The sequence below is a fragment of the Mus caroli genome, unplaced genomic scaffold, assembly GCF_978045245.1.
Source record: "Mus caroli unplaced genomic scaffold, Mus_caroli_1 scaffold_10, whole genome shotgun sequence".
Classification (NCBI taxonomy): domain Eukaryota; kingdom Metazoa; phylum Chordata; class Mammalia; order Rodentia; family Muridae; genus Mus; species Mus caroli.
In genome coordinates, this window is record NW_028227265.1 from 111,162,614 (window position 1) to 111,234,702 (window position 72,089).

At 41.9% G+C, this 72,089-nt stretch overlaps 1 protein-coding gene and 1 pseudogene across 1 annotated transcript in view; one reads left to right on the top strand and one right to left on the bottom strand.

The window, feature by feature from the left end:
• Positions 1-16,725: 16,725 nt before the first annotated feature.
• Positions 16,726-47,330, top strand: LOC110300125 (chromobox protein homolog 3 pseudogene; annotated as a pseudogene).
• Positions 47,331-60,106: 12,776 nt separating this feature from the next.
• Positions 60,107-72,089, bottom strand: part of Csmd1 (CUB and Sushi multiple domains 1) — a 1,626,901-nt gene continuing 1,614,918 nt past the window's right edge. The window contains exons 69-70 of the mRNA XM_085844142.1: positions 68,060-68,192; positions 60,107-63,408 (exon numbers count right to left, since the gene is read on the bottom strand). Of these exons, the coding sequence (XP_085700268.1) occupies positions 63,249-63,408; positions 68,060-68,192 (293 nt within the window). The 3' untranslated portion in view covers positions 60,107-63,248. The remainder of the gene's footprint in view (positions 63,409-68,059; positions 68,193-72,089) is intronic.

The window sequence follows — 72,089 nt, forward strand, 5'->3', positions numbered from 1 at the left end:
ATATAAACTAATAAAACAATAACTAGGAAGAGAAAAGATGCTATGAGTTTAAAAGGAAGAGGCTGGTTGGCCAGGGCTACACCAATGCTAGAGCATTGTTCATTTGGGAACTTAATGGCAGGTGTATGATCCTGGGCAGCAGCAAGACCAGAGGGTGCTCTAGTTTGATTCATTTCAGGCTGATGTGGAGGACATAGAGCAGATCCTTGTTGCTGGCAGTACCAGGATACAGCTGGAAAGCATGAGGCAGCATGCTAGCACTCTCATTAACCTATCATGTGCCAGGAGCCTGTATAAGAAAAGCCAACAGAGTGCTCAGGAGCTGTCATAACAAGCAGGACTCAGAGAGCTGCATTTCTTCTACATGCATTCCTTTTCTACACTGAGGGTTCTGCAGTGATGGAGGCAGGCCATCTAGATCTACAGTGTAGAGATGAGGCTAGCCTTCATAAATGTATAAGCTTGCGTGAAAGAAGAAAGGAATTAAGAACCACCCATAAAGTCATATGAATTTATTTTACTCATTGAAAGACAGGGACACCTGCCAGCTACCCACGACACCCGCCACAGGATCTTGAGACTTCTGGTGAGTGGAACACAGCTTCTGCTCCAGTCCAATCGCGCGGGACCTGAGACTGCTTTAGTTAGGGAAGCAGAAAGCCGACCTGAGTGGGGCCACAGGCCTTTTCCTGTCTGACCAGCACCAGGGTGGCTGGGGCACTGGGTCGGCTGACACCCGCCAGCTACCCACGACACCTGCCACAGGATCTTGAGACTTCTGGTGAGTGGAACACAGCTTCTGCTCCAGTCCAATCGCGCGGGACCTGAGACTGCTTTGGTTAGGGAGGCAGAAAACCGGCCTGAGTAGGGCCACAAGCCTCTTCTGGTCTGACCAGCACCGAGGTAGCTAGGGCACAGGGTCGGCTGACACTCGCCAGCTACCCACAACACCTGCCACAGGATCTTAAGACTTCTGGTGAGTGGAACACAGCGTCTGCTCCAATCTTTAAACAGTGACAACAATAACAACTAACCCCAGAGATTACCAGATGGCGAAAGGTAAAAGTAAGAATCTTACTAACAGAAACCAAGACCATTCACCATCATCAGAACCCAGCACTTCCACTTCGCCCAGTCCAGGGCACCCCAACACACTGGAGAAGCTAGACCCGGATCTAAAAGCATATCTCATGATGATGGTAGAGGACATCAAGAAGGACTTTAATAACACACTTAAAGAAATACAGGAGAACACTGCTAAACAGGTAGAAGACATTAAAGAGGAAGCACAAAAATCCCTTAAAGAATTGCAGGAAAACCAGACCAAACAGGTGATGGAATTGAATAAAACCATCCAAGACTTAAAAAGGGAAGTAGAGACAATGAAGAAAACCCAAATTGAGGCAACACTGGAGATAGAAACCCTAGGAAAGAAATCTGGAACCATAGATGCAAGCATCAGCAACAGAATACAAGAGATGGAAGAGAGAATCTCAGGTGCAGAAGACTCCATAGAGAACATCAGCACGACAATCAAAGAAAATACAAAATCCAAAAAGATCCTAACTCAAAACATCCAGGAAATCCAGGACAAAATGAGAAGACCAAACCTACGGATAATAGGAGTAAATGAGAATGAAGATTTTCAACTCAAAGGACCAGCAAATATCTTCAACAAAATTATAGAAGAAAACTTCCCAAACCTAAAGAAAGAGATGCCCATGAACATACAAGAAGCTTACAGAATTCCAAATAGACTGGACCAGAAAAGAAATTCCTTCCGACACATAATAATCAGAACAACAAATGCACTAAATAAAGATAGAATACTAAAAGCAGTAAGGGAAAAAGGTCAAGTAACATATAAAGGCAAGCCTATCAGAATTACACCGGATTTTTCACCAGAGACTATGAAAGCCAGAAGGGCCTGGACAGATGTTATACAGAAACTAAGAGAACACAATTTCCAGCCCAGGCTACTATACCCAGCCAAACTCTCAATTACCATAGATGGAGAAACCAAAGTATTCCATGACAAAACCAAATTCACACATTATCTCTCCACGAATCCAGCCCTTCAAAGGATAATAACAGAAAAAAACCAATACAAGGACGGAAACCACGTCCTAGGAAACGCAAGAAGGTAATCCCTCAACAAACCTAAAAGAAGACAGCCACAAGAACAGAACACCAACTCTAACAACAAAAATAAAAGGAAGCAACAATTACTTCTCCCTAATATCTCTTAATATCAATGGACTCAACTCCCCAATAAAAAGACATAGACTAACAGACTGGCTACAGAACAGGACCCAACATTTTGCTGCTTACAGGAAACTCATCTCAGAGAAAAAGATAGACACTACCTCAGAATGAAAGGCTGGAAAACAATTTTCCAACCAAATGGTAGGAAGAAACAAGCTGGAGTAGCCATTATAATATCTGATAAGATTGACTTCCAACCAAAAGTCATCAAAAACGACAAGGAAGGGCACTTCTTTCTCATCAAAGGTAAAATCCTCCAAGAGGAACTATCAATTCTGTATATCTATGCTCCAAATACAAGGGCAGCAACATTCATTAAAGATACTTTAGTAAAGCTCAAACCACACATTGCACCTCACACAATACTAGTGGGAGACTTCAACACACCACTTTCACCAATGGACAGATCATGGAAGCAGAAACTAAACAGGGACACAGTGAAACTAACAGAGGTTATGAAACAAATGGATCTGACAGATATCTACAGAACATTTTATCCTAAAACAAAAGGATATACCTTCTTCTCAGCACCTCACGGTACCTTCTCCAAAATTGACCACATAATTGGTCACAAAACAAGCCTCAACATATACAAAAATATTGAAATTCTCCCATGCATCCTATCAGATCACCATGGACTAAGGCTGATCTTCAATAACAAAATAAATAATAGAAAGCCAACACACACATGGAAACTAAACAACACTCTTCTCAATGATACCTTGGTCAAGGAAGGAATAAAGAAAGAAATTAAGGACTTCCTGGAGTTTAATGAAAATGAAGCCACAACATACCCAAACTTATGGGACACATTGAAAGCATTTCTAAGAGGAAAACTCATAGCTCTGAGTGCCTCCAAAAGGAAACTAGAGAGAGCACACATTAGCAGCTTGACAACACACCTAAAAGCACTAGAACAAAAGGAAGCAAATTCACCCAAGAGGAGTAGACGGCAAGAAATAATCAAACTCAGGGGTGAAATCAACCAAGTGGAAACAAGAAGAACAATTCAAAGAATCAACCAATCAAGGAGCTGGTTCTTTGAGAAAATCAACAAGATAGATAAACCCTTAGCCAGACTCACTAGAGGGCATAGGGAAAGTATTCTAATTAACAAAATCAGAAATGAAAAGGGAGACATAACAGACCCTGAAGAAATCCAAAACACCATCAGATCCTTCTACAAAAGGCTGTACTCAACAAAACTGGAGAACCTGGATGAAATGGACAAGTTTCTAGACAGATACCAGGTACCAAAGTTAAATCAAGATCAGGTTAATGACCTAAACAGTCCCATATCCCCTAAAGAAATAGAAGCAGTCATTAATAGTCTCCCAACCAAAAAAAGCCCAGGACCAGATGGGTTTAGTGCAGAGTTCTATCAAACCTTCAAAGAAGATCTAATCCCAGTTCTTCACAAACTATTCCACAAAATAGAATCAGAAGGTACTCTACCCAACTCATTCTATGAAGCCACAATTACTCTGATACCTAAACCACATAAAGACCCAACAAAGATAGAAAACTTCAGACCAATTTCCCTTATGAATATTGATGCAAAAATCCTCAATAAAGTTCTCGCTAACCGAATTCAAGAACACATCAAAACAATCATCCATTCTGACCAAGTAAGTTTCATCCCAGGGATGCAAGGATGGTTCAATATATGAAAATCCATCAATGTAATCCATTATATAAACCAACTCAAAGACAAAAACCACATGATCATCTCGTTAGATGCTGAAAAAGCATTTGACAAAATCCAACACCCATTCATGATAAAAGCCTTGGAAAGATCAGGAATTCAAGGCCCATACCTAACCATGATAAAAGCAATATACAGCAAACCAGTAGCCAACATCAAAGTAAATGGTGAGAAGCTGGAAGAAATCCCACTAAAATCAGGGACTAGACAAGGCTGCCCACTCTCTCCCTACCTATTCAATATTGTAGTTGAAGTCCTAGCCAGAGCAATTAGACAACAAAAGGAGATCAAGGGGATACAAATCGGAAAAGAAGAAGTCAAAATATCGCTTTTTGCAGATGATATGATAGTATACATAAGTGACCCTAAAAATTCCACCAGAGAACTCCTAAGCCTGATAAATAGCTTCGGTGAAGTAGCTGGATATAAAATTAACTCAAGCAAGTCAATGGCATTTCTGTACACAAAGAATAAACAGGCAGAGAAGGAAATTAGGGAAACAACCCCCTTCTCAATAGTCACAAACAATATAAAATACCGTGGCGTGACTCTAACTAAGGAAGTGAAAGATCTGTATGACAAGAACTTCAAGTCCCTGAAGAAAGAAATTAAAGAAGATCTCAGAAGATGGAAAGACCTCCCATGCTCATGGATTGGCAGGATCAACATTGTAAAAATGGCTATCTTACCAAAAGCAATCTACAGATTCAATGCAATCCCCATCAAAATTCCAACTCAATTCTTCAACGAAGTAGAAAGGGCAATCTGCAAATTCATCTGGAACAATAAAAAACCTAGGATAGCAAAAACTCTTCTCAAGGATAAAAGAACCTCTGGTGGAATCACCATGCCTGACCTAAAGCTGTACTACAGAGCAATTGTGATAAAAACTGCATGGTACTGGTATAACGACAGACAAGTAGACCAATGGAACAGAATTGAAGACCCTGAGATCAACCCACATACCTATGGTCACTTGATCTTTGACAAGGGAGCAAAAACCATCCAGTGGAAAAAAGACAGCATTTTCAACAAATGGTGCTGGCACAACTGGCTGTTATCATGTTGAAGAATTCTAATTGATCCATTCTTATCTCCTTGTACAAAGCTCAAGTCTAAGTGGATCAAAGACCTCCACATAAAACCAGAGACACTAAACTTATAGAGGATAAAGTAGGGAAAAGCCTCGAAGATATGGGTACAGGGGAAATATTCCTGAATAGAACAGCAAAGGCTTGTGCTGTAAGATCGAGAATCGATAAATGGGACCTCATAAAGCTGCAAAGCTTCTGCAAGGCAAAAGACACCGTCAATAAGACAAAAAGACCACCAACAGATTGGGAAAGGATCTTTACCTATCCTAAATCAGATAGGGGACTAATATCCAATATATATAAAGAACTCAAGAAGGTGGACTCCAGAAAGTCAAATAACCCCGTTAAAAAATGGGGCTCAGAACTGAACAACGAATTCTCACCTGAGGAATACCGAATGGCAGAGAAGCACCTGAAAAAATGTTCAACATCCTTAATCATCAGGGAAATGCAAATCAAAACAACCCTGAGATTCCACCTCACACCAGTCAGAATGGCTAACATCAAAAATTCATGTGACAGCTGATGCTGGTGAGGATGTGGAGAAAGAGGAACACTCCTTCATTGTTGGTGGGATTGCAAGCTGGTACAACCACTCTGGAAATCAGTTTGGTGGTTCCTCAGAAAATTGGACATAATACTACCAGAGGATCCAGCAATACCTCTCCTGGGCATATATCCAGAAGATGTTCCAACCAGTAAGAAGGACACATGCTCCACTATGTTCATAGCAGCCTTATTTATAATAGCCAGAAGCTGGAAAGAAACCAGATGCCCCTCAACAGAGGAATGGATACAGAAAATGTGGTACATTTACACAATGGAGTACTACTCAGCTATTAAAAAGAATGAATTTATGAATTTCCTAGGCAAATGGATGGATCTGGAGGGCATCATCCTGAGTGAGGTAACATATTCACAAAGGAACTCACACAATATGTACTCACTGATAAGTGGATATTAGCCCAGAAACTTAGGATACCCAAGATATAAGATACAATTTGTTAAACGCATGAAACTCAAGAAGAACGTAGACCAAAGTGTGGACACTGTGCCCCTTCTTGGAATTGGGAACAAAACACCCATGGAAAGAGTTACAGAGATAAAGTTTGGAGGTGTGAAGAAAGGATGGACCATCTAAAGACTGCCATATCCAGGGATCCATCCCATAATCAGCTTCCAAACGCTGACACCATTGCATACACTAGCAAGATTTTGCTGAAAGGACCCAGATATAGCTGTCTCTTGTGAGACAATGCCGGGGCCTAGCAAACACAGAAGTGGATACTCACAGTCAGCTATTGGATGGATCACAGGGCCCCCAATGGAGGAGCTAGAGAAAGTACCCAAGGAGCTAAAGGGAACTGCAACCCCATAGGTGGAACATTATTATGAACTAACCAGTACCCCAGAGCTCTTGACTCTAGCTGCATTTGTATCAAAAGATGGCCTAGTCGGCCATCAGTGGAAAGAGAGGCCCATTGGACTTGCCAACTTTATATGCCCCAGTACAGGGGAATGCCAGGGCCAAGGGTTGGGGGTGGGTGGGTGGGGGACTGGGGGGGGGAGTGTATTGGGGACTTTTTGGATAGCATTGGAAATGTAATTGAGGAAAAAACCTAATTAAAAAAAAAAAGGAAAAAAAAAGTCAGACAGACTATTCTAATTTACAGGATGGCAGTGGGAATCAAATTAGGGAGTAATGCGCTTAGTCTTGTAAAGAGTAAGCAGAGGTGGCTCTGTGAGAGTGAGATGTCTGCTTCAAATCCAGAGAATTTGGGTGGAGCTTTCAGATAGCTAACATATTTTGGTTCTGCACATTTACTATTTTAGTTTTTCAGTAAATAACATATTAGGGCTGGTGAGATGGCTCAGTGGTTAAGAGCACTGACTGCTCTTCCGAAGGTCACGAGTTCAAATCCCAGCAACCACATGGTGGCTCACAGCCATCCTTAATGAAAAACAAATAATAAAAAACCTATGGGCTGGAGCAAATGGCTGGAGGGAATCGGACTGGAGTGAACAGGGCCCAAAGTGAACAGGGGGCCAGAGCAAGAGGGAGAAGGGAAATGGAAAAAAATATCAATAGTTGAATACTTCAATGGAACCTATTAAGAATGGCATATACGCACAAGAACCATTTGAATAGAACATAAAATTGAGATTAAATGTTAGCAAAACAACCAACCAACCAACCAACCAATAGGAGCAAGAATAGATAGAACCTAATCGGTCTCAGGATTGTGTGTGTGTGTGTGTGTGTTTGTGTGTGTGTGTGTGTGTAATGTAAAGGTGAGACCTTGTCTGAGTGAAGTAGGAGCATTAAACCTACTCCATGTGATGAACACAGACAGTGGCAATCATTTCTCCACCAGAAACCCTTGCATTGGGAAGACAGAGGATGTCTCAGTGTGGCAGATGAATATGTTGTCCCCTGGGGAAGTCAAACCCATCAAGATAGACAAATGAGACAAATTTGATAAAAATATAAAAATGGTTGAAAGATAGATGAGAGGTGAATGGATGGGTGATATATGGAGAGAGAGAGAGATGATACCTTGATGGGTAGATGATAAATGGATAGATAGATGATGGGTAAATGACAGTGATAAATAGATGGATGATATATGTGTGATAGAAGATGGATGGAGAGATAATTGGATAATAGGTAATTAGTTGGATGGATAGATAAGTAATTAAGGAGATGGATAAGTGGATGTGTGGATAGCTACATAATACTTGAAGATCCTGATAACAGCTTAGCTACAGGAATCAGTAATTAAACGTACTTGGTCAGTTTTCCATTTGGAATACCTGAGATTACCAATATCTATAGAGAAAAAGCATTGGGGGCTCACTGTATCATAGATTTCAGCTCAGTGTTGGTTCCCACATTGCATTTGGGTCTGTAGTATAGCAGCATGCCATGGAGAAGGAGCATTGCAGCCAGGTTTGTTCATCTCGTGGTATTCAGAAAACTAAAAGAGAGACTGGGGAGATCTGCAGTCTCACAAACAGCCTCACGAGCATGCAATCAATGACGGAGCTTTCTTTTGGCCCCCATCTCCTCATTTTCCATAACATCCATGTAGTACTCTGAGCTGTTGACAGAGTTGTCAAGTCATAGCTCTGTTGGAGATGCAGCAAAACAACAGCATCCACTAAAATCTATGAAACTCAAGAAAAGAACAAGTATTCTTTAAATGTCCCAATCTAATATACAAAAAGAGAGACAAAGTTCTGCACATGCCCTGTGAAGGGACTAGTGAAGATGGAATTTCCCCAGTGATAGAAACAGAGAGTAGGATATAGAGAAAATATAAAGAATAAAACCATCAAAACATGATTGGGTGGTCCTTCCTTCTGTCTCAGCTCTGAACTTTGCCTCTGTAACTCCTTCCATGGGTATTTTGTTCCCCATTCTAAGAAGGAGCAAAGTATCCACACTTTGATCTTCCTTATTCTTGAGTTTCATGTGTTTTGCAAATTGTATCTTGGATCTTCTAAGTTTCTGGGCTAATATCCACTTATCAGTGAGTGTGTATCATGTGTGTTCTTTTGTGGTTGGGTTACCTCACTCAGGATGATATCCTCCAGATATATCCATTTGCCTAAGAATTTCATGAATTCATTGTTTTTAATTGCTGAGTAGTACTCCATTGTGTAAATGTACCACATTTTCTGTATTCATTCCTCTGTTGAGGGGCATCTGGGTTCGTTCCAGCTTCTGGCTATTATAAATAAGGCTGCTACGAACATAGTGGAGCATGTGTCCTTATTACAAGTTGGAACATCTTCTGGGTATATGCCCACGAGAGCAATTGCTGGATCTTCCAATTTTCTGAGGAACCGCCAGACTGATTTCCAGAGTGGTTGTATCAGCTTGCAATCCCACCAACAACGGAGAAGTGTCCCTCTTTCTCCACATCCTCACCGGCATCTGCTGTCACCTAAATTTTTGATCTTAGCCATTCTGACTGGTGTGAGGTGGAATCTCAGGGTTGTTTTGATTTGCATTTCCCTGATGATTAAGGATGTTGAACTTTTTTTCCCAGGTGCTTCTTAGCCATTTGGTATTCCTCAGTTGAGAATTCTTTGTTTAGCTCTGTACCCCATTTTTAATGGGGTTATTTGATTTTCTGGAGTCTAGCTTCTTGAGTTCTTTGTATATATTGGATATTAGTCTCCTATCTGATTTAGGATTGGTAAAGATCCTTTCCCAATCTGTTGGTGGCCTTTTTCTCTTATTGATAGTGTCTTTTGTCTTACAGAAGCTTTGCAATTTTATGAGGTCCGGTTTGTAGATTCTCCATCTTACAGCACAAGCCATTGCTGTTCTGTTCAGGAATTTTTTCCCTGTTCCCATATCTTCCAGGCTTTTCCCTACTTTCTCCTCTATTATTTTCAGTGTCTCTGGTTTTATGTGGAGTTCCTTGATCCACTTAGACTTTAGCTTAGTACAGGCGATAAGAATGGATCAATTCCAGAGCTGTGTCTCTAGTTGCATATGTAGCAGAGGATGGCCTAGTTGGCCATCAATGGGAGGAGAGGCCCTTGGTATTGCGAAGATCATATGCCTCAGTACAGGGGAATGCCAGGGCCAGGAAGCAGGAGTGGGTAGGTTGGGGAGCAGGGCATGGGGAGGGTATAGGGGCCTTTGGGGATAGCATTTGAATGTAAATGAAGAAAATATCTAATAAAAAAAGCATGATTGGCTTCTTGCTAGATGGCAAATGTCTGAGAAACTTAACTGTTAAAATAGTGTTGATTCTACTTCCCAGCATGTAGTAAAAGAGATGGATAAACAGATAAAAGAAGAAAATTAACACTTTCAGCAGACTAGTGCAAGGTCCAATATCGGAAGAGCAGAGCAGTTTGAGAAGTGATTCCCGATTTAAGGGCCCTAAGGCATCCATATCACTGCATGAAAGGGGTTATAGTCTGGGTCAATCACCCCAAACTTCAGAAAGTGGAAGAAAACTGATGCCTCAACAGCTCAGATGTGAGATTGTTGTGTGACCTACCAGACACTATGATGCAGACAGAGCACCATGAATGGCATTGAAGAATGGAAAATTCCTGGTAACCTGCTAAGGTCATAAACACTTGAGTCATAGGCATCTGGTCCCCAGGCCTCAGCCACTCCCGGGACATACCTTACCTTTCCTGGAACAATCATAATGTTCCAACGACCTCTGTAGAATGTCTCAATGCCCCAGAAGCATTGCCTAAGGTAGCGCATGATCGATGATCTAATTGTTGAAAATATTTATGATTTCCCCTCCCTTCCCCTGGTTTGTGGTTTTTTCCTTTAAAAGCTCTGTAAAACTTCAGGCCGGGGTCGAAACTCCTCTACTCCCGCCTGGAGCATGAGTCTCGACCCCAGCATGCTGGCCTGAGCTCTCGTCCTGTCTCGTTCTGTCTCACTTTCAATAAACTTCCTCGTGTGATCACAAGAACCGGTCTCAGTGTCCTACTGGGTGCGCGGCGGTCCCGAGACTTGAGTGAGGGTCTCCCTACGGGGGTCTTTCAGTTGGGGGCTCGTCCGGGATTTGCGCGACCACCCAGGGGTCCTAGACCCACTTAGAGGTAAGATTCTCTGTTTTTGTCACAGTACTGTGTCTGTATTCTGTGCGATCGCGGTTTCGGTTTTTGCGGACGCTCAGTGAGACTACGCTCTGGGAGAGAGAGTGGTGTGGATAGAGGGTAGACGTACCCAGGTGTCCACCGTCCGTTCGCCCTGGGAGACGTCCCAGGAGGACAGGGGGAGGACCAGGGACGCTTGGTGGACCCCCGTGGGAAAAGTCAGGAGATAGTCCTTCTCCTTGACGATCTGTGTCAGCGTTCTGATTCTAGGCCGACTGACTCTTTTCAGTGCCTTTGGTCGACACAAGGTCGACGTCGGCTTTGGTTTCTCTTTCCTCTTGTGTTTGTGTCTGCTTTTATTGTGTGTGTTGTCGAGCTCGAAATGGGACAGACAGTGACGACCCCTTTGACTTTGACTCTTGATCACTGGACTGAAGTAAGGACTAGGGCCCACAATCTGTCAGTAGAAGTTAAGAAGGGACCTTGGCAGACTTTTTGTTCCTCCGAATGGCCGACCTTCGGAGTAGGTTGGCCACCGGAGGGAGCCTTTAACTTACCTCTTATTTTTGCTGTCAGGCGCATTGTTTTCCAGGAAGTAGGAGGACATCCTGACCAGGTCCCCTATGTCATCGTCTGGCAGGACCTGGTCCACAATCCACCACCTTGGGTTAAGCCTTGGGCCGTGGGGCCCTCCGGAATGACGGTGGCAGTCGCAGAAACTAAACCCAAGCAGGCCCGACCCTCGGCTGGTCCTCCGACACCCCCGAAGATCTACCCTGAGATCGAGGACCTTCCGTGGGCAGAATCGCAGCCGCCCCCTTACCCTCTGCCACGGCCGTCTGCACCCCCTGCCCAGGCCCCGCCACAGGCCCCTATTGAGAGAGACGGAGCGGTAGGGCCTGCGGCTGGGACACGGAGCCGGAGAGGTCATAGTCCGGAGGGGGGACATGGACCTGATTCCACTGTCACTTTACCCCTCCGTGCCTATGTTGGTGGCCCCCCACCAGGCCCCGACGAACTTGCCCCATTGCAGTACTGGCCTTTTTCATCAGCTGATCTGTACAACTGGAAAACTAATCACCCTTCCTTTTCAGAGAATCCCTCGGGCTTGACTGGGCTTCTCGAGTCCCTCATGTTTTCCCACCAGCCCACTTGGGATGATTGCCAGCAACTTTTGCAGGTTCTCTTCACCACGGAGGAGAGAGAAAGGATCCTGCTGGAAGCCAGGAAGAATGTCCCAGGACAAGATGGGACCCCCACTAATCTCCCCAATCTTATAAATGAAGCCTTCCCCTTGACCCGTCCTAACTGGGATTACAACACTGCGGAAGGTAGGGAGCGTCTCACGGTCTACCGCCGGACTCTAGTGGCGGGGCTCAAAGGGGCCGCACGGCGACCCACCAATTTGGCCAAGGTAAGAGAAGTTCTTCAGGGTCCAGTGGAGCCACCCTCTGTTTTCTTAGAACGACTAATGGAGGCTTACAGGAGGTATACACCGTTTGATCCCTCCTCAGAGGGACAAAAAGCAGCCGTGGCTATGGCTTTCATTGGTCAGTCAGCCTCTGATATCAAGAAAAAGTTACAGAGACTAGAGGGGCTCCAAGATTATACTTTACAGGATTTAGTAAAGGAAGCTGAGAAAGTGTATCACAAGAGAGAGACAGAGGAAGAGAAACAAGAGAGGGAGAAGAAAGAGATAGAAGAGAGAGAGAATCGGCGTGATCGCCGCCAGGAGAGAAACTTAACTAGGATTTTGGCCGCAGTAGTAGGTGAAAGAAAGTCAGAGAAAGGACAGTCAGGGTACCTGGGCAACAGGGCAAGAAGACCTCCAGGAGAACGGAGACTTCCACTTGAAAAAGACCAGTGTGCTTACTGTAAAGAGAAAGGACATTGGGCCAGAGATTGCCCCAAAAAGAAGTCAAGAGGACCTAAGGTGTTGACCTTGGGAGAAGACTAGGGGAGTCGGGGCTCGGATCCCCTCCCCGAGCCTAGGGTAACACTCTCTGTGGAGGGGACTCCTGTTAATTTTTTAATAGACACGGGAGCAGAACATTCAGTCTTGACTAAACCGTTAGGACAATTAGGAAATAGAAAGACTATGGTAATAGGAGCTACTGGCAGTAAATTTTACCCCTGGACCACTAAGAGAGTTTTGGAAATAGGGAAAAATCAAGTAACTCACTCTTTTCTTGTGATTCCTGAGTGCCCTGTGCCCCTTTTGGGACGGGACTTGTTAACCAAACTAAAGGCTCAGGTTCAGTTCACCTCAAGGGGGCCAGAAGTCACCTGGGGAGAGACCCCTATAGCGTGTTTGGTTCTAAATTTAGAAGAAGAGTATCGCCTCCATGAGCAGGGTCCCAAGCAATTGCCAGACCCCGAATGGCTATCTGCTTTTTCTGGAGTCTGGGCTGAGCAAGCAGGAATGGGATTAGCTAAGCAAGTACCACCGGTCGTGGTAGAGTTAAAAGCCGATGCCTCCCCCGTCTCGGTCAGACAATACCCTATGAGTAGGGAAGCCAAAGAAGGCATCCGGCCACATATTCAGAGACTGATAGAGCAAGGAATTCTAGTGCCTTGCCAATCCCCTTGGAACACTCCTCTCCTGCCAGTACGAAAGCCTGGGACTAATGATTACCGACCAGTACAAGATTTGAGAGAAGTTAACAAGAGGGTGCAGGACATTCACCCTACCGTTCCAAATCCTTACAACCTACTAAGTTCCCTCCCGCCAGAGCGGACTTGGTACACTGTTCTAGACTTAAAGGATGCCTTTTTCTGCCTTCGATTACACCCTAACAGTCAGCCATTGTTCGCTTTTGAGTGGAGGGACCCAGAAGGAGGACACACGGGCCAGCTAACCTGGACAAGGTTGCCCCAGGGATTCAAAAACTCCCCTACTCTTTTTGATGAAGCACTCCACCGTGACCTTGCGCCTTTTAGGGCGCAGAACCCTCAGATTTCTCTCTTACAGTATGTAGATGACTTACTGGTTGCAGCCTCAACTCAGGAACTGTGCCTTGATGGAACCAAGAAGCTCCTGAATGAATTGGGTGAGTTGGGGTACCGGGTATCGGCTAAGAAAGCCCAGCTATGTCGCACCGAGGTGACCTACCTAGGATACACCCTCCGAGAAGGAAAGCGATGGCTCACCGAGGCCCGGAAAAAGACTGTGATGCTGATCCCAACCCCCACCACCCAGCGCCAAGTACGTGAGTTTCTGGGGACGGCAGGCTTTTGCAGACTCTGGATACCAGGGTTCGCAACACTGGCAGCCCCTCTATATCCACTTACTAAAGAGAAAGTCCCATTCACCTGGACTGAGGAACACCAAAAAGCCTTTGACAGCATAAAGGCAGCCTTGCTTGCAGCCCCCGCTCTGGCTTTGCCAGATCTGACTAAGCCTTTTACCCTATATGTTGATGAGCGGGCTGGAGTAGCCCGCGGGGTTTTGACTCAGACTCTGGGGCCCTGGAAGCGGCCAGTGGCCTACCTATCTAAAAAGCTCGACCCAGTTGCCAGCGGCTGGCCCTCCTGCCTGAAAGCCATCGCGGCAGTAGCCCTGCTTGTCAAAGACGCTGACAAGCTTACTCTGGGTCAGCATGTGACTGTAATCGCACCCCATACTCTGGAGAGTATTGTACGACAGCCCCCTGACCGGTGGATGACTAATGCCCGGATGACCCACTACCAGAGCTTGTTGCTAAATGATCGAGTGACTTTTGCTCCACCTGCCATCCTCAATCCTGCCACCCTCCTCCCCTTGGTGGATGACTCTGTTCCTGTACATCGGTGTGCCGATGTGTTGGCTGAAGAAGCTGGAACAAGAAAAGATCTGACTGACCAACCATGGCCGGGTGTGCCAAATTGGTACACAGATGGCAGCAGCTTCGTGGTGGAGGGAAAAAGGAGAGCAGGAGCGGCAGTGGTAGACGGAAAGAAGGTAATTTGGGCAAGTAGCCTTCCGGAAGGGACTTCAGCTCAGAAGGCTGAGCTTCTGGCGTTGACCCAGGCACTGCAGATGGCTGAAGGTAAGGCAATCAATATTTACACTGACAGCCGCTATGCATTTGCCACAGCCCACATTCATGGGGCCATCTACAAGCAAAGGGGACTGCTCACCTCAGCTGGTAAAGATATTAAAAACAAAGAGGAAATCCTAGCCTTGCTAGAGGCTATCCACCTGCCAAAAAAGGTGGCTATTATCCATTGTCCAGGCCACCAAAAAGGGCAGGACCCTGTGGCCCAAGGAAATCAGATGGCTGATATAGCAGCAAAGCAGGCAGCCCAGGGGGTGATGGCTTTGGCAGGAAAGAGTGGGCCCTCATCAGGACCCTCACCAGTGACTCACCCTAATTGTATATTCTGCCAAAAGGAAGCAGTCTTGGTGGGGGGAGGCGAGCCCCAGCCCGGACCTCATCAAGCAGCTCGCCAGGACCAAAAAGAAGAATATGATATCAGGGAGCTCATCTGGACTGCGGACCGGCTTCCTTATTTTTCTCAAGAGCATATCGAGCTGTCTGCCAAACAAGGGAGAGAGTTTGTCCAGAAACTGCATCAATTCACCCATCTAGGGGTTGACAAACTCTTGAAACTTATTAAAAATTCCAGGTATCAGATCCAAGGATTAAATGCGGTGGTACAACAGGTAGTGGAGTCCTGTCGGGCTTGTACGCTCACTAACGCTGCCCGACCTTATAAAGAACAAGGAAAAAGGCAACGAGGAAACCGTCCTGGAGCTTACTGGGAAGTTGATTTTACTGAGATCAGGCCAGGAAAATATGGTAATAAATATTTGCTAGTATTTATAGACACTTTCTCAGGATGGGTTGAAGCGTTCCCTACAAAATCTGAGACGGCGCAGGTGGTTGCCAAGAAGATTCTGGAAGAGATTCTGCCTCGGTTTGGGATTCCCAAGGTAATTGGCTCGGACAACGGGCCCGCATTTGTTGCCCAGGTAAGTCAGGGATTGGCCTCACAGTTGGGGACTGATTGGAAGTTACATTGTGCTTATAGACCCCAGAGCTCAGGACAGGTAGAAAGAATGAATAGGACTCTAAAAGAGACCCTAACTAAATTAGCCATTGAGACCGGTGGTAAAGACTGGGTGACCCTCCTTCCCTTTGCGCTCCTTAGAGTCCGAAACACACCTGGACGTTTCGGCCTCACCCCTTATGAAATCCTGCATGGGGGACCGCCCCCCTTGACCGAGTCTGGCGGGATATTGGATCCCTGTGCTGACTCTTCCTCACCCTCTGCTCTGTTTACTCATTTAAAGGCCTTAGAAGTTGTCAGGACACAGATCTGGGACCAGATCAAAGAAGCATATGCACCAGGGACTACAGCAGTACCCCACGGGTTCCAGGTTGGAGATTTGGTCCTTGTCAGACGACATCGAGCCGGTACTCTTGAGCCTCGGTGGAAAGGACCATACCTGGTGCTGTTAACAACCCCCACGGCAGTAAAAGTAGACGGAATCGCCGCCTGGATTCACGCCTCCCACGTCAAGAAGGCTCCTAGCCAGGATGAAGACAGCTGGACGGTGGCAGCTACTGACAATCCTCTTAAGCTTCGCTTGCGTCGCAAGAATCACCCTAGGCCTGAAGGACCACAACCCACACCAGCCTCTGACCTTAACTTGGCAGGTTCTCGGTCCTGATTCGGATCAGGTCTTGTATACCGCTTCCAAACCGGCACCACCAGGGACGTGGTGGCCAGACCTAACCTTTTGCCTCAAACAGATTATTCCAGCTGCTAGAAGCACTCCCCCTAATTTAGTAAGAAGTTATGGGTTCTATTGCTGCCCAGAGCACGGTAAGCGGTCCGAGTGTGGAGGGCTAGCCTCCTCTTATTGTGGCCAATGGAGTTGTGTTACTTCCAATGACGGTGATTGGAAATGGGCTAGTAGTCATGCCCCTGATAAGGCTGAGTTCTCTTTCCAGAACACAGGGCCTGGACCACATGCCATAATGGAACTGTATGGAAGAACTGACTGTCGCTCTGATGATCTAGATAGAATACTGATCAAATTTACAGACACAGGGAAAAATCAGGACTCCAAGGCATGGGATAAGGGGCATGCGATGGGGAGTAGTTTTTTATGACTATAACGGGGAGCCTGGATCGTCAGTCATAGTTCGTTTGAGCATCAGTAGCCCCCCAGCCCAACCAGTAGGACCTAACTCTGTTCTAGCTGAAAAGCCCTCAGCACCGCTTCCTAAACCTACTCCACCAGACAATTTGGCCAAGACTCACACTCCTTCCTTAGATCGGGTTACTCCCAGGCCCCCAGACACTGAGAATCGCTTGTTTAGCCTAGTACAGGGGGCATTCCTGGTCCTCAATCGCACTAATCCCAACATTACTCGGTCTTGCTGGTTGTGCTATGCCTCAAGCCCCCCTTATTATGAAGGAATTGCTCAGATCAGGACTTATAACAAAACTTCAGACCACTCTCTATGCCCTTGGGGGGAGAACAGAAAGTTGACTCTGGCAGCAGTCTCAGGAAGTGGACTTTGTTTAGGTCAGGTACCTCGTAACAGACGGCACCTCTGTAACCAGACCCAGGACGTCCAGTCTAGTGAAGGTGGTCAATATCTAGTGCCCCCCAGGGACACAGTATGGGCTTGCAACACAGGTCTCACTCCTTGTGTGTCTACTTCTGTTTTTGATGGTTCCAAAGATTTCTGCATTCTGGTTCAACTTGTTCCTAGACTCCTGTATCATGATGACTGCTCCTTTGTAGATGAGTTTGATCACCGAGTCCGCTGGAAGAGGGAACCTATCACCTTAACCTTGGCCGTACTTTTTGGACTAGGAATAGCCGCTGGAGTAGGTACAGGTACCGCTGCCTTAATTCAGACCCCCCAGTATTATGAAGAATTACGTGCAGCTATGGATATTGATCTTGGAGCTATAGAACAGTCTATAACCAAATTAGAAGAATCTTTAACTTCCCTGTCCGAAGTAGTTTTACAGAACAGGAGGGGACTGGACTTGTTATTCCTTAAAGAAGGAGGACTCTGTGCTGCCCTAAAAGAAGAATGTTGCTTTTATGTTGATCATTCAGGAGTAATCAGGGATTCTATGGCCAAGCTCAGAGAACGCTTAGATATGCGTAGAAGAGAAAGAGAAGACAGACAAGGATGGTTTGAAAGTTGGTTTAATAGGTCTCCATGGTTCGCTACCCTTCTCTCTACTATAGCTGGGCCCTTAATAATTCTTATGCTCTTACTTACTTTTGGACCGTGTATTCTCAATAGACTAGTGACCTTTGTAAAGGAAAGAGTAAGTGCTGTTCAGGTAATGGTCCTGCGGCAGCAATACCAGTTTTGGCAAGAAGATAGCATCTAGCTCTAAGATTAGAGCTTTTCACAAAAAGGAGTGGGGAATGAAGAATGGAAAATTCCTGGTAACCTGCTAAGGTCATAAACACTTGAGTCATAGGCATCTGGTCCCCAGGCCTCAGCCACTCCCGGGACATACCTTACCTTTCCTGGAACAATCATAATGTTCCAACGACCTCTGTAGAATGTCTCAATGCCCCAGAAGCATTGCCTAAGGTAGCGCATGATCGATGATCTAATTGTTGAAAATATTTATGATTTCCCCTCCCTTCCCCTGGTTTGTGGTTTTTTCCTTTAAAAGCTCTGTAAAACTTCAGGCCGGGGTCGAAACTCCTCTACTCCCGCCTGGAGCATGAGTCTCGACCCCAGCATGCTGGCCTGAGCTCTCGTCCTGTCTCGTTCTGTCTCACTTTCAATAAACTTCCTCGTGTGATCACAAGAACCGGTCTCAGTGTCCTACTGGGTGCGCGGCGGTCCCGAGACTTGAGTGAGGGTCTCCCTACGGGGGTCTTTCAGTATCACAGCTGGAAGAGGATGGAATGAGCTAGAATCCATCACAATACTACAGATAACATGCACAGTAGACAAGCTATATCTCAGAAATGTCACCCTAAATGGATTGGAAGGTCCACAATCATGATAAGGAATACTATGTGAGTTAAGGGATTCTGGACATCCCAGAAGGAGAAGAGATGGCCTTAGGAGTAGAGGTCAGGAGAGGATGTGGGAATCAGGTCCAGGGAGATCCAAGTCTGTACCAGGACCACAACCCCCAAGACAGAGTTTCCGTACAAACATACAGGGATAAAATGTCAACCTGGAAGAGATTTTATTGTGTTGTATGGAATAGGGCTGAAGTCAGACCCTTGAGATCAATAGCCTGTTCAAGAAATGCTTAGTGGTTGGCATGATGTTCAATTGTTGTGTTGGCCTTGGCAGTAATACTGCAGCCAGGTGTCAGTGCTGAGCACAGAATAAGCATGCCATGGAGAACAGGGGAAAAGAAACATGGATCTTACTGGAGAGGAAGAGCTGGCCAGATGAGCTGCTGTTTCCCATAATTACAGTGCAATAAATATCACAAAGAAGAAATGAATGAGCACCACTGATGTTATCAGACAGGGCACCTGAAGATGTGAAATACTGAAGGCAGGCTGTACAGAGTAAATGCATATTTAATTAATAATTTAATGACATTGGCTAACAAACATAGTGCTAGGTCAGTCCAGCTTTTAATCCATTCAATGATTCTAGGATGTGAGTTTTAGGAGAAAACTGTACATACTTAATTTGATGTAAAACATAATGAAATCACACAATAATTACAGTTTGTTTCTATTGAATGGTGAGCCACTTGAATACCTTAAAGTTAGCAATTAGAATTTTGTTCACAATTTAATCCCATAGCTAATTATGGCACAATGAAACAAAAGAGGTCAGCCAGTGAACAATAGAGAGTCACTACTTGAGTCCTGAACCCCATCATGAGGCCAGGGCTTCCACAAAATGTCATCCAACCACGCAGCTGCTGTCATAAATCACATTCACATTTCTAGTCTCAAAATTTTTATTTAATCAGCTAATTAACCAATAGCTTTGCAAGAATGAACAGAGAAGGGCTTTGTTTACGTACCGAGGTTCTTGGGCAACAGCTACCACTAGGAAGGGGCTTAAATAGTTTACAGCACATCACAAATGCTCCACATCCATCAGCTTATAATAGTCATTGTTCAAAATCTGAAGGTGCTACTGCCTTGCAATAAATAGGTTTGCACAAGTAAATTTTACTTTTCAAGGAATTACACAGAATAAGGAGTGGAATCTCATAATGTTTATTCATCATGTTGTATCAGTCAGTGCTCTCTGGAGGAGCAGAATTGATAGGATGAAAAAGTATCAATTTGTCTATCTATCTATCTATCTATCTATCTATCTATCTATCTATCTATCTATCTATCTATCTATCTATCATTTTCTATCATCTATTTATCTATACATCATCTATCTATCTATCTATCTATCTATCTATCTATCTATCTATCTATCTATCTATCTATCTATCATCTATCTATCACTGATCATCTGTCATCTGTATACCACCAGTCAACCAATCTATCATCTATCATCTATGTATGTATCTACCTACTTACCTACCTACTTACATATCATCTCTCTACCTACTTATCATCTATCTATCTATCTATCTATCTCAGATCTATCTATCTCAGAGCTATCTATCTCAGATCTGTCTGTCTGTCTATCTATCTACCTACCTGAGAAAGCAGTTTTGTGCTTGCACTTACAGAGATACCTTCTGTTCTCTTTTCCGTTCCATCGTTTTCTTTCCCCTTGCTGATTTTTCTGAGATGGTACTATGTTGTCTGTGTGATGGATCCCATATGAGGCTTCTTCTCACATTTAAACTCATCAAATATAACATTGATTTCCTTAAAATGCCATCAAACTAAGTAAGATTTAACCAACTTTCATATGCTACTGTGAGTAGCTAATGTGAAATTTGAGTGACACAAAAAGTTGGAAGCTGAAGTTGGGCTTTTGTCTATCCTGTGACATGCTTTCTGCTCTTCACAGTTTGCCAGGTTTCTGTTGAAAGACAAGATAATCTCCCAATCAGAAATGCTCAGTATTATAATTAGTGTCATCCTTTTATTTTTTGCTTTTCTAATTTTGCTTTGTAGAAATACATAAAATAATAAAGCATTTTAATAATGATTTTGACTTTGATAACCTGAAGCACAAAATACCACGGCTTCCACTGAAGACTCCATTTGCTGATGTGTGACTGCTTATGCTGCTAGAGTCTTCTATGTTCCATGCATACAGTAAAGTATGTTTCATCTTTGTTTCTCTTCTCTCTCTGTCTCTCTATCTCTGTCTCTCTATCTCTGTCTCTCTATCTCTGCTCTGTTTCTCTCTGTGTGTCTCTCTCTGTCTCTCTCTGTGTATGTATGTACAAGCATGTTTACATGCTATATCATATGTGAGGGTGTCAGAAGACAAGTACCCTGTTAAAGTTTACCTCTCCCCCACAACAGTAGCCACCAACCACAGCAGCACAGGGGACACTGGTTTTATCTCCCTTCACGGTCTTCTGTCTAAAGAGTCTGTGAAATTGAATACTCCCTTCACATCATGAGACACATAAGTGACTATCTCTAATCATAGGGATCCCTAACTAAAGTTCCCTAGCAACAGAACCACTGTAACTCCAAACATGTCATCTTCCTTCTCAGCAAAGCTCAGCCTGAGGTGAAGGGAGAAACAAGAAGCAGGCCTTATGGGGTCCTCATTTTCCCAACCCATCATGCCTTAGCATGATCAGACTGTCTGCTTTTGAACCACAGGAAGGGTTTTACAACCCCAAACATGCACAGAGGCCCCTGCATTTGTCTGCATTCAATCTTTGTCCTCTACTCTCTCAGGACCTGTTAGAGTCTGGCTTTTCTCTCCTTTTTCTATGAGGTGATATCAGACTTCACAATTAGGAGAAAAGTGCTTGATCACTTAGCCGTGAACTCAGCCTGATTCTGTACTTGCTGGAGTTTCTAGCACAGGCCAAGCCAGGAGGAAGTGTAGCTTCACATCATAGCAGGAGTCCTTCCATATCCTGGGACCTGTGGGAGACACAGGTGATGTATTGTATGACTCAGTGAATGTATAGTGTTGACATTAGCATGAACATTTTAAAGTCCCAATGCCTTAGACTCCCAGAAATGACAATGTCTTCCTTTGGATTGTGTGCATTTGTTAATAGTGTGTGCAGATATTGTCTAAAATAACTTTCTCCTCTCAGATGTTTACAGCCCGAGCTTGCTCCCATACAAAGATGTATAAAATCAATGTGCTGTAAAGCCCATCCTATTCCAGGTTTGGTCTATGTATTTCTGTCATCTCATAATTCCATAATGGCCCAGTTAGGTTAATCCTGAAGCCATGCAGACCTTGGCAGACTTAACTTTTTTTTTTTCTTTCTTTCTTTCTTTTTTTTTTTTTTTTTTTTTTTTTTTTTAGAATAACTGTCTGCCAACTGGTAATAAGGACACATACTCCACTAAGTTCATAGCAGCCCTATTTATAATAGCCAGAAGCTGGAAAGAACCCAGATGTCCCTCAACAGAGGAATGGATACAGAAAATGTGGTACATTTATGCAATGGAGTACTACTCACCTTAAAAACAATGACTTTATGAAATTCTTGGGCAAATGGATGTATCTGGTGGATATCATCCTGAGTGAGGTAACCCAATCACAAAAGAAGTCACTTGATATGCACTCACTGATAAGTGGATATTAGCCCAGAAACCTAGAATACCCAAGATACAACTTCTAAAACACAAGAAAATCAAGAAGGAAAACCAACGCGTGGATACTTCATTCCTCCCTAGAATATGGGATAAAATATCCATGGAAGGACTTGCAGAGATAAAGTTTGGAGCTTAGAAAAAAGGATGGACCATCCAGAGACTGCCCCACCCGAGGGTCCATCCCATAATCAGCCACCAAACGCAGACACTATTGCACATGCCACCAAGATTTTGCTGAAGGGACCCTAATATAGCTGTCTCCTGTGAGGCTTTGCCAGTGTCTGGCAAATACAGAAGTGGATGCTCACAGTCATCTATTGGATGGAACACAGGGCCCCCAATAGAGGAGCTAGAGAAAGTATCCAAGGAGCTGAAGGAATCTGGCACCCTATAGGTGGAACAACAATATGAACTAACCAGTATCCCCAGAGCTCGTGTCTCTAGCTGTATATGTAGCAGAAGATGTCCTACTCAGCCATCATTGGGAAGAGAGGCTCCTTGGTAGTGCAAACTTTATATGCCCCTGTACAGGGGAACACCAGGGAGTGAGTGGGTAGGGGAACAGGGTGGGGGTGGATGGGGAGGGTATAGGGGACTTTTGGGATAGCATTTGAAATGTAAATGAGGAAAATATCTAATAAATATGTGGGAAAAATACTTGAAAGTAGATTTTTAAAAGTATAAATATATTGTTAGTCATGTGTAAGATATAACTAGTTATTAAATGAAACATGATTTTTTTTTCTCCTTGCAGAAAAAAAAAAAAAGAATAACTATCTGCTATAAAAAATGCCTAACCTTTTTCTGGGCTGGAGACATTAGCTTCCAAATGCTATCTACTCTATAATAATCCTTGAAATGACTTTTCCAGAGCAAATGCTAACCAACACCATCCTTCTGACTATGGAGAAGAATATGGGAAGTCCCAGAGACCCATCACTGAACATCAAGGTGCCACTTTCTCCTGTGAATTGCAATGCCAAATCTGTCAGTGCCCAGTGCTTACAAGCAATTGTTTTTCCATCCAGGTTTTCCCATGCCTTTAACGGAGGCTAAATTTACTCACAGGTAATTTCTCATTCCTAGGACCAGAAGTCCCTGAGATAATTTTTAAATAAAACTTATTATGCCCACACTATACAGAAGAGCGGAGACTTAAATGTAATTAAGTTATAAGAGCCCCTCAGTGGGGTGGTGAATTCCTGGTAGAAATGGTCCTGTCTTCATGTTGTTGCTATGGACACGTCCTTATGTAATTACTATGCAAAGCTATCAGCATCGTAAGAGGAAAGAGACACAGAGTGCTAATTTTCAGGAGTAGAGTCACAGCTAGTAAAGCTGGAGACAAATTCCAAAGTCATCCGCAATTTCTTTGCTTCATTAAGAGGGAGCATTGTCCCAGTAGAGGATGAAGGACCCCTCAAGTACACACAGCAAAGATAAAGTATGGGATAGCCGAGATTGCAACATGGATATTTTCATCCATGTACCGTTTTAGCTATCCCATACCATGATGCCTTTATCCATGTGAGCTCCAGAACAGCCCCCTCCTAGGAAGTTCCTGTTCACATGCCAAGAGAGTGGTCTCAGGTGGTCCTTCTCAGCTCTCTATGAACCATGCTGACTCATCTGGAACTCTCAGAACTTCCTGTCACATCTGTTTATGATCATTTGACAATGCTAGTCCATCAGAAGTCCATCTACAGTACCTGGGACTCTTGAGCTTCCAATGTAACAGTCTCACAATAAATGAGAAGATGGGGTTTGAGGAAACAGTCCAAATGGCGAGGCAATGGAAAACTACCGGAGGGTTATTCATTCATATATTTTATATATGTATTCATCCATGCATGTATACATATCTATGTATATATGTGTATATGTATGTATGTATGTATGTATGTATTGAAATGTACTGAGGCTCTGACCCAGGGATTTGTGCAGGCAGAATGCAAGTTCTATCTTCTATGCTACAATTCCAAACCTGCCTTTCAGGCATTATAATTGAATGCATGGTGTGGGCTCTAATTTGTATACCCACTGCATTTTGAATAGCTGAAGCAATGCGGAGCTATGGGAAAGATGAGCACAATTCAGGGATGGATGATGACATGCTCACACAGGTGAACCTGGTGGATGGAATGGAGCTGGGAGAACAGTGCCAGCAGGACAAGCAGGGGCCAGATGGCCATTGTGGGAAGGGAGGTGTTCCTGTGTAGGCAATGCTGGGTGTTAGGATTCTGCTGGCTTACACTGCATGCAGGGCAGGAGGCCTGCTGGTGTGCAGCCTGGGGGGATCTTTGCTCTCTTTCAGCCTGTATCCCATGATCCTCTCTGGAGATCATGTGGAAGGGCTGTGTCCTTTTAAAACTCCTGTATAGAAAATCACCAGAAACTGGTCTCCTGTGCAGGTGAGAGGGGCCAATAAGCCTTAGAAAGCTGCCTCCTCTTCCTTTATCTATCCTTCCCTAGGGTGCAGAGAGCAAACCTCACAGGTACTCTGCCTTTATCCTGTGCTTCCAGCGTCTCGAACCAGTAAGAACAATTTTTATTGTGATAATTGCTTTGGCTATGGTATTTTTAAATTACGGATAATTGCTTAGTCTGTGATATAGTTTTTCCTCAGTGTTCAGAATAGACTGAGAGACTTGGACCCCTCAGAGTATGAGCTACAAATTTGCATAGGATTTACCCCTATTTAGTATTTTTCTCTTATTTCCTGGTTGATCTTTTTGGGTGTTTTTACTCTTGGAGAAAAGGATTATTTTACTAGATGTGAGTTCCAAAACAGCGCAACGATCATATGTGGTAAAGATTTGTTATCCCACTTTAACAAGGTGCTGAGCCTTGGTCTATTTATCAAAATGGGCTTATTAAACAGGCCAGATAATGCAATCCTTTGGTCATACTTTATAGGATCGTCCGGTTTGCGTCTTGTTGATGTGGTTTGAGTCTATATTACAATGAAGTGTCATACTGAGAAGTGCTCTCCTGTTTCCTAACAACCCCTGTGTGTGTGGTAACCACTGTCATCAGTAGAGGTTTTTGATCTTCCCAGCAATGCATTGTGTTTAAGTTGCTTTATCTGAGGCACACAAGGAACTACATTTTGCTATACACACTTCCAGCGAGGGTGGAATTTAGGGGCCTGATAAGCATACACTCCAGTACTCTGAGATAGAAACGAACAGTAGTCAGTAATTATTTCCCAGGGTTCATTTATTTTTCCCTGTCAGAGCCATGGGTTCAGGCTGCACAGGGGTCAGAGGTGTGACTTGTCATAGCCCCAGTGCAGATAGCAATGGTGGGGAAGTAGCTGTTTCCACCTGGGTTCCACACAAACACTTCATGTCATAGTTTCAAAAACACTAAAAACCTTGTATAATGATGCTAAAGCCAGCATTATAATTCTAAGGGACAGGCCTCGTTGGAGCAGGAGACTCACAGTGAGACCAACAAGAAGATCCCTCTACCTGTTCTGCTCATATTCATTTGTTCCAGCCTCCCTCTGCTGCTGTGCCCCCAGTTGGTTGAAGTTGCCTGGAGAAAACTCTCTAGATGCCTATGCAGAGAAAGGAGAGTGTGTCCCATCATCATTTAAATAAAGAGCTTGGAGCTCACTCTTTTTTTAAAAATACTTTTTATTAGGTATTTTCCTCATTTCCATTTCCATTGCTATCCCAAAAGTCCCCCATACCCTCCCACACACTCCCCTACCCACCCACTCCCACTTTTTGGCCCTGGCGTCCCCCTGTACTGGGGCATATAAAGTTTGTGTATCCAATGGGCCTCTCTTTCCAGTGATGGCTGACTAGGCCATCTTTTGATACATATGCAGCTAGAGTCAAGAGCTCCGGGGTACTGGTTAGTTTATATTGTTGTTCCACCCATAGGGTTGCAGATCCCTTTAGCTCCTTGGGTACTTTCTCTAGCTTCTCCATTGGGAGCCCTGTGATCCATCCAATAGCTGACTGTGAGCATCCACTTCTGTGTTTGCTATGCCCTGGCATAGTCTCACAAGAGACAGCTATATCTGGGTCCTTTCAGCAAAATCTTGCTAGTATATGCAATGGTGTCAGCTTTTGGAAGCTGATTATGGGATGGAACCCTGGATATGGCAGGCTCTAGATGGTCCATCCTTTTGACACAGCTCCAAACTTTGTCTCTGTAACTCCTTCCATGGGCGTTTTGTTCCCAATTCTAAGAAGGGGCAAAGTGTCCACACTTTGGTCTTCGTTCTTCTTGAGTTTCATGTGTTTAGCAAATTGTATCTTATATCTTGGGTATCCTAAGTTTCTGGGCTAATATCCACTTATCAGTGTCACTCTTGTTTTTTATTCACCAACCTACTCTTGAGCCAATGACTGTGCAAGAAGACGAGCCAGGTGTCATGACAATGAAGGCCTGAGTCCCATGCTGTGGGCTTGACCTAGGTGATCTAAGGGGCACAGGACAGTGAAATGGCATCAGTAGAGGAAAGAGAAGGAAAAACTGGAAGCTCAAATCAGAGGTCCTCCAGTACAAAGAGCAACTAATTAATGTACCTATTTATTGTGTCACTGGTAGCAGAAGGGACCACACAAGGATTGCTTTCTTTCTGTGTCTTAGTTTTGCTTTTATCACTGTGATAAAATACTCTGACAAAAATAAGTTAGGAGCATAGGGCTTATTTTCACCTGTGGACTGTAGTACATCATCACAAAGAAGTAAAGGCATCAGGAGCTCAAAGCAGCTCCTCAGAGCCATAGTCAAGAGCAGAGAGATGTAATGCATGCAAGCTTATGCTTAATGCATTTACTGTACTCGGTTAGTAGCCTGGAATGCCCTGCCTAGGGAACAGTACCACCTATAGTCACAGTGGATATTCCTACTTCCATTAACAAAAACAAGACAAATCCTACAGACACACCGTTAGGCCATTGTGATCTAGACACTCCCTTATTGAAATTCTTTTTCTAGGTGATTCTAGATTAGGTTACACTGGCCATGAATACCAGCCTTCACTAACTGTCAGAGGGTTTCTGAGCTGCATGGGAACATACCCATGATGCCTGTTGTTGTGGAAAGGTTTTGCAGTTGTCCAGCACCATGACTTGAATATTTTTACACTATGAAAAGTTAAGAAAGGAAGAAAACTAGCAGATTGATTGACCCACTGAACTAATTGCTTGAAGACCGCTCTCTCTGCAGTAACTGCAAATCTATACTAGAGCATCAGGGGGAACATAGCCTTTTCATTGCTTCAGATTCCTCTCTGGTGATGTTTGGGTTTGTTATTAGGTTACTTCCCTTACCCAGGAAGGTCATAGGTTACCTTACGCTCCTGGCTACAAGTTTCTAGGAGTCCCATAAAGAGTGGAAATTCAGCAGACTCATACCACGAGCTCCATGACAACTGCTCTTGGAGCCTGGGAGGCTGAATGTCAATCAAACACAGACAGCAGAGGAGACAGAGGTGGGAATGCTGGACACTTGCTCAATGATGTTACTTCTCCATGGAGCACAAAAGCAAAAGAGAGGGTGGGGCAGATGGTACACAGTCTGAACCCTTCCTTGCAGCCTGTGTGTCCCCCAGTAATTGAGGTGGAGGTTGACAAGCAAGTAGGGCAGGCATAGGGAAGCAACAAAAACAGCCTGAGTTCTCCTTAGAGGACTGAGCATGTGGACACATAGAGAATGTGAGTACGCTTAAACTTTCTTTTAACACTAGTGTTGACAACATGATATAAAAGACAATAAAACTTACACTAATAGCTTAGAAATCTGGTTTAACTCTCATTGCAAGGACCTCATTTATGAGGTGTAAAAACACTGTTTCAACCTAAGCTGGGCAGGAAGGGAAAAGCCACACATTCAAGCTCTTAAATAGCACTTTAATCCTGCTTCCCTGCAGGGCCTTGCAGAGCTGCTAGTATATGGCTGGATAGTAGAGTGCCTGGCACAGCAGGAGATGGGTGACATCAACCCCATGAAGCCAGAAGACTTCTGTGAAGCCCTCTAAGGCAGCCAGTGGTGGGTTGGGGAGGGGATGCCAGGATGCTGAGATCCAGCTTTTGGGGAGTCACACCTCAAAGCTCATCTTTCCCTTTCAGTTTTAAATTCTCTCACAGGTCATAATGTTTAAAATAAAATGTTTAAAATAATAATGTATCCATGCCTTCACTAATTTACATCCCAAGGCCATCTGTGGGTTGTCTGAGACGGTAGCTGACATTCAAATTATCTTTTCCTTTCAGTGTGTTACCAGAGGAGACCCAGAGACCTGGGGTTTGCACAAAGGAGACATTTATGTCAATTCTAAATGACAGATTTGCTTTTTGTATGATATGACTGACAGGCAAATGGAATCGAGTCTTGAATAAGAAATTTGAGCCCAGTGAGTCAATCCATGCAAAGGTGAAGAACTGTGACTATTCTTGGTATCTTCCGGGGACCCAGGTAGAACTCCATAGTTTTCAACATTGGCTACTTTTGCTTTGCATCTTTGCCTTATGGAATTCCTCGATCACAAATTGGAGCATTTTCGGGGTTTGGCTGATTAGTAGGTACATGGATATCAGCAATGACATGAAAAGAAGTAAGCATCTCACACCAACCATCACACCGGCTGTTTTTAAGGAGGCGTCTTGAGTGGCTACACAGTACTGGGCCCCACTCTGCCTGCCCATGATCCACTGAAGGGTTAACCTGGGAGAGCATGAGGGTGTGCATGTGTGTGTGCTCGACTGCATTTTGTGATTCAATGAACCACTCATATATTCAAAATCCATCCCTAGTCTGTGACATGAATCCCGGTCTGCCCAGCTTGCCATTTACACTGTGAATTTCATGCCTTTACATGTAAATGTTTGAAATTTCTGCTTAGTCTAAGTTTCCAATCTTCTGTGGATTCTGGTTATTGAACAGTTGAAAGAAATGTGCTTCTTGGGTCAGAGGGATGTCTTGGTGGTTAAGAGAACTTGGGGTTGTTACAGAGAAGTCAAATTTGGCTCCTAGCACCCATGTGGCTGCCTCACAGATACTCCCTTTAACTCCAGCTGTAGGAGATATGGTACCCTTTTCTGGCCTCTACAAGCAAACACACACACTTGTGCACAACACACACATGAACGCACACATATGTACACATGTGCACACAGAGATAGACACACATAGAGACACATAGACACACATAGACCTGTACACATGTATGTGTACACAGTTAGACAGATACACACACATATACACACACACACTTGTGGGCACACACACACACGCATACACATAGAGACAGACATACATAGAGACACATAGACACACACAGACCTCTACATATGTATGCCCACACAGTCAGACAGATACACACACATACACACACACACACACACACACACACACACACACACACACACACACAGATAAATTCAAAATGTGCCTTTTCATTCACATCAACATCAAGGGTGACTTTTCCCCTTTCCCTTTCCTTTCTCATTTTTTTCCAGCACTCCCACGGGGCTGCATTTACATGCATTGTATTCTTAACGTATTCAGAGTCTAGCTGTATGAGCAGATCTAGCATCATTCTTCCCTGATTTCTCCACTTGCTTTAGTGAAATGTATTCAGTGTACCTTATTCCGGTGACTCCTGTCCCATTTAGCATCTTACATTTCTCCACACATAATCCATTTCTGTTTTCTTCCTTTGCCAGGTGTATTCAAACAGTACACCGCTGTGCTCTTATTAATAAGGTTCACAGTCTGCTACATATCTGACGGGTCTAGCCTTCACTCAGAGTTCTTCATTTTAGTATTTTTATCAAAAAAGTTCCCAAGTCTCTTGTTTATGGTTTCCATATTTCTAGTTCCAGGAAAAAATTGTTTGCGCATTTGCACATTAATTAGGTCCATGACAAATTCCCTAATGAGCAGTTTTGAAATGTTCCCGGTGGTGAATTTTCCTCTTCGGTACTGTATCCGTCTTCCTAATGTATCTCTTTCCTCTCGGGCATTTCCAAAAACTTGTTAAAGATGTGACTGCAGAGATTTTATCAAGTTTATTGCTACATCATTCCTAGGGAGTTTATATCTCTGATTGGTACTGTAAATGAAATATTTTGCTGTCCTTAACTCCTAATTTCTCATTATCCCTAATCATGTAGCCTGTGGCTCTCTACCCTTACCAGAAACCCACTCCCACATAAAACAGCCCTTTAACTTCATTGTTGAGCTGTCTAGGTGCACTGATTCTTACTTCCCTCTCTTTGAATTTCCCCATCTCACCTTTCCTGTTTGTCTAATTACACTGGCAGTGTTCTAGCAGCACAGGTCACAGATCAGGGCTCTACTGCATTGCTCATGTGTCCCAAGTGACAGGCACTCCGTGTAGGCATGATACAGACTTAAGCTGACATGTTACATCTTGTCATATCTGCCATGGGAAAGCTCTCTGGGCACTTCAGAAGATAGGAGTGACTGTGTCATATCCGAGGGGCAGATGGAGAAGTCTTTTCACAGCCAAGGTTACCTGGCTGAAGAGGGCCTCCTAAAAATGCCCCCCTCCCAGTTAAGCCTTTTTCAGTGGTAGTGGAGCCTCCTTCTCCATCTCAAGTAGCAGGTGAGCAGATCCCAGCTCATGGGGGTAGCTGTGTTTGCTGAACCCTTCCTTCCACCTGCCTTTGTGTTCAAAGACAAGCTTATAGCTAGTACAGCTGTAGCCTCCTGGATAGCCAAAGGAGGGGCAAGTCTATAGATTGGGTAATGGACAGTCTCCTTCCCACTGGCAGCTGAAGCCAAGCTTTGCCCTGACTGTGTCCAGACATAGGGCTTGATGTGGGGGAGATGCTGTGTGGCCTCTGAGAAGGTATTCAGATGCTTGGTTAAACTTCATAAAAGACAAGATGCCTATTTGGTTGCCTGGTTAGGTAGCTAGAACTTCTCACTAGACGCACAGTGGCTCATACAGACCACTAAACTTAACCAATGACTGTTCAGTCCTTCCTGTTAGAAGTGGGAGGTATTATGTATAATTTACAGTAGATCTTGCTGTTAAAGAAAACTGGAATCCCTGAAAGATGCTGACAGAAAAACTGGTGACTACTTTCCAGTATGACAGCCAATTGTTCCTAGGCCACAAAATCTAAAAGTAGGGACAGGATATGGGCTAGATGACATGCATGTTGCTGCTATAGTCTTGGTGAAATATTGCACCCAACAGTTGAGCTAGCTGTCAACACCTGCTCATATGTCACCCTAATGTATTGGGAGGTTTCCTGATGGGTAGATGAAGGCATGCCGCTTGTCCTTCAGTGTGAAGATTGACAGCAACTGGTGACAGACTGGTCATAGTGCTTCTAGAAGAAAGGTGCATTGTTGAGAGTCTCTGCCTTAACCTGGAATGTGGCAACACATTCCATCCTGTGGAATTTGTAATTCGTCCTGAAAAAAAAAAATCCAACTTTATAATCTTCCAGGCTGAGGTTTAATGGAGACCCCCGATGAGACAAAGTCTTCCAACTTGGCTGCTACACTGCTGATTAAATTTTCTCCCTGGAAGTGCAGACCTGCTTGATATTTATAATGTATTTGGGAGATGCCAACTCCATTGGCCCAGGTTTGGCAGGTCCATTTGTCAGTGTCGTGCACCCCACACTCTATCGATCCCAGCAAGGTTCCCTTCTCTCCAGGACTGTAATCAATCAAGCTCAGAGTGCCAACATACAGAGGGAACTCCATTATGGAAGCTGCCTTGCTTCTCCATGTCCAGCTTAGACTGGGGCAGTGATGGGGTGACTCTTCACCCCGCCTTTTCAGTAGTTCAGAGCAGAGACCTGACACCTGTTTCTGTCCAGGTTTCCTAGATTTAGTACCTCCCAGAATCATATCTGTAATGCCTGAATACTGCATCTGGAAACTACTGTTGTGTCTGGGGTGTGTCCAAATGTATCTAACATCAGAGTGTCATTTGGGAAGGTCCTGGGCTTGTGTGTTCATATTGGGCTGATCCTATTTTCCCAAGAAGAACCACAAAGTCAGAAAGATCAGCCCAGGCTAGAGATGAAGACCTTTACTGAGGAGACAGGGAGAAAATTCTCTATTGTCCTAGATCTCAGAAATGAGAACATCTAAGGTCACTGCTTGCCAAGGTCTTCCACAGCTGTGGCAGCTGCCCAGACTGCTGGGAAATTAGCTGGTTCTTGTTATGTTAGTGCTTTTGGAATGTGGCTTGTTCACTGGTAAGCAGACTGTTGATTGTGGCCACTGTTGTCCCAAAGGCAATCTGTTAAGCCTCAAGTATGAAGAGACTCTGCAAAGGCTCTCAGCTTTCACTGCAGCAGGAAGATGTTTCAACAAGACTCCACCTGCCTCAGCATGAATTACTGGAAGAGAACTACTGGTTTTTCTCACTTTGGATCCATGCTCCATCATGAACTGGTTATTCTTCGGAATTTTCCAGCCCTTTCATTAATTAATTTTTGTTCTTATAATTTGGAAAATAATTTTGTCTCACCCATTTTTTTGCCATTTGATATATAAATAGGGACATAATCTTCTGCAATTTAACATTAGATATAAATAGGTATCTCTAGATATAAATAGAGATACCTATATGAAAACTCATCTAAAATACCTCAGGGATTGTTATGTTTTTCTCTGGAAAAGCTCATCTCCTGGACATTGAATTAGTCCATTATATGTAGACCTCATATTATTTCACAGATGCAAATTCTGAGAGTCACAAAGGAAAAGACCAACAATGAAAAGGCAATGGGTTGACTTCAATTCAGCCCTTTATCTTACCTAGCATCTTGTTCTGATGCTGAGAAAAAAATTACTAACAAACATTAGTATTTCCCAAATCAACCCAAAGTTCTCTTTCTGAGCTCTAATATCCTAAGTAGGATTGAGGATAATATGCTAGACAAAAGCAATTGGAATCCTGATTTACCCATAGTATATTCTCTATGACATTGGAACTCATGAGGGAAAATTCTGTCCCCAAATTACCTACTGTGAATTTGTTTTTTATTTGTCAACCCATTTCTCTCAGATCAATAACATCATTTGTCTAAAGTGGTTTCTAAATAACACAGAATACTAAGGAGAAAATGGCAGACAGACAAGCTCGGCAAATACTCCTCCCTCCCAGGCCCAGGCCAGTGACATCTCTATCAAGTTCTTGGCTTTCTGCTCTGATGATGACTTTTAACACATGTCAGAGAGCTGCAGGCTCATTCTGTTCTGGAAACTTAGAATCCAACTATAATGTGAATGTTCCTTAAATAATTGCCCAATCTTGCCAAATTAAAGGATAGATTTTATCTAATCTTGTTTAACTCTGATTAGAAGTTTTCTTCGGGGCTTAGAAAAATCAATCAAATTAAGTAGTCTACAAACAGAAGTGGATGAGCTTGCCTCCCAAGAGAGCAGAATGAAGAGGTCATAAGTTTTCTTTCTCTCCTCAAAAAAAGAATAAACATTGACATAATGATAAAACCCAAACAATTCAGTGCTCTGGAGATGGGCTCAGAGCAAACAACAAATTGAGAAGTGTTTGTCCAAGATGAGCTGCTGGGCTGAAGGTCAAAATAGATAGGAGAGCATGGGCTTGTGTCCAGGGCCAGACTCCCTCCCACTTTCACCCTACACCAGGCATTTAGCATGGATTACTGTCTTGAAAAAGCTAATGGCTTGGACTCTGAATGCCATGACACAGAACAAGAGGGTAGGAAGCCCAATGGCTCTGAACTGAAATGAACACTCATTAGACTATTTCTCCTATGCATAGACTGAAGTTATGGAAAGGCAACTAATACAAATATCAAAGAAGGCAGGTACACACTTTCTGATTTCAAATCTACTTCAAAGCCCAAGTCATCAGAATAATGTGGCAATGGAACAAGATAGGTTTCACTTCAGTAGAAGAGAAACCCCAGAAAGGAACTCCTATACATGTTACATATCTTCCTTGGGGAAAAAAAAAAAGACAAGACAAGACTATGAAGTTAGAATAGGAGAGCCCTGTACACATGGTGGTGAGATAAGCCACATCCACGCACAAAAGTGAAGCACAGGCCTTATCTTGTCTTACAAGTGTCACATAATACATAAAGTGTGTAAAAAGTGAAAGTAGAACACTTACAAGTAAATGTAGGGGGAAAATTTCAGAATATTGATCTTGACAATGAGCTAGTGTGACAGAAAAACACAGAAAGATGATTCCTCACTCATTTGAGTGACTTTGGGAATCAAAAAGACATCAAGAGATTAAGAAGATAAAACACAGAAGGGAGAGAAATTATGTAACATATGAGAGATGATGTGTAAAGGACACCTATAATTCCATAACTGAAGAAAAAATAACCTATTAAAACTATGTACAAGAGCAGGATAGGTAGATTAAAAATTAAGAATACTTGCTGCTCTTCTAGAGGTACTGAGTTCAGTTTTCAGCATCCACATCAGGTGACTCAAAATCACCTATAACTCTGGCCTCTGCTGCACATACATATGTTCAGGTGCACACACATAATATAACAATTAAAAGCCAAATAATTATCAGAACTTTAAATTTTATACTTAAATCTTTAAAAAATTAAAAGTAAAGTTGGCTGCATCATTTGCATAAATATTTCTCAAAGAACACACACAAATGATGAACACAATACATGGGAAGATCTTCATAATCATGAACCATTGAGATTGAGGTGTATCAAGACTACAGTGATCACCTTTCATACCAGCTAGGATGACCATGTCCAATATGATAGAAAACATATAGTTTTAGCAATGAGGCAGAGAAACTGGGACCGACCCATATGGATCTCACATATAATAATGAGAAATAAAGTAAAATGTAAACTTATCATGTAACTCAACAGTTCTTGTCTTGCGTGCGTCCGACTCGACCAGCAAGAACTACGCTGCAACAGGATCCTTCTGCACGCGTTTATTGGGAGAGCTTGATTGCAGAGGCGAAAAGCCCCTCAGCCCAGCCCTGGTGCTGCTTTATATAGGCCTAGGAGAGGCGTGTCTCACACCCGGATTGTGTTGTGTTTGGTTGATGCTTACAACCTCATTTGCATTCCTACATCTGATTGGTTACTTTCTCTCTTATCTGATTGGTTACTTTCTCTCTCTTCTGATTGGTCAATTTCTCTCTCTTCTGATTGGTCAATTTTGGTCAATTCTCAAAACCTCATCTTGGCAAAAAACTTTTCTGCCTATGTATGTGTGGTGGCCAGCAGAAGCCTGTGCCACTCTGCAACGGCACATGTGGCTTCCCACATCTCCCCCTTTCTGTTTTAATAAAATGAGACTGGACTAGGCCTGTGCAATTATGTCCATCTGCTGTGGCTCCTGTTTTAGGTCGTTCCTCCAATGTCACAGTCTTTTCCCGTCGTAGGGTAACCCTATCACCACCGGCCCCGTGCCTTAGGTTGGCCTGTGCATGAGGAAAGTTGCCCGTCTCTGGATACCCCAGTGCTGTGTGACAGTAACTGCTAAATGACCTAGGGCGAACTCTGCAAAAGAGGCCAGCCAAAAAATGAATTAGTGGGGAAATCATGATCACCTTGTCGTATGCATCAATGTGCAAGGGCTGATCAATGATTGTTGAGTCTCTCTCATGTGCAAGAGCAGAGAACTCAGATGCTGACTAATTCTTGAGCATAGATAACCAAACTTTGGGGTAGGCGCCGTTTTCAATAGTCAATAGTGCCTGAGTTATAATCACCTTGTCACGTTTTTGTTGTGTTCTAAATTTGCATACCAACCAGAGCATGAGCGCCAGTCCACAGCATATGGCAGCACGAAACAAAATCACTCCCACCCATTCCTTAAAGTAAGAGAAAGCAGAGGAAAGCCAAGAGGTAAAGTCTCCAAAGGTCACAGGTTCCACTCTGGTTCCATTAAGGTTCAGGATCTGTATCTGCAGCCTCTTCTGCAGCCTGTCCAGCTCCTGCGACCAGTTTCCCTTCAGATAATTCGATAGGTCTGTACTTTTAATAAAAGAATTATTAATATACCTATTGGGAGTAATGCATACATGCGGAGTGGATGCCTCACAACTCATTTGAATGACATCCATCATCTGTTCCATGTTATGCTGTAAAATATCCACTCTCTGATTCACTAACATTAATCCTGAGGCGATATGAGAATCCACCCTTTGCAGAGTGAGCAATGCCTCAGACTTTTTTTCTGCTATCTGACTTATGGTATCAGCACTATTAACTTGATTGGCCATAGCAATTCCTGCGGTAACCGCTGATGCTGCAGACACTACAATGGCAGTGACAATGGCAGCTGTGATTCCAAAATCTCTCTTCTGCCTAATTAGACTCATTATTGGGAACTTCTCTGGATCTGCCTCAACAGGTACAGGGACCAAGATTGGTAGCTGTACCACTAAGGCTAAGGATTTGGTTCCATTCCAGCATTGCGTCAAAAAACAAGTGATATTTGTACAATCTAACCATTCTGTATCATTTTGAAATTCAGCCAATATAAAGAAAAATGGAGGACTAACACAAACTTCTACTGGAGAGGTAGTCATATTTCTGATAACTCTATTAGTTGTCACATTATCTAAATGAGCAGAGGTATTGGAAAGTGTGGCAGAAACATTCAGTATCTCATGAAAGGTGCCAGTCAGCAGTGCAAAGGCTGACAGACTGGTACTAGCACCTGCCTCATTACTTAAAATCCATTGGTAATATGGCCAAATATTTTCTTTTCCTGTAGCATCTTCCTTATCATTCATTACAGAAAAATCTAAAGGAGGTGACAAAGCAAAACCCTTTGCTATTTCTTTTCGAGGAAAAATTTTTGATTGACAAGGTGAAAAAACTATAGGAATGTGAGGTCCGGATGACACCAGGGCACGCTGCGTTTAGCAGTAGCATTGCCAACAGGCCATCGTGATCTTTTGGGAATAGTCACCTTTCCCTTTATCATAATAGTGGTGATGTTTATAGGTGAAGTTATATTATTTCCAACATCATCTGAGCCTAATTGCGCTCCTTGGACGACTTGCGTTAAAGCATTAAGTAACACTCCAGAGCTCACTTTATTTTGGATAATGGGATCTGCCCAATTAGAGATAATCTTTTTCTTTAAAAATATACAGGGTGTAAAAGGTCTATCCACATCATGCACAAAGCATAGTGTATAATTTAAATGAAAACTCGTACTATTATACACCCGTGGCTCTTGAGGAGTTTGTCGTGCACAAGGCGCATCCAGAAAACATTCTGTTGCATAAAACAAAGGCAAGGTGGAAGAATTGGAATGTACCGGTAAAGGTACTGGCCATGATCTTACTATGGCCCACAAAGGTATACTTATCCCGGTCTCAATCATCAAGAGCAGGAATAGCAGGATCATCTTGGGATTCATCTTGCTCTTTCACGGTCCTTGTCAGTCGCGTCGGGACCCAAAGTGGATTTTCTTCACCCTGTGGAAAAACACAAATAGCTCCCTGGGATCTGATTAAGATAGGATCCGGGCCATACCATTTATTATCAAGGACATTTTTCCATTTGACCATTTCATTGGGCGATTGAGGCCATTGTCTGTGCCTTTCGGCTGGTGATCTTCCAGCATCATCCAATTTTAAAAAATTAAGAGTAAATATTGTAAGGAATAGAGCCATCTTTGGCGTCATAGCCTCTATTCCCCCTTTCTGTTTTTGCAAATATTGTTTCAAAGTACGATGAGCTCTCTCAATGATGCCTTGGCCCTGTGGATTATAGGGCAGTCCAGTAATATGTTTCACTTGCATTTGTTTGCAAAATTGGCTAAATTTAGAAGAAGTATATGCAGGACCATTATCTGTCTTTAGCACTAGGGGCTTACCCCATGCAGCCCAAGCCTCTAAGCAGTGAGATATGACATGAACTGCTTTTTCCCCTGACAAGGGAGAGGCATGTAGGACACCAGAACTGGTATCGATGGACACATATACATATTGTAATTTCCCAAAAGCTGGGATATGAGTGACATCCTTTTGCCAAACATCTAGGGGTCGCACTCCGGGAGGATTAACGCCCACGGAAGGTGCATTAATGAATTCTACACACCTACCACACTGTAGGACAATATCTCGAGCTTCTGTTCGTGTGAGCTTAAACTTTTGTCGTAATGTAGAAGCAGGGACATGATAAAGTTGATGAAAAATTTTTGCACTTTCTATAGAATTTTGTGATAGGAAAACCGTATCTCTGGTGGCTGAATCAGCAATTGCATTACCCTTAACCATAGGTCCAGGTAATGATGTATGTGCTCTAATATGTTGAATATAAAAGGGATGCTCACGCATCAAAATACAATTTTGTATTTTCATCAAAGTTTCAGTTACTGGACTAGACTGCTTAAAATTTCCAACAGTCTCTAACATTAGTACAGCATTAACCACATAAACAGAATCAGAGATAATATTTATGGGCATAAGAAATCTTTTAAAGACTTCTAAAACCCCCAAACATTCTACCAATTGAGGGGCTCCTGGTGTAAATTGCAACCTCACATCCTTTTCATTAATCACATAACTTCCAATTCCTGTTTTGGATCCATCCGTATAAATATCAATGGCTCCCTTTATAGGAGTGTTAGCCGTTACCTTTGGAAATATCACTGGATGTAATAACAGAAAATGTAATAAAGGATGTTTAGGATAATGATTATCAATTAAACCAGAATAACTGCATCTAAGAATAGCCCATTCATCTATAGTTGCACACAATGTTTGCATTTGTGCAGCAGTATAGGGGACAATTATGCTATCCGGCATTTTTCCAAAGTGAGTAATTGAACTTTTTATGCCTTTATGGGCCATATTTGCCACCATGGTGGGATAATGCTCTATAGTCTTATTAGGGGATATATGTGGATGTATCCATACTAGAGGACCATCTTGCCATAATACAGCAGTTGGCAAATTTATGGTTCGTAATATGCATAGGCAAAAAGGTTTTTGCTCATTTATACGATTTAGCTGTGCTGTTTGGATTGCTTCTTCTACCTTCCTAAGAACATCAGAAGCCTCAGGTGTTAATTGTCTCAATGAGGTAATATGTGATTCACCTTCTAAAATTTGAAATAGAGGTTTTAATTCCGAAGTAGGGATCCTTAAATAAGGTCGAATCCAATTTATATCTCCTAAAAATTTTTGAAAATCATTTAATGTCTTTAGATGATCTTTTCTTATACTAATCTCTTGTGGGGTAACACACTGTAAAGTAATAGTGGCTCCTAAAAATTGACTAACATTAGACTGCTGCACCTTTTCTGGTGCAATAATCAAGCCATTATTTTTTAAAGTTTCATTAAGAAAGCCATAAGCTCGCTGTATACTTTCTTCTTCGGGTCCACAAATCACAATGTCGTCCATATAATGACAAATTTTTTTTTTTTTTTTTTTTTTTTTTTTTTTTTTTTTTGGTTTTTTTCGAGACAGGGTTTCTCTGTGTAGCCCTGGCTGTCCTGGAACTCACTCTGTAGACCAGGCTGGCCTCGAACTCAGAAATCCGCCTGCCTCTGCCTCCCGAGTGCTGGGATTAAAGGCGTGCGCCACACAACAAATTTTTAAGGAGGGGAAACCATCTCTAACTGGTTGTAAAGCTTTTCCTACATATATTTGACATATGGTAGGGCTATTTGCCATTCCTTGGGGTAACACTCGCCATTGATACCTTTTATCAGGCTCCATGTGATTAACAGAAGGTAGGGTAAATGCAAATCTAGGTTTATCTTTCTCGTTTAACGGAATGGAAAAGAAACAATCCTTAATATCTACTACTATAATTTTCCAATCCTTAGGTAGAGCTGAAAGTAGGGGGAGTCCTCTTTGTACAGGACCCATAACTTGCATTTGTGCATTAATGGCTCTGAGGTCATGTAACAATCTCCATTTACCTGACTTTTTCTTTACAACAAAAATAGGGGTGTTCCAGGGTGATTGTGTGGGTTCTACATGTCCCAAGTCTAATTGTTCTTGTACTAATTCTTTAGCTGCTTTTAATTTCTCAGAGGATAAAGACCACTGAGGCACCCACACCGTGTCCTCTGTATGCCACGGAATGGGCAAAGGCTCCTCAGTGGCCCCTAGAAAAAACCCAGCCCTGTCTTATCTGCTTTTACTGTGGCTTTAACTGGTGAAATTCTACCTTGTAAACTTTTTCCTAGACCTAGTCCAGGTATATATCCCATTCCTTTCATCATTTCCTTGCTTTTCTGAGAATAATCATTTGTCAGTATAAAGTTCATGGCTGACATCACATCTCTTCCCCATAAGTTTACAGGTAAAGGGAGTACATAAGGTTGAAAAAGCCCTGTCCTTCCTTCTTTATCTTTCCATTGTAAGGATTTTGCACTTATAGTTGGGGTAGCCTCATATCCTAATCCTTGTAAGCTATGTGATGATTGATTAACAGGCCAAGGAGCAGGCCACCAATTACTAGATATAATGCTTTTATCTGCTCCTGTATCCATTATACCTTGAAAGGTTTTTCCTTCTATTTGTAAAGATGTGTACTTTCTTTTCAAACCTATTCTTTCTACCCTTTGTACACTGCTTTTGCATATGACCTGTTTTCTTGGGTTCGTTCATGTTGTTTAGAATGACTCCAACCTTGAGTTTCCAATTTTAAGCTAACTTTCTGTTACAAGCAAAAGGCTGCCTGCCTCTTTAAAAGCTCCATTTGCAATCGGCCCTCAACAGGGCTTTTTCAGCTGTACTTGACTCCCAGCCACTATGCAGCTAACTTGTCAATTTTTGCTGTGCAGACTGAGACTGCTTTTTATTATTTTTCAACATGAAACACAGAACAACAATCATTCAATCATCCAAACATGAATTGACAAACATATAGACAATTTGGTGCACCAAAAACAGACAATAGACAGCTCAAAGGGACACAGATATCCTAACCAGAGCTAAGAATCTCTCCATAGGAGTCAGAGAGGAAGCAGGACGTCTCCCGTTTTCCTTCTGTCCCTAGGAGGGCTCTGAAATAGCTTATTTTCATTTTTTCTCTTTCTTCTGGGAATTCTGCACAGTGGCTGCTTCTAATAGTTACTCCTCTTTCCCTGAGAGCTATCGTTAAGCCTTTGATGAAGGCTGCCTCTTTAGTCAAAGTCCTCGAGAGGAGGGTAAATTGACTTAATTTTTTGTTCTTCATTTTTTATATTATCCTTTATATCTTTATATTATCCTTTGTATCTTTATATTTTATATTATCCTTTGTATCTTTATATTTTATATTATCCTTTGTATCTTTATTTTTAGCTTCCTTTCTTTTTCTCTCTCTTTTTTTTTTTTCTTAAGTTACTTATTTTTCTACACGCGTCTTCTTTTTCCTTTCTCTCTGTTTCTGATATGCCTTCCTGGTACTCCTACACCTACTGCGTAAGAAAGCATACCTCTCAGAGACTTACCTTAATTTCTTTATACTTACCGGTACCACCGTTCCTCAGCTGAAGAGTTCTGAATCCACGCAGTTGAATCCTTCTCAGCAGCCTGTTTTGCAGGAACACTTTATTAACACCGCTCCTCAGCTGAAGAGTTCTGAATCCACGCTGGATCCTTCTCGGCAGCCTGTTTTACGGGAACCTTTATTAACCGCTCCTTCCCCGCGATGCAGTTCTGAATCCTCCCTGTAGCAGGGGGTCTTCGCTCGTGCCTGAAGATGTTTCGTCCTGGGTTCTCGGCACCACTTCTTGCGCGCCCGACTCGACCAGCAAAAACGATGCTGCAACAGGATCCTTCTGCACGCGTTTATTGGGAGAGCTTGATTGCAGAGGCGAAAAGACCCTCAGCCCAGCCCTGGTGCTGCTTTATATAGGCCTAGGAGAGGCGTGTCTCACACCCGGATTGTGTTGTGTTTGGTTGATGCTTACAACCTCATTTGCATTCCTACATCTGATTGGTTACTTTCTCTCTTATCTGATTGGTTACTTTCTCTCTTATCTGATTGGTTACTTTCTCTCTCTTCTGATTGGTCAATTTCTCTCTCTTCTGATTGGCCAATTTTGGTCAATTCTCAAAACCTCATCTTGGCCAAAATCTTTTCTGCCTATGTATGTGTGGTGGCCAGCAGAAGCCTGTGCCACTCTGCAACGGCACATGTGGCATCCCACATTCTTGTACATATATCCCAAAAGTACTGAAAATGAAATGAATTGGATATTTGCATCCTGATGCTTACATGAGTGTTGGTCACAAGAAACAAAGGCAAAATATCCCCAAGTTCTATGAGCAGAGGAATGACTGTACAAGACACCAGGATGGCATTCAGCTTTGGAAATGACTGTCTGTCAAAGATGAATGTGAATGAGCTGCTTACGAAAGGACAGATGCTGTGGGATTCCATGCATATGATGTGCTTACCATAATAAAGTCAGAGAGACAGAAAATAAAATTAAAGTGACAAGAAAAGGAGGAGATGAGAAACTTGGGGACTTGTTTCATGGGCACAGAGTTTCTTGCTTTGCTTGATGAAGGGTTTTGGAGAGATGTTGGTTTCATAGCAAGGCAGATGTAAAGGCACTTAAATGATTAAAATATTTGTTTTTGTGCTCATCTATTTTTCCACATAGACCGATCAGGGAAAATGACAATTAAGAGACTCCAGGTTGGTCCAGATGTTTAATTTCAGACAACAATTTTGTAAGACAGCTTTATAAACTGCTCTTAATGTGTTCCAAAAATATTAACACATACTAGATCTAATTAATTAAAGGAAAATATAGTCCCAACTCAACACTCAATACTCTTGTTTTATAGATTTTAGAACTCTGATATTTGAAACAAAATTCACTTGAAACTATGGGATGCTGAGTCATCAAACTCTATGGTTGCTCAGCAGAACAGATCTGGTATAAAAAAAGACAGGGGTGGGTACTATGGGCATCTTAGTTTGTTCCTTTTAGTCATGGCTGCTTTGGATGTTCTGGGTCTAATGATTTTTCTAATGAATTTTAGAATTGTTTTGTTCACTTGTGTAAGGACTAAGGTAAGAGTTTTACTGAGATTGGATGAAGTTTACCTATGAATTTTAGTAATATGGGCACAGCCACAGTATTTGTTCTGCCAATTTAAAAACACTAGCTGAGTCTTTCTGTGTTTTCATGTTTCAGAGTTATGTCTTCAGAGCACTACAGTTTTTGTTGTAGTGATATTTACCATTACTGTTTAAACTTAGGCCTATCTATTTCATTTGTTGAAGCTATTGTGACTGGGGTTGCTTTCCCTAGGCCCTTCTCAGTGAGTCTGGTATTGATGGATAGAAAAGATGATTATTGTTTATTGGTTTTGTATCCTAATACTTCACTGTAAGTATTAAGCTGACTTACAAGTCTTCTGGGTCTGTTAACTACAGGTCATGGCATCTCTGAGCATAAATTAGCCTCTTCCTCTACTATTTGAAACTCTTTTAATTTCTTTTTCTTGCCTTGTTGCTTTGGCTAATGTTTCAACTACTATGCTGAGTAGGAATAGTGAAAGCATACATTTGTTCTCATTTCTGATTTTAGAGGGAATATATTTAATGTTTGTCTATTCAGTATAAAGCTGCTATAGGTTTGACAAACATAGCCTTAAATTTGTTCAATTTCATGCCTTTTTGAGTTTCTTCAAGGGTTTTATCATGAAGAGTTTGGGAATTAGATGACAGTGTTTTTCTTCATTTATTGTGATGATGATGCAGGGCTTTTAATTTCTGTCTTTGATGTCATTATTTAGACAGGTTGAGTCTTGAATTCTTATAATTGAATTTAGTTTGCTGCGATTTTATTGAAGTGTTTGAAAATATAGTGATCAAGGAAATGGAATTATACATTTTTGTTAATCCTAATCTACTTTGGATATTAGAGTGATAGAGGCTTTGTAGATTAAGCTTTTTTTAATTTTTAATATTTTTTATTACATATTTTCCTCAATTACATTTCCAATGCTATCCCAAAAGTCCCCCATAGCGCCCCCCACTTCCCTACCCACCCATTCCCATTCTTTTGGCCCTGGCATTCCCCTATATTGGGGCATATAAAGTTTGCAAGTCCAATGGGCCTCTCTTTCCAGTGATGGCCGACTAGGCCATCTTTCGATACATATGCAGCTAGAGACAAGAGCTCTGGGGTACTGGTTAGTTCATCATGTTGTTCCAACTATAGGGTTGCAGATCCCTTTAGCTCCTTGGGTACTTTCTCTAGCTTCTCCATTGTGAGCCCTGTGATACATCTAATAGCTGGCTGTGAGCATCCACTCCTGTGTTTGCTAGGCCCCAGCATAGTCTCACAAGAGACAGCTATATCTGGGTCCTTTCAGCAAAATCTTGCTAGTGTATGCAATGGTGTCAGCATTTGGAAGCTGATTATGGGATGGATCCCTGGATATGGCAGTCTCTAGATGGTCCATCCTTTCATCACAGCTACGAACTTTGTCTCTGTAACTCCTTCCATGGGTGTTTTGTTCCCAATTCTAAGAAGGGGCATATTGTCCACACTTTGGTCTTCATTCTTCTTGAGTTTCATGCGTTTAACAAATTGTATCTTATATCTTGGGTATCCTAAGTTTTGGGCTAATATCCACTTATCAGTGAATACATATTGTGTGAGTTCCTTTGTGATTGTGTTACCTCACTCAAGATGATGCCCTCCAGGTCCATCCATTTGGCTAGGAATTTCATAAATTCATTTTTTTTAATAGCTGAGTAGTACTCCATTGTGTAAATGTACCATAATTTCTGTATCTATTCCTCTGTTGAGGGGCATCTCTGGGTTCTTTCCAGCTTCTGGCTATTATAAATAGGGCTGCTATGAACATAGTGGAGCATGTGTCCTTCTTACCGGTTGGGACATCTTCTGGATATATGCCCAGGAAAGGTATTGCTGGATCCTCCGATAGTACTATGTCCAATTTTCTGAGGAACAGCCTGACTGATTTCCAGGTTAAGCTTTAGAATGTCCCCTGCTTTTGTATTTCACATAATAAGTTGAGGAGTATTTGTATTAAATATTCCTTAAGAGTTTGTTAGGTTTCAATAGTGAATCTGTTCAGTTCTATGCCTTGGTTCTTGGGAATGTTTTCTTTATTAGTACTTTATTCTTGTTGTTTGTTACTGATTGTTACTGATCTGTCTATTGATATTTTCATGGTTTAACTTTGAAAGCATAGGTGTGTCTATACATCGATCTTTAAAATATTCTGCAAAGTCACAGCAATTAAAACAGCATGAAATCGTCACAAAAGGCAGACATATAGATTAGTGAAAGAGAATAGAAGATCTAGAAGTGAGCCTATGTAGCTACAATACTATCGATTCTTCAAAATGATATAGTAGAAAGATATCTACTCAATAATGGCTATCATCAATAAATCTGAAAACAAATGTTGGAAAGGGTGCGGGGAAAGTATAACACCTATTCTTTATTTACAGTAGTGTATATAAGTACAGCCACTATAAAGGTTCCTCAGAAAATTATAAATAGAAGTACTATATGCTACAACTATACCACACCTGGGCATAAGTCCAAAGATTTCATGACCTATCATAGAAAGAGTTGGGGACCCATGTTTGTTACTACTATAATCATAAGAGCAAAGAAGTGAAGCCAACTTAGTTATCTGTCAAGAGATAGATAATTAAAATATAGTGCATATACGCAATGCAATTTTACTCAACTGTGATGAACAATGAAATAATACAACTTTTATAAAGTTAGATAGATTTAAAGACCATAAAATTAAGTGAGGTAACATAAACTCAGAAAGACAAATACACATGTTCTTTCTCATATATGAATCATGGTTTGTGATGTAGCATACACATATGTAAACAGCTATAAGTGTGAGTAATGTTTAAAATCAAGAAAGGAGAGCAAGAAAGGGTAATATGGGTAATGAGGAAGAATGAGGAGTGGGCTAAAGGACACTGGGAAATGAGGAGGAAAAGAGTTTGGTGGGTGAAGATAGAAAAGAGACACGGCCAACAGAGTTGAAAGAGACTGGAGAAAGCAAAATCATTGTTTCTAATATTTACATTACATATCTTTCCCTTATACATAGTTGAGAAAAAGCTTCAACAAATGATATATTTAAAACTGTATGTTCATATGTAGATATCTGAATTATATTCTTATACATCACTCTGTAGAAAGAGAAAGTAAAGGTAGGCCACATGTCATGTTGTAAGTCCTGAAACATTGAACCTTGGAGGAAAATATACAAAAATACAATACAGGCACAGAAGTTAACTTTCTAGTGGGACTCCATTTGGTCCAGATGTAAAAAGGAGCATTTGCACAAAGGACTGAATCAAATTAAAAAATATTCTTCCCTGAAAAAATAAGCAGTTGACAGAGCGAAGAGACTGAATTAAGAATAGAAGAGGGCTTTTTGCTTTTCTGGGTGCTATTCCCTCAGACCGTCCAACGCAACGCGCGAGTAGCATGGCACGGATTCCTCCCGTACTCTCGGGCACTGCTATGAGCAGTGTCACCCTTTACACCAGAAAGCTGGCGGGTACTATGGGGAAAAAATACAAAACAAGAAGTGGTGGAGGTACTAGAAGAAGAGGACGAGGAATATGTGGTGGAAAAAAAATTCTTGATCTGTGAGTTGTCAAGGGCAAGGTGGAATATCTTCTAAAGTGGAGGGGTTTCTCAGATGAGGACAACGCTTGGGAGCCAGAGGATCTGGATTGCCCTGACATTATTGCTGAGTTTGTACAGTCACAGAAAACAGCTCACGAGACAGATAAATCAGAGGGAGGCAAGCGCAAAGCTGATTCTAATTCTAAGATAAAGGAGAGGAAAGCAAACCAACGAAGAAGAAAGAAGAGTCAGAAAAGCCACGAGGCTTTGCCCGGGGTTTGGAGCCAGAGTGGATTATTGGACCTGCAGACTCAAAGGAGAGCTCATGCTCCTGATGAAATGGAAAAATTCTGATGAGGTTGACCTGGTCCCTACCAAGGAAGCCAATGTCAAGTGCCCATAGGTTGTCATATCCTTCTACGAGGACAGGACCTGCAGACTTTGAACCCAGAAACTGCTTGTGGGAGGTTCAGTTGCTGACAGCAAAAATTCCATTGAGTTAATTCAAGGATTGAATGACTTCACAAGCCCTGGTCTCAGGAGATTAACTTTCATATTGGGGTAGTGGTTCACTTGAGAATACAAGATCTTCAGATTAACTGATGTCCAAAATACTGTTTTGAATCATGGGATCCATCAATTTTTAGTATTGTCTATACCTACAAATAGAACTACATTGTAAAATCTTTTTCATCATGTGTTAAGATGTATGTGAAAATTTCTGTTTAAGTGTAAACTTCATACCATACTGTCAGTTTTTGTCTTAATAAAATAGATTTCAAAAAAAAAAAAGAATGGAAAAGAATCTTTGCCAATAATCACCTATCTGGTTAGAATTTTTTTTTGTCACTTTGACACAATCTAGAGTCATTTGGGAATAAGAAACCTCAATTGAGAACATGTCCCTAACATATTGGCCTGTTGGGTATTTGTTTGATTAATGCTTGAGGTGGGAAGGCCCAGCCCAGTAAGGGTGGTGCCAAACCTGGGCAGGTGCTTTGGGCTCTATGTGAAAGCTATAAGGAGCAAGCCAGTATATAGTGCTCCTTGGTGGCCTCTGTGCCAGCTGCTTCATCCAGTTTCCAGCCATGCTTGAGTTGCTACTCTGCATTACTCAATGGTAGACTTAGGATGTGGGACTGGAAGCTGAGATTAGCCCTTTCCAAAGTTGCCTTTGCTTATAATGTTTCATCACTCCAGTAGAAACCATTATCAAGACACTCATGTCACAGATGATTCATACTTAGATATAGTCTAACTATATTAATTTAGTCTAACTACATTAAAAGTATGAAACATTAAACTTCAGAAGCTTCATTAACTCAATCAATAAACAAACAAACGGAGATGAACAGATACTTCAAACAAAGGCGAATGACCGTAGTCACTAGGGAAACACAAGGCAAAGTTACACTGAAGTCCTATCTCACTCCAGTCTTTAGGTTAACAGTAAGATAACAGATGGGGGCTGGGGAAGTAGATAGTGGCAAAGGTTCAGTAATTTGAAGAGGAGGAAGAGGAGGAGGAGAAAGAGGAGGAGGAGGAGGAAGAGGAGGAGGAGGAGAAAAAGGAGCACAAAGTCTCAAAGAAAGCATTCATTAAGTAAGAGTAAAAGGAGTCACAGACAAAGAGAAAAGAAATAAGACGTCGAAAACAATACTGTCAGAGTTCTTCCTTAGTGTTATCAAACTACTATGGAAGAATGCTGTAAACTTAATGAACTGGATAAACACAGATCCACACAGAGACACTCAGGTCTCAGCTTCAGAGAGGTAAAAGGAGGGAGTATGGAGGTTGGCCAGAGCAGCAAACCCAGCAAAATTGTATATCCCATAGTTATGCTATGCTTTGGATCTTAAGTGTTCTCCTGAGTTAAATCTTGTCACAGGTGTTGAAAGATTGATTCACAGTTGGTTGTACCATTGAGAAATGGCCGAAACTCTAAGTAGGAGTGAGATTAGTGAAAGTAGAGATCAGTGGACTGTCCTCTCCTTCTTCATCCCATTTTTCTTCCTTCCCTTCTCAGCTGCCATGAGGGGAATTGCAATGCTTTATGACATACCTTCCCTCCAACCATGGTATTTGCCCATGAGCCATGACCCTAAATGATGAGGTCAAGCAAGCATGGACAGGCACTTTCGAAACTGTAAACCAGAACTAATCTCTGCTCATTTAAGTTGGGTTCTCCTGGTATATTGTCACAGTAACAGAAAGCTGCTTGGTACACATATCACTCCTAGGAGATTCTCTTAAAGACTATGTGAGTCTCCATCCTGGCTCTTTGGAGTTTAAACATCAGGAAGTGGCGTAGGCCTGGGCACTGTTGGTAAGTATAGTTTCTTCCATGATTGACATAGCCACATTGGATGTCAATCCTGGTACTCAGTTAGAATCACAGTGGTACTTGTTTCTAGATAGCTTTCCTCCGTGGACCTCCCTTGTTCAGATCAGTGCCAGAATAGCTTACTGTCTGACTCCACCCCTACTGAGTCTTATGTAAGAGACATTGGTCTCATCCTGTTGACTAAGACCATGATGAAGAGCTACAGACTTACAGCCTTATCATCTCACCACACGAGTTTCCCTCCCTCAAGAATGGCAGCCACACTCTGCCTATTCAATGTCTGTAACTTACGGTGGATTTGTCTCTGCTTTTTTCTCTCACATGGAGTCTCTGAGGGGGTTTATCTCTGTAGTGTAGAGATAGATAAAGAGTGTGTTCACTTGCTGGAGCTGCCATGAATTCAACTTGCCTGCACCTTGATTTCAACTAGGGAGATTCAAGATCCCGATTTTCTACTCTGCAGAACTGTAGAAGTTCATGCTGTTTTGGCCACCAAATATCTGGCAAGTCACAGCAGAAGTAGGAACCGGATGCAAATATTGATCTTTATTAATGAGCCATAGAAATGATTTTCTGAAATGTGGCCTCTTAGCCTTCAAACTTATATAAACTAACTTTTGCCTTTAACATTTTTAAGTAGAATGCTTAATTCCTTGGAAAATCATATTGGCAATTTTTCTTTAAAAAAAAAGGATCCTGCAATTCTAAAATGCAAATACAAATAGTCTAGGGAAGAGCAAGGGAATGGTGGGTAATGGGGTAAAGAGGATAAAATGAGAATGGATAGAACAAGGTGGCAAATGGCACAGTGAAATGTCTTAATCTGTATTAGTAATAAGTATTAATAATTATAATAAACATATGGCCAATAAAAATGAATTCTGAAAATCTTAAAAGACTTTAACATTCTAGATAAAACACTGCTACTTTTGTTTATGATTCGCCCTTTTCAATTTTAAATGTCATCTTTATTTGGACATATAGGCTTATTCAATATGTCTTGGTTCAAATCCCCTACCCCCTGAGCTGGGCTGGGGTGCTGCATGTACAGGTGAGGCTTTCTTACACTTAGTTCCAATACATGTGTGTGATGCACACACTGAAAACTACAGTGCCCACTGTTCTTGATATAAAACCTGTCTCTTTCTTTGCAGCTGGAGATATAGTTTTGGCCTATAGCCTAATGAGATATTGGAGACATGTCAGAAACTGTAAATACAAAGAGTGTGCCTCCACTACAGAAAGAATGCTTCAGCAATTCAAATCCAAACCCTGCTGTTGTCATTCCTGAGAGGCAATATACAATATTTGAAAACATATTACAGAAAGCTCTTGTGATAAGATGTCAGTTAACCCCCGAATCAATATTCAAAAAACATTTATTGCTACCCTTGTCTGAATACAAAATGAGGTAGAAAGAATATGTGGCTATACTTTTGTTACTATTAAAAATATCATGCACTCTTCTGTTTTATTATCTTAATATCCTAAAATGGGTAAAAAAAAAGTTTCTAGGCAGGAATAAAACAACATACTATAGTGAGTGCTGTGCTTTCATATTCCTTTAAAATTCTTGGAGGGGGAATTTTGCCTGCTGAACCATTGCCCTATAAATTTACATAATTTCACCTCTGAGTATTAAATAGATGATCAGGGTACAATGAACCTGTGATGAAAAGCATCCCTTCCTGGTAAATGAAGCCATCAGAAAAGCTTGAAAACTCCTGTGTGTGATTCGTTTACAGCACTTTCTGTTGGTACCCCCTCCATTCCAGCACCATATGTCAGAAAGTATATAGATTCCAGGGAAGGAAATTATGAGCAACAGGGAGTCAGAACTGATGCTGTGTGAACCTGCAATCCTAGCACTTCAGAGGTAGAAGCAAGAGCATTGCTGGAGACTTGAGGCTAGCCTAGGCTCTATAGGAAGTTCCAGGACATCCAGTGGTCCATAATAAGACCTTGACTTTAATAACCCAACAGGTTTTTTTTGTTTGTTTTATTTTGTTTTGTATTTTGTTTTTAAAACGAGGAAATCAGGTGGTAAGGTGACAAGGACTCAGTGGGCAAAGAGTATTTACAAGTTCCAGCCTGAACCTGCACTCATCATCCTGGGTCTTTCAGATGGTAATGGCAGGATTTGCCCTGTATCAGGATGCCCTGGGTACCTGCTGGAACCATTGCCCTATAAATTTCTTGACTAGTCTATTTAACTTGTGATGTCCATGCACCCTTCATTTCACTCAGTAGCTAAGTAAGCACAGGACTGTTGGGATCATCAGGTAAGGACTGGTCTAGGGTCCTTAATGCCATAGCCACCCACTCTGTCTCCAAATGTCTTTATGTGTCATTTCTACCTGATCCCAGGACACATTTCTCAATGCAAACACAGAAAGGTATATTCAGCACATTTTGTTGTACCTGTCCGCACAGCTGACTCTCCAGTTGGGCTGTGGTTTCTAGGAGGCCAGTCTCTGTGCCAGTTACTTTGAATTCTATGAACCCTGAGCTTAGATATTGGGTGACCGCTCTATAAACACCCATTAACCACACTGATTTTACAACTCACAGGGTCACAAAAGGTGCCTGGTGCAGAAAGCTAATCAGGGTGAGTTATGTTTCTGGTCAGAAAAATCTTCTAGGACAGATTTATCAACATCCCACAGAGTGCAAACCTTGAAAGTAGTTTAGTTCTTTATAACCTAAACTGGCCCAATTCCTTCTTATATTGATTGAAATGGATTGGTTAATGTTTGCTTCTTTTTTTAGAATTTCCTTTCTATTACCACCTTGCTTCTGAGACTCACTGCACGTAAAGCAGAAATTAATGCAGTTTAGCTTGGCTTTGTCCAGTTGGTGTAAAATTCTTGGAATAACAAAACAGACAAACAGGGGACACAATGGAAACCAAAGGACTCCAGCGACCCCAGGCTCTTCAAGGCGTGCAGAGCACACCAACACAAATTGTGACACTTGTCAAACCCTACATGGCTCAGCGTGTTTTTAAGATCAAAAACATAAAGCAGTATTGGATTTGGGCTCACAGTCATCAGTCTTCATCCACAGGGAATGAATGTGTTTGAGGCTGGGACAGAGGTCCAACAACTATCAGAGGTGTTTATTTTTATTTCAGTTAGCATATATATTCAGTTCCTTGAGGAGGTAGTAATGCACTTTTTAGGGTGTAAAATTTTAGAGAGGGGAGTGTGAGACTCTCTCTTTTCATATTCCTACAGCAGAGAGCCATTGCTTACTTCTTAGATATTCTTTTTTTATGTGTACATATTTCCAATGTACATGTGTGTATGTACACAAGCATGCATGCATGTATATTTGAGTGCATATGCATGCCAGAAGTTAACCTCAGCTGTTATTCCTCAGGTGCTGTCAACCTTATTTATTTTGAGAAAAGTCTGTGATCAGAATGAGAATGGCACCCATACCCTAGTGTGTTTGAATACTTGGTCTCTACTCAGTAGAACTGCTTGAGAAGGGTTAGGAGGTGTGGCTTTGTTGGAGGAGAGCAGGTCTTGAGGTTTCAAAAGACACCATTTCCAGTTAGCGCTCTCTCTCTCTCTCTAACACACACACACACACACACACACACACACACACACACACACACACAGATGTTCCTTTGCTTTGACCTATGGTCTCCAATCCTTCAAAACCATAAGTCTAATTAAACTCTTTCTCTCATAAGTTGCCTTTGTCACAGTCTTTTGTCATAGCAATAGAAAGTAGTCAATGCGAAGTCTCTCACTGGCCTTGAACTTCTCAAGTGGGCTATCCAGACTGGTTAGTAAGCCTGGGCAGTTTCCAATATTGTGTTTATAACATTGGAGCATCTGTCCTTAGGCTTCTGGCCTAGTATATCTGATAGACATTTTTGTGGAGCAGGAATTATGAAGGAATTGTATACCTTGTCTTGCCAGAGCTCAGCAGTCAGCTTCCCTGCATCTGTTTGCTCTTTCTGGACAGACTTGTCTGGCATTGAAGCACGGGCGTTTTCTTTGTTCGATGGCTGGCTTGCCACAGTTGAAGCAACTTCAGGTGGTGGTTATTGATGCTCATCATCTTCTTTGAAGTAGAATGGGGGTACTGTCAGGAGCAGACCTGTCACACAGTCAAAAGAGCTTTTAATAATGAAATATTTTTAAATACCATTTTCTGTGGATCTTTGAGGATTTTGAAAAACAACTATCGATAGTATATCTGAATTGTCAAACATTGTTTGTTCTTCTGCTGTTTACTATATGAATAACCTTGAAATCATTTTATGGTAATTAACTAAAGTAGTATCTAAAATAACCATGAATTTGAATATCTAATTATTAACTTCATTTCTAAACTATCTCTAATAGCTTATAATGTGTATGTTTTGTTTGTTTGTTTGTTTTGTTTTTTTGTTTTGTTTTGTTTTTTGAGTCAGGGTTTCTCTGTATAGCCCTGGCTGTCCTGGAACTCCTTTTGTAGACCACGCTGGCCTCGAACTCAGAAATCTGCCTGACTCTGCCTCCCAAGTGCTGGGATTAAAGGTGTGTGCCGCCCAGCGTGTATGTTTTTTTCATCACAAATAGTTTGTAATGGCAGCTATTATAAGGGCTGGAACGTTACATTACATCTTTAAAAATTATATAAGGGAGGGTTGGAGAGATGGCACAGTGGTTAAGAGCACTGAGTATTCTTCTAGAGGTATTGGGTCCAATTCCCAGTAACCACACAGTGGCTCACAACTATCTGTAATGGGATTTGATGCCCTCTTCTGGTATGTCTGAAGACAGCTACAGTGTACTCATATACATTAAATAAATAAATAAATGAATGAATAAATAAATCTTTATTTAAAAAGAACTATGTAAGTATAATAACTCAAATGAAAGTTAAAAAATATACATTATGTATACCAAAAATATTTTAAATTTGTATCAATATACAACAACCTATACCAATGTTTCAAAATTTACCTTATTTCTGTAACACAAAATATAACATCAATTTTGCATCAAAATATAAAGATCTAATTTACCAGTGTAAGATTATGGCTATAAAATATTTTTGGCTTAAGAGTAGAGTCGATAATCCACCCCTATTTGTCTAATGTCATATAATATTTCTATATCCCCCTTTTTATTTTCAACTCCTCCCTTTATCTAAGAAAGAAAGAAAGAAAGAAAGAAAGAAAGAAAGAAGAAAGAAAGAAAGAAAGAAAGAAAGAAAGAAAGAAAGAAAGAAAGAAAGAAAGAAAGAAAGAAAGAGAAGAGGAAAGGAAAGATAGAACTCTCTGAGTCTAAGCTCCCTATTTTGTTTCCTCCCTGCCTATGATCATTAATATTTAATAATCTTTTAAAGTTAATATCTATATATTTCATAAAGTGACCAAAACTATCTACCCCAACTTAAGTAATTATGGCAATGATCTTCTCATAATGGCTTTCTGCTGAATTAGGTAAAGGAATTTTGGGGGGCCCAAGAAAATTAGAAAAATGTTAGAAAAAAGAAAGCTAGCTGTAGCATTTCCTGCCCAGTCTCTCTCAGTTGAGAAAGTTCAGAGTTTAAGTCCTGATTGGAACAGTTTGAAAGGCTGGATGAGCCAAGGTAATTTGGGATTAGCAGTCCTTTCTGAAGCTGTTCTAGTAGCAAGTTTCTGAAAACAGCATCACTTTGAGGCAGGATCAATCAGGAGATGAAACAGTAAGTCTCAGCATCTCTATCCCCAACGGTGAATATTGTCATGGCTGCCTTCTTGGTCTTTCATTCTGCAATATATAAATGCTACAAACAATACATTGTTCTATAAAGACGTGTATGGAATGTACAGAGTGCACAGATCAATTAAGGATGATTTAATGCTCTTTGTTTGAGAAGGTGAAAGACAATTGTTTTTCTATAGAAATTAATCTGATCATGTAATCAAACTGCAATATAAATCTTCATTCATGTCATATGAAAAAATGGTATGTAATAATAAGTCATGAGAATTTTGTAGCCAACATGATTTATTGGCCATGTAAGCTGAAGTTCTGTCTAGAGACATATGCATGTCTCAGTTAGTTTCAGAGTTGTTTCAATAGAGGGTTTCATGATATATATTACAGATGTTCAAACCCAAACTCTCTCCAAGTTGACTAATTCAATGTGGCTTCTCTTAGCTCCTCAACAGATTGCTCTGCTCAGCCTCAAACTAACTCTGATAATCTGTTCTAATCTGGCTCCTTCTCACTCTTTGGCTAATTCTATCTACACCTATATCTAGCTTGTTCTCTCTGCAACCTGTCTCTGAAAAACTTTACCTGAATGAAACTGCCTCTATTCTTCACCAATTGAAATTCCACAAATTTCACTCTACTGCACTGCCTCTCAACTCATTGACTAGACTGAATCGACTTACTAGAACTCAAGAGATCTGAAATCCAGTCTCCTGAATGCTGTGATTAAAGGCATGTACTGGCATGCCATGATCTAAGCTTTTCTTTACCCGAAACTTGTTCTATACCAGGCTGGTCTTGAATTTGGAGATATTCTGTGTCTGTCTCCTGGAATTAAAGGTGTGCTTATACTCAAGCCAGGTCACACAGACCTAGAAGGTTTTTGGATGCTGTCCCTTGCCAGAGCAGCCATGTTTCTGGATTAAAATTCCTCCACACTTGGATAGAGAAGATGGACCTGGCTCAGATCAGACATCTTCAATCCTTACTGAAATGGGAATATTTCCAGTGAACTTACAAAATCCTCATAAGATGACATTATCTACAAAAGTACACAATCTTGTAGATAAAACAAGATAATGTCATGGCCATGTTTATGTTCACTTGTTTGGAAAAGTGTATCTTAGAAGATGGGGTTTTACTTTCTCAGAGATGGAAGGAGGCAGAACTGGTTTAGAACTCTGTCAGGTTTCAAGGCTCAATATTTTAGAGTATAAAATACAATATACATAGGATTAATTATACAATATAATGAGTTGGAAGCACATAATGAAATTAACATGCAAGGCACTGAAAAAGTATTGTCCAAGGCAATACTTGGCAGAGATTCCTTCAGAGTATATTTTAAATATATGAATAATGAAGAATTACATGGATAACAGATATTCAGGTAGAGATGAGTGAATATTAATGAATGATAATTTGATGATAAGATTGATAGGTGACAAGGATAGATGACAGACAGATGACTAAACATTTGTGTACACAAAATCATACTATACACTTTAATACCCATTTTCTCATATTTTCTTCACAGCTGTGTGAAACCTCTTTCAAATCATATTTGCAAATCATGCTAACTACCACTGTAGGACTGTGCCACAGACGCCATCCAGACCCATTGGTGACCCCTCTGTCCCCACTTTACTTCCATTTCTCCCTCTCCCTCTTTATCCACTTACATGATGACAACAATCCGGTTCCTCTGCTTCTACTAATTTTACAAAATGTAGAATCCAAGTGATTTTAATCATTCTTATCACACAGAATTACGTGGTCCGTGTTCTGAGTCAGTTTTGTATTTACAGAATCAAATGATGGACATATGTGAACTGGAATGTAGCCAGGTTATTCCTGACTGTAGCACATTTATTTACTAGATGACTCTGGCAGGAAGACTTCAGCAAATGCACACTAGAGTCTTTCACAGCAGTCAGAGGGAAGATAGCCCGTATTCTGAGTGCAAATTCACAGTGAAGGCTGACAGCACAGGTACTCCAAGTCTCAAAACCAGTCTTATACACACAAGCTCTCAATGCCTGGACAATTGGAGCATGGTCAGAGTGAGGGGATATTGTCTTCATTTCTTTGGTGTAGTTCTTCAGCCCAGTTACAAACCAAGTTTAGGTATACTCCTTTTATCTACATATCCTGAGCCAACAGGACACCATCCCTTGAAATAGCCATGAAAGGTAAAGTGATGCTGCAGACTCCATGGAAGGATAATGGGAACACAAACATCTTCTGAGAAGGATTACAAAATTGCTCTGGGTTTGTCTTCGTTGGAAAGCTTCTCCATGGATGTTGCTGTGTGCTTCAAAGAACCAAAATATTCCTGGGAGTCACTGTCCTCTGTGTGTCCTTTCAGGTGGCTGTATGCACAGAGGAATTGTGTTCTCTGAAAACACTTTGAGTCAATGTGCTGGAGAGGATGCCTCTAACTTCTTAGCCACCATGAGCTTCTCTGTCCATACAGGCCTGGGGTTGGGAGCCATCTGCTCTTGTGGATACAGTTGGGCCTGGGTTTATAATGGAAAGATCACTTTTAAGATCTCTTCCTATGTTTCTATCACAGATGTTAAGTCTCTTAAAGCCCAAGTAACAAAGTCTAGGAATTTGGAAGGAAGAAAAGAACTTTGTGCAGTATAGACACTTGCTCTAGGATCCTAGCTGGGGAGTGGGAATGTAAGCGGCTGGTAAAATAAACTGTGAATCTGGCTGGACTGGGTAGGTGTATTAGTCAGGATTCTCTAGAGTAACAGAATTTACAGAATGAATATCATCTATCTATCTACCTACCTATCTATCTATCTATCTATCTATCTATCTATCTATCTATCTATCATCTTCCTATCTATCTATCCATCATCTATCTACATACAGAAAGGGGATTTATTAGAATGACTTACAGGCTGTGATCCACCTAATCCAACAACGTCTAGATGTGAATGCAAAGTCCAAGAATCTAGTTGTTGTTCAGTCCATAAGGCTGGATGTCTCAGCTCATCTTCAGTATCTGGAGTGTGCCAGAATCCCAAAGAAGTGAAGAAAGGACTTGTTAACAGGGCAGGACAAGCAGGCAAAGAGCAAAAGCTTCCTTTTTCTGGGGTCTATGTAGACTTCCAGCAGAAGATCTGGCCCAGATTAGAGATCTTCCCAGCTCAAAAGATCCAGATTAAAGATGTGTGACTTCTGAACTCAAAGATAAGGATTTGAAGTAGATCTGCTTACCTTAAAGTAAGCAAACGTCTTTCACAGGTATGACCTCCATTTTGCGGTTTTTGTTCCAAATGTAGTCAAGAGGAGCCATTGCAGTGGGCATACAGGGTAAATTCAGCTAGATATGCAATGTCTGTGCCATGTGACTCATGCTCTGGTTAGTGGAACACTGTTACAGTTAACACAGGTGAGTGTCCTATCACCCCTGGCCTGGGACAGGTGGTAAACAGTGAGAGATATCCATCTTAGTTGATTGTCAACAGGGAGATAGACTCCAAAGGATACATGGGTTCTACTGATACCAAAAGAAGGGATTTGCTGCATTTCCAAAGCCACTGCTGTGAAGAGCTGTGGATATTATTATGGTTTGCTTTGCCTCAGTTCTTAGTCATCACAGTTACACTATAGCCCTAGAAAAACACACCCACCAAGGCAGAAAATCATCAGACTGCACTTTTCTCCGAGAATCATGACCTTAGCAGTCTCTGGTCTCTCTGTTATAGGTATAGCCCAGGACTCTGCTTCCAATCTGAAAGTGCTTTGAAAAAGCACATAGCCGTGAATATAGAGCTGACAAGTTTCTTGGTTCAAATTCAACAGCTGAAGACCTACCTTGTACAGAGAATCCTGCCCAAGAAGTACATTCTAGAAGTAGGAGGCATTTTATAATTCATAGGCAACTTCCAAGATGCACTGGTAGAAAATTAAGTTAAAGACAGAGCTGTGCCTTACCTAATGCCTGAAGAGACACTCGCAGGCACTGGCAGAGCTGCAGTGCACCAACCTTGGCCATCAGATGGCCCTGGAGGGGCACATCATGAATTGTAAGAGATATGAACTCAAAAAACAAACATGTTTTCCCCTTAGGGTTCTTAATTAGTAGTTATAATCAGCTTAAATGGGGAAAGATTTACACATAGTGTAACAGAGATATTCAGGATGAAAAATTAATTGCCAAACGAGGGGACCACAATGTTAAGAGTGTGATGTTTGTGGTGAAAAATAAGAATATCATCACTAAAGAAACTTACCTTTAACTGAGTCTGACCATGTGTCTGCGAGCAAGGGAGTTGTCTCTGAATTCTTGCTTCTTTATCTATCATATCAGAAGAGCAAAGACTACCAGGCATTGATCACCCGAGTGTTATTAATAGTCTCTACAAGCCACTCAAGTCTCGCATACAGCCAATCCCCAGTCATTGCAGCCTTGAACAATCAAGGACCCAGAGAGCCTTGGAGTGGATGAAGAGTGGCCAACTAAGCTTCTTTAATGAGGAGCTGGTATGTATGTGTGTGTGTGTGTGTGTGGGGGTACTTTTCATTATTGGTTGTTACTCATTTTGTAATAGCTTGACTCCCAGGGAAATTATTACACCCTCCTACTTACCTGGTGGATAATGAGTGAATCTACCAGTGAGGGCTTAGATGTGTCCTGATCTCTCAGCCCAGAAGTCAGGAAACAAGGCTCTTTCCCTGTGGTGACATGCTGCCAGCGAGGATGGCTATTTGCTGAGCTTCCTTCTGGACTGGTACTTGATGCACTTTTATAGGCATCTGTATCCTTTGACATGCCACCTCTAGGGCTTGGAAAAGCTCACAACAAAAGACTTCCCAATGGAAGAGGCAAAACTTAAGACTGTTCCCTCTCACACTTGATTTCTTCATGGGGATGCTGGGGATCAAGCTCAGGTCCTCATGCTCATATGGCAAGCACGTCAGCACCCGAGCCATCTCCCCAGCCTCGTGTGTAATTACTGATCGTGCCCATGATGCCACTGGCTTGGGAAAAGATTGAGCTTTCTTCTTACTATTATAAAGGATTATTAACAACATTTCTGTTCAGTCCCTCCCCTGCCAGAGACTTTCTTGGGAATGGTAAAGCTAAAATAAATTCACACAAAAATAGAAATCTAAAATTAAATATTTAATTAGAACTCTGATTTGCTTTAAAGATAGGTGGCATTACACAGGTTATGTTACACTCTCTTTATAATTTTTTTTGACAAAAAGATACTGTTCATTTTAACAGGCCGCCTTAATATTAATACATGTCGAATAGGATTGGAACCGAAAATCAGCTAGAGAGGGTAATGTTACATTATCGGGAAAATTACAGTTTTGTATTGTAAAAACATTTATTTTTTTTAACAATTTACCTACATTAATCAAAAAATTACAGCATATTTAATAATTTTACAAATTCTTCATAAAAAATATATCTCTGTACAAAAAAGGTCTTCCGCACCTACGTTGTGACAGCAGCGTGTGGTGGGGACGGGAGGGTGGGGCAGCGAGAATGGATGGTTTTCCTGATCATAATGCCAGCTTTCTTTTCTCCCTTTTTTTAATAATAGCTTTTGTTGTCGTTGTTATTGTTTACAAAATATTTTACAGAAGAAAAAAATTATTGCAGCTAGCCTGAAGGCAAGATGGGCAAAGACAAGCGACAGTTGAACAGCTTCAAAGCACAAAATCTGTCACTCATAGCGTGTCTCCTCACTGTGCTCTGGGCGCTTCAGGGAAGAGTCGAGACCTCACTGAGGAAGGTGTTCCTGACTGTCCTGCTAGGTCTTCAATGCCTCTGAGACCTGGTGAAACACCACACCAAACACACACACACACACACACACACACACACACACACACACATCCTAGGAAGGATTGAGCTAGGCTCTCAACTGAGTGCTGCTCAATATTGTATGTTGGTTTTGAATACCATGATGCAGTCTGGTAGCTGTAAGTCAGTTTGCACACAAAGGAAAACGACACTGGTCTAACGATGTGGCTCCTTGCATGTATGTATGCCCTGTCTGAGTCAAGTCTTCTAAATGTAACTGGCCAGCAAAGAGGACAGGGATGTGGGGACAGAGACGTTAGTTTAGACTCCAAAGTCAGCATTTTGCACCTAGTCTGAGTGACTCAAACTTAGATATGTACAATATATATATATATATGTTTGTGTGTGTGTTTTTATATACATCTAATATATATAGTAACCCTGTTCTCCCTTACGCACTCTGGTCCGTGGACCCTCTGACACTCTCTGTTTTGTTTTGGCTCTATGTGTGGTTAGAAGCACACTCTTGTTGACATCATCTGAATTTCTCAGGGAGCCAATGAAGAACCTCTGAGGACCCAGAGGAATCCCATGGATGTGTGTGGGCTTGGCTGAAGGAACCTTTATCAAAACTCCTTCCTAGGACATGGAGTCCTGAAATATGAATCCCAGTGGATAGAGTGTTGACAGAAGTCAGGAGTCCTGACACAACAGACAGCCCTTGCAAAAAGAGAGGGCTGGAAGGAGGGAGCCCAGCGGGGCCTCTGGAATGCTCAGAATGCTGAACTTCCAAAGCTGTAAGCCAATATTCTTTTACCCATTGTCCTCTGGGAAGTCCTGCATTTAAACATCATGTAGCTAGACAGATCCACCTGTCTTAAAGCAAGCATGAATGTAGTCACCACAGCAAACAGAACGTCAGCATGGCATCCTGACCCATGTATCAGTGCAAATCTGGGATGTGCAAAGGGGGGGGGGGATTTTTACCACATGGACTGTGCATGAAACGTCAAATAATAAAATAAGCATTATATTTCCAAAAATACTTTTATCAAACAAATATAAATAAAAATAAACATGATCTTCTCTTTGAATTTCTTACAGACATTTCTCTGGCCCTGCCTTGTCTTCAGACTGTCTATTTTATCCCTGTTGGCCATACCACCTATCTTATATATATCATAATAGTCTATCAGTAAGGAATTTTAACGTTTCAAAAATCACTCTAATGATTTTTTTTTGCAAGAAGGCAAATAATCTATAAAACAGATCATCATGAGGGTGTGCGAGTGGCGCCTGCCCTTCCGATTCTGATTTTAACTTTGATTTCCCTTTTGATTCCTCTGAGCTTGGGTGTGGCTGTGAGATAAGACTCTCAATGCATTCTGGGAGGGTGATGTTACAGAACAGAGAAAGGAAACAATTCAGAAGGGAAGACTGCACTGTGGACTGAGTTCATGAGCTACCTAAAATAAATTACTATTCACACTGTACATGGAAAACGGACATTGCTGGAGCCCCCTGTTATTGATTAGTAATGTATAGACAATAGTTGTATACACATGAAGAGGGGAAGTCAAGGGGACTATGTGACTTCCTTTCTACCACCAGAAGTGGGCAATGGATTTGACACATAAGTGTGGCCAACAGAAGTGATAATATAACTTCTTCAGCATACTAGTACTGTCTTCTTTTCAAAATCTGTGCTGTATCTGGGGGTACTTTCCTTTACATTCCAACTTAATTGATGGTGGCATCTGTTGTTTGAGAATACAATATGAGAAAATGCTTATGTACAATGTATAGTGAATACAAACCCTGTGGAAATTGTTTAGAAATCAGACTTAGTTGTTCTTAACACACTAGTGCAAAATGTTGAGCATCAAGAATCCTGGATGGAACAGCTCTGACTGTGGGATCTTCAAACATCCCTAGTAGTTGATGGATGCCCAATGGAGCCTGAAGATCCACAGATCTCATGTCTCAGGCAGGGCAGAGTGAAGCGAGTGTACGTGTGTGCATTTTCCAGAAGGCGTCTTCTCCAGGAAGGTTTTTCTTTTGTAAAGAATTTGTGTCCAGGGAATAGGGTTAAAAAGAAAAGAAAAACACAAAACACATATCAAGTTGCTACCATTTTGTCGCCGCACCTGAAGGATGTATCCATATGCTCAGAAGACTACATCCAAAGGCATCCTGGCCACACAGAGACACAAAAGTCAGAGGCATTAAGTACCACCTGTCTGTAAGACTCTGCAGTCTTCCTTGCCCTCGCCGTTGTCGGTGTCTTGATGTCTGGTGGAGGCAGCAGCCAGGCTTTTATAATCCACTTTCCAGATGAAGATGTATTTGCAATTTGATCCTCAGAAGACTCGGTCATGGTTGAGAAGAAATTCCCACTGCGTTATGCCAGCAGACGATGGCCAAGGTTGCTGCAGCAAGGCAAGAGTAGAAGGGGGGTGGTATATGGCACCAAAGGATTTTACTGCTTGTCCATCAGAGGTATGGCTATGAATCGGTCCTAGGGGGCACTGAGGGCTATACCACTGTACACACTGTGTTCAGAGTCGTGTCAAACCTCACAGCCTTGGCCTCTGTGGGTTTTAAGTTTGTATCATACATGGGGTTTTCAAATGAAGCTTGTCCATTACTGTTTTCATGGCCAGCATAGCCATTATATTGAACTTTTGGTCTTGTTCTAAAGAGAAACGAGAGAACATAGTCAGATTCTAACAGCAATGACATAGCCTCCACCCAGTCTCCATGCATTCTCAGCAGAAAATATTCCTGTAAGGTTATGGGGAGGGGAGGGCATAGTAGCTACTTTACTATGTGTTGACTCTTTAAAAATTGCTGTTTGAGATTATAAACAGAATGTAAATAAAGTTGGAAATCATTTTCCATATCAATAAAATAAAATAAAATAAAATAAATCTCTCTATGCATTGAAGGAAAGTTTGGGGAACTGTGAAGATATTAGTGGCAGCACACAGGGAGATATTCGGTCTGGAAAGCCATTTATTGCCAGTAAGCAGCAAGGACTTGGGGAAGCCACTACAGGCTTCATCAGGGTGAAATCAGTGCTCAGCCTATGTGTGTGCGTGGGGCAGGCGGCACTTCAAAGCCATTTCAATTTCTAATACGTCCATCTCTATTAGCAGAATTCACTAAATTTGATTACAATGTAATTTGTAATACAATGTAATTTTTCATCCCCTGATGGGCCAAAATAAGCCACCTTATTTAGCTGGAGGAATGGCTTGGCAGTTAAGAGTACTGGCTTCTGAGGTCCAGGTTTTGTTCTCAGAACCTACATAGCAGCTCACTGTTACTTCAGTGCCAAGAGATTCAGTGCCCTCTGCTGGCCTCCATGGGCACTGTACACACAGGCAAACATTAAACACAAGGAATATATATTTTAAAGGGCCAGTTTATTGAAATGAAATGTATTATGTTTCTGTGGGTTAAGGAAACCCTCTACTCACAACCCATGCTTAAAAGAGAGGTTTTAGGGTAAAAAGATCTAAATGTGGGGATAAGCAGATGACCTCGTCAGCTCACTAGCATGGAGACCTGAGTTCAAATCCTCACACAAAAAGCCAGATGCAGTGGTGTACATCTGTAATCCCAGCACTGAGGAGACAGAGACAGGCTGATGCCTGAGGCTCACCGGCTTGCGGTCATCCTAGCCAAATCAATGACTCCGGGTTAAGTGAGCTATTGGGTGAAGAACTACAAAGAAGAGACCCATTGTAGACCCCAGGCCTACTCAGAGACACACACATGTATGCACACCTGGATGCATATCTGTACATACCAACTTTAAAAAATATACATGTAATACCCACACACCCTAAAACACACCACACAAGAGACCTATCTTAGTGTGGCAGGTTGCATCAGGACCATGGGCTCTGACAGAATCTCTTTGTCAGAGAACCTCCTCCTCCTCCTCCTCCTCCTACTCCTCCTCCTCTTCTTCTTTTTCTTTTCTTTTTCTGCTTCTGCTTCTTCTGTTGACTTTTTTTTAATTAAATTTATTCAATCACATATTATATGCTGACTGCAGATCTACCTCCCTCTCCTCCTCTCATAGTCGTTTCTCTCATCTCTCTCCCGATCCATTCTTCCTTAGTTTCCCTTCAAAATAGGGAAGACCTCTCAGGGATAGCAACCCAATGTGGCATATCAAGTTGCAGTAAGACTGAGCACCTCCCCTCATACTAAGGCTGGATGAAGCAACCCAGTAGAAGGAAAAGAGTCCCAAATGCAATAAAAGGTGTCAGAAACAGCCCCTGCTCCTTCTGTTAGGAGTCCCATAAAAACACTAAGCTACACAACAAGAACATATACAGAGGGCCTGGGTTAGGCCCATGCAAGCTCACTGATTATTAGTCTCAAGGAGACCCTGCAAGTCCAGATGTTTTGATTTTGTAGGTTTTCCTGTGGTGTCCTTGATCCTTCTGGTTCCTACAATCCTTTCTTCTCTTCTTCAGCAGGATTACCTCAGCACCACCTAATGATTGGCCGTGTGTCTCTGCATTTGGAGAACCTCTTCTTAATATAAATGAAAGAGGGAAAGGGATTCCAACCTGTGGGGACTTTGGGGTATCTGCTAAGCAATGCCCAGCCACATCATTAAGGAATGTCTTTGTCTGTTGGAGTTGAAATATGAAGCAGGGAACCCAAAATACTAAGTGCTCATACCAAGGACTCAATAGAAAAGTACCCAGTGAAGGGCTGGGACTCTGGCTCTCCACATCCTTTCTTTTTCAAAAGTATTCATCTTTCTTATATGGCTGGGTCTATAGAGATAAAGGATTCTTTGGATCTGCTCATCACAACAGCCCCAGTGTCCCCAGTAAGGGAAACATGGCTTCTCTCTCTATTCACCATACAGTCCTCTAAGCATGTATAGATTGAGATGTGTGTGTGTGTGTGTGTGTGTGTGTGTGTGTGTGAGAGAGAGAGAGAGAGAGAGAGAGAGAGAGAGAGAGAGAGAGAGAGAGAGAGAGAGAGATCCATCACAGTGACACCGAAGGCTCTACTCACTGGATTGATAGCTTGTATCTAGCTGGTATCTCAATATGGAAGCATCTCTCCACATCATGGAAGTACCTGACCTGACATCTGGGACTTGCTAGGAAGCTCCTAGGTTTAAAAGCTGTAACGTTCTGAGTTAACCTATGGCACCCTGTTGCATACTTCAGATACAACCAGAACTCATTTAACTCATGGATGAGTATAGATGCTTATTTAATAGTGCCACTGTCAAGGACAATTGATTCTGACCCACAGAGGTGTTAGCTTCTCCAAGAAAGCCTGGGGCCTGATTCTCTGACACACAGAGAACTGTCCAGCTGGTCTCAGGTCTGAGAGAGGACCAGAGGTTCCAAACACACCCAACAGGGTCAAAAAGTAAGAAAGCCTTTCTAACAGTCCAGACCTGTCCTTGCAGTGAGGACATTAAAAGAATTTACAGGGATTGCTGTCAACACAGAAGGAACTCTATAAGAAGGGTTTTAATTTCTGCCTCTTTAAAAGTGCTTCCTGTCATGTGGTATTGCATGGCACATGGCAGCTGCAATAACATCAGGAGAAAGAGAGGTGAAGTCTCCAGGACCTGTTGCCTAGGGTACTATAATCTTTAAAATAATTGATAACAATGTAGTTATAAGTCTGTGAGGAGCAGAGGAAGCTTTTTTGTAAATGTATATTGTTTGACACAGGCATAGCCATATCAAGGACCCAAGGACTCTGCTGCACAGTGGTGGTAAAGCCTTTCCCATAAAGGTAATGCTTAGAGGGATGGCAAAGCCTTTCTTTGGTCCACGACAGTGGGTGCTAAAAGTAGCAGCTTCCTCCTCCAGAATGGCTGCAACCTGCGACTGATCCCTTATAGAAACCTCCAACCAAGACAAGCCCACCCCTCCCCCTGTGATGAATGTATTGAGGGTCTGGGTTATTACACGGTTGGCACTGTTCCTGCTTTGCACAGATGACCAGCCCAGTTTTTCTGTACACATTTCTCCATGTCTGTTCTTTCTTTGTTCCCTAGAACCAAGGTGTGCAGAAAGTGGCTAATATCTGCTATTTCTCTCCTGTAGTTGTGTTTGTAAACTTAGAACACTGATAGCCATAGGGCAAACAGAAACAAAAAACCCCAAACAAACAAACAAACAAACAACCATAGCTACGAACTATGAATAGTCTTAGATATCATGTTTTCTTAAGTGTACAGTAGTATACATTTAACGAAGTTTATTGCATACTTTCTACAAAATATCCTCACTTCAGTTTTATTTGTCTAATAATGACTAAGTAGAAACTTGTGTGTTAAATAAGCAAAGACGTGATACACTTAAGTGTTAACATCATGTCTGAGGTCATAATTGTACTATTTTGATAAAACTTTACTACTTTAACATCTCAAATAGAATTTTAGAATGATTTGGCACATAGCAAGTTTTCCCAGATATACATTATCCACATAGAAAAAACACACAAACTGAATCCTCCACAATCAGTGTTCATTTCAGACAGGATCTCATGTAGCCCAGGCTAGAATTAAACTCTCTTTGTAGTTGAAGATGACACTGAACATCTGGTCTACCTTTCTTCACCTCCCAGATGCCGGGATTTCAGACATGCAATGGGATAGGAACCAGGGTCTTGAGCATCTTACACAAGTGCTCTATCAATAGAGTCCATCCCTAGTCTGCCTACAATGCTTCTTTTAATAAAAATGAAAAGTGTATGCATGCATATTAACACCAAATAAAGGAGCCCATTTATTTGAGTTTGATCAAAACACCTAAGTTTTGAAGTCTTCTCATGAAAAAGTGTTTTCAAGTCAATAGATGTTAATATGTAAGTGATGAGGAGCAGATAATGTCCTATTTGGACATATTAAGAACTTTCTATTTTGCTGAAGAAAAAAGCCATATATCTCTCCATATTTACAGATCTACAGATCTATAGATCTTTATAGATATATATCTTTGATTCATAGAGTTGAAAGAGCCACAGCATCGAAGCCTTTTTTTTTTTTCCATTCTTTCCTGCTAGAAGGATACAACTCTCCCGTGGCTGGCTACCATTATTCAAATTCATTCCTTCAAAGCTTATTACTGGGATGTGCCCTGCTAACAAAATAGATGAAGCTAAACAATGGAAAACAGAACAAAATAAAAATCATCAACAGAAAGCCTGGTGTGTGCACACCCATATATAAGGAAACACAGCCACACTCAGTGCCAACCTATGTGCATGTGAGTTCAAGCATGACATTGCTCACACCAATGCAGCATGCCACGGACACGGGCAGGCAACTCACAGCCCTGCAGTACCTGTGTTTGTAGAGGTAAAATGCAAACCCTGATAGAATTAGAGCGAAGAAGGGAACAAGAATGGCAGCTGCCACCGAGCCACTGCTGGTGCCCTGGTAGTGATTTGAAGAATCAGCGTCCGAGTTGGAAGGGTCTGGAAGAGAAAAGGAATTTGAATACTTCTTAGGCTGAAGAGTGTCTATAATATTGTCTAGAGATGAGCACAAAAATCAGGGTTTCCATCCTATGGTGAAGCAACCCAGTATTCTTTCCTGAAGATTGCTCATCAAACTTTCTCTCAGTGGATTTTCCTTTCCTGAGCATAGTATCCAAATGGAATCTTCTAGAATTTTCATTTAGCCTCATGGCTCACAAGTCATCTCTAGTGTGTCAGCCATCAATATTTTATTGTTTTCCTAATGTTGACGGATACTGCATTGTATCAATGTATGTACCACATTTCTCTGACTCCTCAATTGATGGACTTTTGCAGTTTCCTCTTGAGAGGTAGTAATAATATGCCTAAAGCCTCTGGGACACATGTGAAAGAACCTGCGTCCAGTTCCCTTGGCTGGACAAGCAGGGGCACAGTTCTCTGTCTCTGTCACTCTATGTGCATTTTGGATGAGCTGCATGTCGCTTGAACAGAAGTTGTACGCCTGCGCATCCCTACCAGCAGAGTCTCAACTCCAATCTCTCGGCCTCTTTGTTAAAACTTTTCCTTTTATTAGATATTTTCTTCATTTACATTTCAAATGCTATCCCAAAAGTCCTCTATACCCTCCCCCTGCTCTGCTCCCCTACCCACTCACTCCCATTTCTTGGCCCTGGTGTTCCCCTGTACTGGGGCATATAAAGTTTGCTAGACCAAGGGACCTCTCTTCCCACTGATGGCCAACTAGGCCATCTTCTGCTACATATGCAGCTAGAGACACGAGCTCTGGGAGTACTGGTTAGTTCATATTGTTGTTCCACCTATCGGGTTACAGACCCCTTCAGCTCTTGGGTACTTTCTCTTGCTCCTCCATTGGGGGCTCTGTGTTCCATCCTATAGATGACTGTGAGCGTCCACTTCTGTATTTGCCAGGCACTGGTAAAGCCTCACAGGAGGCATCTATATCAGGGTCCTGTCCACAAAATCTTGCTGGCATATGCAATAGTGTCTGCGTTTGCTGACTGATTATGGGATGGACCCAGGGGTGGGACAGTAATTTTCTATTCTAGCTATACTAGTGCCTACAAAGTTGTGTCTAGGTTTCAGCTTTGGTTTCCATTTCCCCACTGACTGATCTTGTCTGGGATGGTTCATCTCAATTGTCAGCTTGATGATATCCACAACAACCTGTCAGATAAGCTTCTGGGTATGCCTCTGGGGAATTGTCCTGATTGAGCTATTAGGGAAGAAGAACCACTCACACTGGGCGGTACCATTCCATGGCTCAGATCTTGGACTGTGGTAGGTAGAAAGGGGGAGCTGAGCATGCATTCACTACTCTCTGTTTTCTAAATTTGAATGTGATGTAACCAGTTTCTCACACTCCTGCTTTATGCAGCCATGATGAACTGTGACTTGAACTATGAGCCAGCAAACCTTTCTCCCTTAAGCGGTCTCTGTCAGAACATTTTATCCCAGTAACAGGAAAAGAAACTAATATAATATCCAACATCATTTGTGTCCTTGTTGTCTGTATATAATCTGGAAAACTTGTACTCAACCCCTTTTGTGTATTGTTGGCTTGGTCATCGGCTTCCATGATATGGACCACAGGAGTCATTTATGTATTCTAGATACAAATAAATGCTCAAATTTATCATGTTTATGGATTTCTTATCATTTTGTATGTACTGGAGGATCACATTTCTTTCCTGTCAAAACCAATTCATGCTAAGTTTCTTGTAGATGTTTATATATTAAAGTTATCTTTCAGATGAACTTGACTTCAGTATCCATTCAACCATAATCACTTTTATCTGGTTTATCTATTGACTGAAGACATTTAGGAGATTGTTATTTTCATCTATATATAAAACAGTGTTTTATCCAGCATTAGTGAATGAATTATGGCCACTGGGGCATCACTAAAACATTGACATTTTTAATTAGCTGAAAAGGAGACTCACTTGGGATCCAAATTATTTTCTAAAGTAAATTGTTTTTTTGTTTTTGTTTTTTTTCTTTTTGCTTTTTCTGACAGTATAGTCATCATCTCAGGAGAATAAAGATTTCTTGTTAACACAATCTATTATTTTGTTCTGTTACAAAGCGTGGGGTAATGTAAAGGTGATAAGCTCTATTCAATGATAGCTCTTGGCATCTGCTGTATGGGTAAACCCTGACATCCCTATGGTCTCTGGAACAGCACACTGGCATGTGTGACCATTGTCAGAGGGTGGTAAACCAAAAGCAGAGAGGGCAGGGGAGGGCTCAATTTTTTGAGTTTTTTTTTTTATAATGTATAATACAGTGACATGAGTACAGTACTCATCTGTAGGAATGCAATCCATATCATCATGTCCTCCACTGTGTGGATTTAGAACTTGGCTGCTTCATGATTCAGGGAATCAGATTTATATTTATGCATTAACCTGAACTCTTTTTAACTAGTCTAGCACAATCTGGATTCTATGACTACCATACACTCATGTGGCTAGAATACAGAATATATATCAGCTGCCTTTTGTTATATGGCTTGGATTTGTGCCCTTAGTGTTTGTACTTAGACTATAGCCATGGCTAGTCTTAGTCTAATGTATTTATTCTATTCCATCATTCCTGAATAATATAACCCAATTTGAAAGATTGTCTCAGGCCTCAGACACTGCTGATACTGATTTGATTAGGAGGCCTAATTCAGGATGGTGGGAAGATAATATTTTATAATGGCTTGCCCTTACTGATTATTTTTGGCAGTAGCCTATAGGTAGTGACCTCTTTTCTTCACTAGCCATGAGTATCTGGGGAGCAGTCTTCTGAATCAGTGCCAGCCACCCAGTGCCCTCTCCCATACTGGCTTCCTCTGTATCAGTCTTGGGATCAAAATCTGCATGGCAGCACCCTTCACCACAAAAGTTAATATCATGTTGACAGCATGTAAGCATGTAAAGGTGTCAATGCTCTGCAGGAAAAACATATGGTGCTCATCTCATTTCACAAATGTCTCTACCATCTTGTTGGTAGACATGGATAATGGCTTCCGTGGGAGCAGAACTCAGAGCACACAAGGCAAGCATCGTTTCTAATCTAACCCAGTGAGTCGTAAAGTTGGGTAGGTAGTGGTGGATCAGGGAGGGGTTGGCAGAGAAGGGGTGAATGTTATACAATGTATGAAATTCTCAAAGAATTAATAAAAATACTGCTTTAAATCCCCTGCTGGTATCTCTATTCATGGTCTTAGCCATCTCTTCACGATTTCTTTTCAGATGGATTTTTTTTATTTTATTTTTATTAGATATTTTCTTTATTTACATTTCAAATGCTATCCTGAAAGTTCCCTATACTCTCCCCGCTCTGCTCCCCCTACCCACCCACTCCCATTTCTTGGCCCTGGCATTCCCCTGTACTGGGGCATATAAAGTTTGCAAGACCAAGGGACCTCTCTTCCCAATGATGGCCGACTAGGCCATCGTGTGCTACAAATTCAGCTAGAGACACAAGCTCTGGGGGTACTGGTTAGATCATATTGTTGTTTCACCTATAGGGTTGCAGACCCCTTCAGCTCCTTGGGTTCTTTCTCTAGCTCCTCCATTGGGGGCCCTGTGTTCCATCCTATACATGACTGTGAGCTTCCACTTCTGTATTTGCCAGGCACTGGCATAGCCTCACTCGAGACTGCTATATCAGGGTCCTTTCAGCAAAATCTTGCTGGCATATGCAATAGTGTCTGGGTTTGGTGGCTGATTATTGGATGGATCCCCTGGTGGGGTAGTCTCTGGATGGTCCATCCTTTCATATTAGCTCCAAACTTTGTCTCTATAACTCCTTCCATGGGTGTTTTGTTCCCTATTCTAAGGAGGAATGAAGTATCCACACTTTGGTCTTCCTTCTTCTTGA